This window comes from Dermochelys coriacea, chromosome 27 (assembly GCF_009764565.3).
Source record: "Dermochelys coriacea isolate rDerCor1 chromosome 27, rDerCor1.pri.v4, whole genome shotgun sequence".
NCBI classification, from domain to species: domain Eukaryota; kingdom Metazoa; phylum Chordata; order Testudines; family Dermochelyidae; genus Dermochelys; species Dermochelys coriacea.
This window is the reverse complement of record NC_050094.1, coordinates 13659485-13731573: the sequence shown is the minus strand read 5'-3', so window position 1 is coordinate 13731573 and position 72089 is coordinate 13659485. Positions and strand designations below refer to the sequence as shown.

At 39.8% G+C, this 72089-nt stretch overlaps 3 protein-coding genes across 7 annotated transcripts in view; all 3 read left to right on the top strand.

Annotated features, from left to right (window-relative positions):
* The window catches only part of KRT24 (keratin 24), a 5973-nt gene extending 2079 nt beyond the window's left edge, over nucleotides 1-3894 (top strand). Inside the window, exons 4-8 of the mRNA XM_038385793.2 lie at nucleotides 1-92; nucleotides 190-315; nucleotides 1570-1787; nucleotides 2843-2895; nucleotides 3604-3894. The exon at nucleotides 1-92 is cut by the window's left edge and continues 70 nt beyond it. Of these exons, the coding sequence (XP_038241721.1) occupies nucleotides 1-92; nucleotides 190-315; nucleotides 1570-1787; nucleotides 2843-2895; nucleotides 3604-3716 (602 nt within the window). The 3' untranslated portion in view covers nucleotides 3717-3894. The remainder of the gene's footprint in view (nucleotides 93-189; nucleotides 316-1569; nucleotides 1788-2842; nucleotides 2896-3603) is intronic.
* Nucleotides 3895-5761: 1867 nt separating this feature from the next.
* On the top strand, nucleotides 5762-24885 carry KRT222 (keratin 222). Of its 4 annotated transcripts, XM_038385796.2 has the most exons (7): nucleotides 5796-5922; nucleotides 10573-10754; nucleotides 11832-11960; nucleotides 13417-13637; nucleotides 15070-15146; nucleotides 15975-16083; nucleotides 22859-24885. In XM_038385796.2, the coding sequence occupies exons 2-7, from the start codon at nucleotides 10680-10682 to the stop codon at nucleotides 23070-23072; spliced, it is 825 nt and encodes a 274-aa protein (XP_038241724.1). In that variant the 5' UTR covers nucleotides 5796-5922; nucleotides 10573-10679; the 3' UTR covers nucleotides 23073-24885. The 4 variants fall into 4 exon arrangements, with proteins under 4 accessions (XP_038241722.1, XP_038241723.1, XP_038241724.1 ...); XM_038385794.2 differs by lacking the exon at nucleotides 10573-10754 and having other exon boundaries at nucleotides 5762-5979; XM_038385795.2 differs by lacking the exon at nucleotides 10573-10754 and having other exon boundaries at nucleotides 5762-5922; nucleotides 22859-24884.
* Nucleotides 24886-37459: 12574 nt separating this feature from the next.
* Nucleotides 37460-65068, top strand: SMARCE1 (SWI/SNF related, matrix associated, actin dependent regulator of chromatin, subfamily e, member 1). 2 transcript variants are annotated; one of them, XM_038385353.2, is made up of 11 exons: nucleotides 37460-37949; nucleotides 41085-41135; nucleotides 42462-42505; nucleotides 45867-45971; nucleotides 48346-48426; nucleotides 49631-49762; nucleotides 53077-53248; nucleotides 58960-59132; nucleotides 60327-60428; nucleotides 61116-61326; nucleotides 63148-65068. In XM_038385353.2, exons 2-11 carry the CDS (start codon nucleotides 41129-41131, stop codon nucleotides 63357-63359), a joined length of 1239 nt encoding a protein of 412 aa, XP_038241281.1. In that variant the 5' UTR covers nucleotides 37460-37949; nucleotides 41085-41128; the 3' UTR covers nucleotides 63360-65068. The 2 variants fall into 2 exon arrangements, with proteins under 2 accessions (XP_038241281.1, XP_038241280.1); XM_038385352.2 differs by having other exon boundaries at nucleotides 45867-46034.
* Nucleotides 65069-72089: the final 7021 nt, after the last annotated feature.

Genomic DNA, 72089 nt, shown 5'->3' with positions numbered 1-72089 from the left:
ATCTAACAAAGATTCTGAATGACATGAGAGCTCAATATGAATCCCTTGCTGAGCAAAATCATAGGGAGGCCGAAGAACACTTTAATAAAATGGTAACAATATGATTGATATGTTTTCTGAAAGCATATTCAAATCCAAAGATTTGTTTCATCACACCGTATTCATTATATTGTATTATGACTTTTCCAGAGTCAACAGCTGCAGCAACAAATCTATGATGATGCTGGTGCAGCAGACTCAGCCAGGCATGAAATAACTGAGATCAAACGTACTCTCCAAACCCTGGACATTGAGCTACAAGCCCTTCTGGCCAAGGTTTGTAATAGCTGCCACTTAAGGTAACTTTTATAATTCAAAATTCTTATTAAAAACATTTACAGTGTGCATAATAGCTTTATCCACTACTTTGGCATTATGTAAGGGCATATTTGCATTTAATATATAATTGTTTCTAATATAGACACATGTTGACAGCTCACCTACATTTATTCTAAGCACAGAGAAACAACTGTAATTCTAAACTAAATACTAAAGTCTATAGAGAAGGAAGAGTGGTGAGTTTGACTAGTTAGAAAGAATAATCAAAATAAACAGATTTGTTTTAAACAGTCTCAAAAACACTTTATAAAGTTTTGTAATAGACATGGCCTCAAAAGAGGCATTACTGGTCAATATTCCACCTTCATTACACACATGCAAGTTTATCCACTTTCAATGAAACTTTTTTTGGCAAGAATCCAGTATGGAATATGGTCCCCCACCTTTTAAGTAAGTGTAAAATGACTGAATATGTGTATGGGGAATGCTGAATATTGAATAATCCCTTGGTGGCCTAATCGGTATTTTAATATTTACATATGATAAACCATTAATGTAAATAAAAAACAACAGGATATTAAAATTAATGCCATCCAGCTTTTTGGCATAAAGTTGTTTTATCATATTCTCTCACTGACTATATTTTTCATTCATTCTGATCTGTGAAAAGACGACTTCAAAAGGCTCTTATGGATTTCTTCAGAAGAACAGTCAATAGCCAAACTACTTATCTTCAACATTTCGCCAATAAGAATAAATTTGAATTTCTTTCAAAACACCCGTATAGCAGATAATCATGCACCAAACAGATTAAATTCTTATATTCCCACTTTGACCTTTCACTTATTTTCGTAAACTTAACATACAAGTAAAATTGTTTTACATGCATATCCAATTAATTTAATACATTTTACTTTGCATTGTTTGAGAAAAGTGTTACAGAAGAAGCAGTGTATATTGCAATAAAACATAAAACTAGTAATATAACACTAGAAAACTACAGTGAGAAAGAGAAAGAGAAGAGAAAGGAAAAATTATTCCAGAGAAATAATTTTCATCACAAAAACTAGTGGTATTGAAAACTGATAGAGAAAAAAATGTAATTTTAGTTCTAATTAAGTGGTATGATTAGGGAAATGATTTTTTCTACTTCTCTGGTATAAATTATTTTCACTGTTAAAGAAAATTTTCCTTGTGTGTAATCAAGTATTTCAGCTTCATCAGTAACATGCCATTGTTATGTGCTGATAGAAATGCTCCCTTGAAGGCACCTTGGCGGAAACTGAAGGAAACTACAGTGCTCAGCTTTCACAAATTCAGCTTCAGATTAGCAATCTGGAGGAACAATTAAAGCAGATCAGATCTGAAATGGAGTACCAGACTGCAGAATATGAACAGCTCCTGGGCATCAAGACACATCTAGAGATGGAGATTGAGACCTATAGGCGACTGCTAGATGGAGAAGGAGGGTAAGCAAACAGCCTGAAGAAAAAACTATTTCAGTGAGATTAATTTATTTTGAAAAACAGAACTCTAGAAATAAGAAATAAACATCAATATATCTTATTCCATGTTCTGTGCATATAGGGATAAATCCTGTAAGGTGCAGATCATTTCAGTTAAGTGCTTAACTACATTAAATTCCACTGACTTCAGTGGAAACTGAGGGCCTTCATAACCTTGCATGGGTGCTGAACACCTTGCAGGATTGAGCCTGCATTTCAAATATGACCTATAGAAAGCTTCCTCTTTTTCAAGAGGAGGATTTTTTCTTCTCTGTCACACTATAAATCTGATTCTGCAATGTGATGAGTAAGGGTGCTCTCAAATCCACTGACTTCAATGTGATTTGAAGTCATTGAGAGATTAAAAGTTTTGGACTCTGTATGTATTTTGTCTACAGAATATTTACTAAGAAGGATATTTCTTAGTAGCACATTTCATTAAATGTTCTTCAGAAATAAAAATATTTGTAAGGCTCTGTTGTGGGATCCAAGGACCTAATTCAACACACTTTGAAGTCAGTCAGAGCCTTGCAATGCCCACTGAAATAGACTTAAGTGAACTGAAAACAAATTGCTGTATCAGTTCTCTGTTCTGTCTCAGCATCTGCAAATATTATAGAACTGTACATTATGTGCAGCTGCAAATACCTGAAAATGACTCCAGTAAATAGAATATCCACCACAGAAAATTTTCATTTTATCAATCAAGATAAAAGAGTAGTTTGATCTTACATCCATACTTGGTAAACTATTTTATTTAATCTTTATCCTGTAAAGCATTTTGGTGGAATCAATTATTCACCTTTTTGTTTGGCAACAAAAAAATGAAATCAGATATATATGGTACATAGCAGTTTCAATCACTTACAAAACTGATTGCCTGCCATGCTGTTTCTAGAAAGATAGCAATAAACTTACTTTTAAAACCAGTATTCTCATCAACTCTCAAAATAATTATATTTTCTTAGAATTCCAACAGTACTGTAAGATAACTAATGACTATTAATTATTTTTAACAGCAGCTTTAGATCTGGAGGTTATGAATATCAAGAATCTAGAGTTCAAATCAAAGGTAATTAAAATAAGTTACTGTTTTTATTTTCTAGTGTGTCTTTGAACTACAAGGATGTAGGAGTGTACTTTTTAAAATCAAACAGCATTACCTCTGCCAGAAAAGAACTCTTCAGATCTTGGTAACTTATATTTGTATAAGTAATTACTTACTGAAGACTTGATCCAATCCCCATTGAAGTCAATGGAAAGTTTCCCATTGTCCTCACTGGGCACTGAATCAGGCCACAATTCTTTATACTATTTAAGGTTTTAATTCTACAAAGTGCTGAGTGCTTCCTATGAAGTGCTAGGAACCTTCAGCTCCCATTGAGGTCATCAGGAGACAAGTAACAACCCAGAGGATTGAGCCTGAAATGGTGAAATAAAATTAGTAATTCGTTATAAAGAAAAAAGCCTCAAAGATTTTAATGTACACCACTATCTGTCAAAGTTAAGATTTCAACCTCTTTTTCATGTTTGAAGGTAACTTTCTGCTGCACTATGTATTTCAGCAAAGTGACAAATAAAGACCTTATATAGATATATATATAAATATATATAGATATAGATATATAATTTTTATATAATAATTTTTGCCATGAAAGTTTACACTGTCATAAGACATACACTGTCCTATGTTTATTTAACTGGACCACAACTTTTTATGTTATTTGAGTCTTTATTTTAATATCTTGAATGGATAATACTATTAATATTTTATTTTTAGAACCATCTAAAACTAGAGTGGTTAAGACAATTGTTGAAGAGCTGGTGGATGGCAAAATAGTCTCATCAAAAGTCCAGTCAATAGAAGAAAGGCCAGCTAAAAAAGCAACATGAAAATGGAAGAGAGGATCCTCTTATATGTGCCTACAGACAGAACCAAAAACAAGGAAGTGTTCTGGACAAATGTAGAATTTTAAGTGGCTTAAGAGTTTCCCATCTTAAAAATAAGGGTTCTATCATCTACTTTCTCTTCTCACTTCACTGAGATGTAGTCTTTTATGGGTGCTAAAAAGTCCATTCTATTTACTGCTGTTTTTCAATAAATTTTTTAACTGTTGCAAGTAATTTTTGCATTAGCCCTGATTATTTTTAACTTTGAAAATCCTCCCTTGTTCAACACAGAAGACTTCCTAAATAAACTGTGGTTTTTCAGCCCTATGATTTATGTGTGATTACAAAAGCTGTTAGCAATTAATTACTAATTATTATTATACAGAATATAACACAGACATTCATATAGGTAGACTGAATCATGACTTTTTACAATGAGAAACAATACCAGAGTAAAACTTTCAGAGTCTAGAAACATTTCTTTAAATCAATAGCAGTTATGCACATGGGTGCTTTTGAAAATTCTAGTAGGTACCTATCTGCATCTGTAGGCACCTAGATACCTTTAAAAATCTGGCCCTGAGAAGTGCCAGATTTCAATGAGACTTAGGATCCTAAATCCCTTTTGAAAATAGGACTTAGTTGCCTAAGTCACTTTGGAAATTTTTACCTTTAATCTCACAGTCTATACTTAGGCTCATCAGCCTGTAATCACCAGGATCTCCTTTGGAGCCCTTTTAAAATATTAGCAATATGAACTATCTTCCAGTCATCTGATATAGAGACAGATTTCAGTAATAGGTTACATACTACAGTGAATAGTTCTGCAATTTCATATTTGAGTTCCTTCAGAACTTTTGAGTAAATATCATCTGGTCGTAGTGACTTATTACTGTTTAATTTATCAATTCATTGTAAAACTTCAATTTGGGACAATACTTCAGATTTGTCACTCAAAAAGGATTACTTTCGATAATGGGTAATGCCAGATGTTTCCAAGGAAATGAACAGAACAGGGCAATTATCCAGCGATTCTTCCCGTTGTCTAGTCCCAGCATCTGCCAGTCTGAGGCTCAGTGACTTCTTTATTCACTTTCTACACACCAGTCATGACTTTATAGACCTCTATAATATCCTCCCTTAGTTATCTCTTTTCCTGACTGAATAGTCCCAGTCTTTTTAATCTCTCCTCATATGGAGGCTATTACATACCTCTACACATTTTTGTGGTCCTTCTCCATACCTTTTACATTTCTAATATATTTTTTCTAAGATGGGGCGAACAGAACTGCATGGTGTGAGTGTACCATGGATTTATATAACAGCATTCTGATATTTACTATCTTATTATCTATCCCTTTTCTAACGGTATCTAACATTCTGTTAGCTTTTTTGACTGCCGCTGCACATTGAGCAGATGGTTTCAGATAACTATCCACAATGACTCCAAGGTCTCTCTCTTGAGTAGTAACAGCTAATTTAGGCCGCATAATTTTGTATGTCTATTTGGGATTCTGTTTTCCAATGTGCATTACTTTGCATTTGTCAGCATTGAATTTCATCTTCCATTTAGTTGTCCAGTCACCTAGTAGAACACTAGACTTTCTGACTGTTGTTAATGCTGACTTATTTCCCTTCTTTGCATTCCAGGAGTACAGCCAACCAAATTATGATTGCCACATGCAAAAGTGTACTGCCAGGAAAGTGTACTGTGCCCCCTCTCTGGTCTTTCAAATTCACACTGGACAGCTATAATTTTGCCCTTATTATCAATATATCTTTCAGACTCTAGTTTCTTGGGTAAATGTCTGGCTTTACAATGTAATAAACACATGAAGACACTACTTTTGTTCATTTCATCACATTATCTGGATCTTACCTTTTTAATCACTGCAGAATTGAGAGGTATTTGTATTTTTAAACATGATCTTCAAAACCGATTAAAAGCAGATGATTTTTCAATGCTCTTACAAAAAAGAGCTCTGCATCTTTAAAATTCTGCTGTATTTTCTCTCCCTCTCTCTGCTTTCACTGCAGGCAGCGTAGGCTCTGCAGCAGCGGGCTCATCCTATCAATAAGATTTCCGTTAGTCAAGGTGGAGGATGGGAGCAGAATGGAATTGTCCCAGCTCCTCAATGAGATCAGGGCAACTTATGAAATGCTCATCACCAGAAATCAGATAGAGACCATCCTCTCAACAAGAACCCAGGTAATGAGAATAAGGAGACAATCTATGTCTACCAAATTCAGCCTCAACCTCTTTGAGGTACAGTATTTCCTTTTCAATGCAACATATTACTTGATTTAGAATTTACTGCAGTATGACTAGACCTAGAAGCTAAGAAAATATGTTATGCTTAGGTTATGAAACTCACTCGAAAGGAATGCTCTGTAATGAATCTGGATGTTTGTCTGTACATAAAAGACAGTTATATTGTTGTGACTTAAAAAACATGACATATACAATAACATGGTACCCTCTAGCCTTATTTAGAATTATCCCTCAGGAGGAAAACATCTTGAATATCATGTAGAGATGACGTAAAGAAGCCATTTATAAAGAGGATTTACAATTATGAGCACATATGTTATAGAAAACTTTACCTTCTTGGGACAGATTTTCTATTGTTTTCATAAAACTATGCCATATTTGTCTACAATGTTTATATTACTTGTTCTCTGTGTCATATTTTTAAAGGTTATAAATACCCTATTATAAATTCACACACAACACGTCTCTTGAGAACAATAATGTTACAATAATGTGACAAATCTGACTACAACCATCTTATATCACCCTTTTGTACTTTAATATTGCAAAGTATCAGGGAGAAGCTGTGTTAGTCTGTATCCACAAAAACAAGAAGGAATCTGGTGGCACCTTAAATACTAACAGATTTATTTGGGCATAAACTTTCATGGGTAAAACACCAGTTCTTCAGATGTATGGAGTGAAAATTACAGATGTAGGCATTATATAATGACACATGAAGGGAAGAGAGTTACCTCACAAATGGAGAACCAGTGTTGAAAGGGCCAATTTAATCAGGGTGAATGTAGTCCACTCCCAATAATAGATGAGGAGGTGTCAATTCCAGGAGAGGCAAAGCTGCTTTTGTAATGAGCCAGCCACTCCCAGTCCCTATTCAAGCCCAAATTAATGGTGTTAAATTTGCAAATGAATTTTAGTTCTGCTTTTCTCTTTGAAGTCTGTTTCTGAAGTTTTTTTGTTCAAGTATAGCTACTTTTAAATCTGTTATAGAATGTCCAGGAAGACTGAAGTGTTCCCCTACTGGCTTTTGTATGTTACCATTCCTGATGTCTGACTTGTGTCCATTTATTCTTCTATGTAGGGACTGTCCAGTTTGGCCAATGTACATGGCAGAGGAGCATTGCTGGCACATGATGGAACAGACTTCAGAAACAGACTTCAAAGAGAAACAGCAGAACTAAAATTTATTATATAATGCCTGCATCTGTAATTTTCACTCCATGCATCTAAAGAAGTAGTGTTTTACCCACGAAAGCTTATGCCCAAATAAATGTTAGTCACCAGACTCCTTGTTGTTTTTGTGGATACAGACTAACACGGCTACCCCCTGATACTTGACACTATGCAAGGCACTAAATTTAGCTGTATGGAGTGGAAATCCATCAACCTCAACAAAAAACTCGCACAGATACCTACAGACATCATCTTCCTCTCCAAGTGCAAATAGATGGACATCATACCAAATGGACTGAAGGTAGAAAATCTATTGCAATCGACATACTACACTGACTATGGTGAGAGACTGTGCCACAAACTCTCAAAGAAACTGAGGAACCACCTGATCAGCATCCTGTACAGCAGACAGGAGAAGATCAAGAATGAGCTCTCAAAACTGGAGACTCTCATACAAAACCAACCTTCCATACAAACTTCCATGTGGCTGGACTTTACAAAAAAGAGACAAGCCATTTACAACGTACACTTCACTTCTCTACAGAGGAAAAAGGCAATAAACTATCTAAACTCCTACATGCCACAGGGAGCTACAACAGTGGTACCCTCAACTCACCTAACAATATTGTTAATCTATCCAACCACATACTTAGCCCAGCAGAAGAGTCTGTCCAATCTCTGGGACTCTCTTTTTGGCCCACCACACCCACGAACATGATACAGTTCTATGGTGATCTGGAAGCCTACTTTTGTCGTCTCTGACTCAAGGAATATTTTCAACACACCACAGAACAGTGCACTGACCCACAGGAACCCTCCTACCAACACTACAAAAAGAAGAATTCTGCGTGCACTCCTCCTGACGGTCAAAATGACAGACTGGACTTCTGCAGAGAGTGCTTCCGCAGATGTGCACAAGTTGAAATTGTGAACCAACAGCATCACTTGTCCCATAACCTCAGCCATACAGAACGCAACACCATCCACAGCCTCAGAAACAACTCTGACATTATAATCAAAGGGGCTGACAAAGGAGGTGCTGTAGTCAAAATGAACAGGTGGGATTATGAACAGGAGGCTGCCAGGCAACTCTCCAACACCACATTCTACAGGCCACTATCTCCGATCCCACTGAGGAATACGAAAAGAAACTACACCATTTGCTCAAGAAACTCCCTGCTACAGCACAGGAACAAATCTACACAGTCACACCCCCAGAGCCCAGACCAGGGGTATCCTATCTGCTACCAAAGATTCATAAACCTGGAAACCCTGGACGCCCCATCATCTTAGGCATCAGCACTCTTACAACAGGATTATCTGGCTATTTGGACTCTCTCCTCAGACCCTACGCTACCAGCACTCCTAGCTATCTTCGAGACACCACCGATTTCCTGAGAAAACTACAATGCATTGGTAGATCTTCATGAAAACACCATCCTGGCCACCATGGATGTAGAAGCTCTTTACACCAGTATTCCACATGAGGATGGACTACAAGCTGTCAAGAACAGTATCCCTGATGAGGCCATGGCATACCTGGTGGCTGAGCTTTGTGACTTTGTCCTCACCCACAACCATTTCAGATTTGGGGATGATTTATACCTTCAAGTCAGTGGCACTGCTATGGGTACCCGCATGGCCCCACAGTATGCCAACATTTTTATGGCTGACGTAGAACAATGCTTCCTCAGCTCTGGTTCCCCTAGCTTCCCTCCTCTACTTGCGCTACATTGATGACATCTGCATCATATGGACCCACGGGAAGGAGGCCTTTGTTGAAATCCAGGTGGAATTCTTCAATTTCACCTCACCCCACCATCAAGCTCAGCCTGGACTAGTCCACACAAGAGATCCACTTCGTGACACTACAGTGCAAATAAGTGATGGTCACATAAACACCACCCTATACCGGAAACCTACTGACAGCTATACTTACCTATATGCCTCCAGCTCCCATCCAGGACACATCACGTAATCCATTGTCTACAGCCAACCCCTAAGATACAACCGAATTTGCTCCAATCCCTCAGACAGACAAACGCCTACAAGATCTTTATCAAGCATTCTTAAAACTACAATACCCACCCGGGGAAGTGAGGAAACAGATTGACAGAGTAAGATAGGTACCCAGAAATCACCTACTACAGGACAGGCCCAGCAAGGAAAATAACAGAACACCACTGGCCATCATGTAAAGCTCCCAGTTAAAACCTCACCAGCACATTATCAATGATCTACAACCTATCCTGGAAAATGATCCCTCAGTCTCACAGACCTTGGCAGGCCAGTCCTCACTTACAGAGAGCACCCCAACCTGAAGCAAATACTCACGAGCAACTACATACCACACCACAGAAATACTAACCCAGGAACCAATACCTGTAGCAAACCTCGTTGCCTACTCTGTCCCCATATCACTCTAGCGACACCATCAGAGGGCCCACCCACATCAGCCACAACATCAGAGGCTCATTCACTTGCATGTCTACTAATGTTATATATGCCATCATGTGCCAGCAATGCCCCTCTGCCATGTACATTGGCCAAACCAGACAGTCCCTACGTAAAAGAATAAATGGACACAAATCAGACATCAGGAATGGTAACATACAAAAGCCAGTAGGGGAACACTTCAGTCTTCCTGGACATTCTTTAACAGATTTAAAAGTAGCTATACTTGAACAAAAAAACTTCAGAAACAGACTTCAAAGAGAAAAGCAGAACTAAAATTCATCTGCAAATTTAACACCATTAATTTGGGCTTGAATAGGAACTGGGAGTGGCTGGCTCATTACAAAAGCAGCTTTGCCTCTCCTGGAATTGACACCTCCTCATCTATTATTGGGAGTGGACTACATTCACCCTGATCAAATTGGCCCTTTCAACACTGGTTCTCCACTTGTGAGGTAACTCCCTTCCCTTCATGTGTCATTATATAATGCCTGCATCTGTAATTTTCACTCCATGCATCTGAAGAACTGGTGTTTTACCCATGAAAGCTTATGCCCAGATAAATCTGATAGTCTTTAAATTGCCACCAGATTCCTTTAATATTGCAGAAATTCTGAATACTGAGAGATTTACTCATCATAGGCCAGATTCCCCAACACACTCTGACTGCTTTGCGCCACTCTGAAGACGCAAAGCAGCCATAAACACCGTTTAACTGTCTTATTAAGCCAACTTTACATTTTCTTTGCACCAGGGCATCGCAAAGCAGCCAAAGCGTACTGAGAAATCTGGCCTCACATGTGTTGCAGTACTGAGACACAAAATGGCAGGTAGAGAATAGAGTTCAGCGTGAAGTGTGAATTACATGGCTTTTCTTATCATAATGGTGGATTGATAACATTAAAAACACATTAACATTTTAAAGACAAAATATTAATTCTTCTTTACTCTCTTGCCAAGACCCGAATTCAAGAATTTTTCCCTCAGTAAGAGCTGATGTCATAACAAGAACCTATGGTAAAGCAGTAAAGTGCGCGAAGGAAAATGTTCTGCTTCAGGTGCTTGTGATGTCACCAATGCTTGCAGGCAAAACTCAGAAATGTGAAAGGAACCCTAATTATCATTATCATAATAAACACTACGTAAGTACTGAGCATTATTCCTACTAGAGTGCATGGAAGAAACTGACCTTACGTGACCATTTTAAAGTCATGTAACACACCCCATAATCACAGCTACTGTCAAGCTGCTTCACAATCTAATTTATGTAACATATCTAATAGTGGAATAAGATCTGAAATAAGCATTGCAACTTCACTGACTTCAGTGAAGCTAGGCCTATTTAATACAGGGCTGGATTTGGTCATAATATAGTTGGTAAGCCAATACTGGATCAGCATTACAACGAAGAGTGTTACAAAGTGCAGGGGAAAAGTGTTCTAAACATCTGATTTAGGTTCTCTAATAGGTTAGCCTGACCATCCCTATCCTATACTTTTCTGCACCTAAGATAATACAAGTCTCAAAATTATTAATAAAATATTTCAATGAGTTCTTCATTCTTTCTCTACTATATGATTGTTCAATCCATGCCAATGTATCTGGCCCCGATATTGTTAATCAACTGAGATTTTGTACAGAATATGTCCAAGTTGTGTCTGTTTCTGTGAGTATTTATGTTAAGATAGCAGAGACAAAAGTAATCTGTCTTCTTAAGCCTCTTTCGTAGAGGTGCAACAGTTACTAAAGATGCAGCAAAGTATTTCCCAGTAGAGGTTGCAATAGAAGAGGTTCCTCAGAGTTTACAATATTCTGATAATGACAGGTTTCAGAGTAGCAGCCGTGTTAGTCTGTATTCGCAAAAAGAAAAGGAGTACCCGTGGCACCTTAGAGACTAACAAATTTATTAGAGCATAAGCTTTCGTGAGCTACAGCTCACATCCGATGAGGTGAGCTGTAGCTCACGAAAGCTTATGCTCTAATAAATTTGTTAGTCTCTAAGGTGCCACGGGTACGCCTTTTCTTTTTTCTGATAATGACAGTTTAGCTTTTCATTACAACCTTGAACAAATATATTCAGTTGTTACACAAAAAAATTAAACCTAAAAAACCTGTTTTAAGAGAAGTAGATAAGATTTTTTTTCAAAAATACATTTATGTTCATTCTTTAAAAATATTTTTTATTTGTAATACTGTTACCTTGTTTATATTTTCCGTAGCTAGAAGAAGCTACAAGTGAAAAAATGGACAAAGATGAAGAAGATTTAAAGGCAGCCAGAGCAGAGCTCAGTGAAGCCAGGCGACAGTGGCATCGTATGCAAATTGAAATTGAATCTCTCCAGGCTGTGGTAAGCATGGTCAACAATTTATTATCAACTTCCTGAAAAAAAGAAACCATTTCTTCTTCTGACATGCAGTATTCCATAGTTCAATATGCACATCAATGACATCCAACAGATGATGGAAACACAGCAAGAACAGAAATGCATAGTGGCTTTGCCTGTGGCCTTTATCTCTTTCTCTTGGTCATTAATTGCCAGAAACTCCCCCAGTCAGTTATCAATGCTTAAGAATATGACATCTTTTGATTCAGAATCTATAATTCTGCATATACTGCTATTATGTTTACTTTTTTACTCCTGACAATCAATACCCACGGATTTCAAGAATCCTTCCACAATATCCCCATATCAATTTCCTAATAAATATCCTGCCTGACTGATCTATTCAAATCATGTTTATTTTAATTCTTTGGAACTATGGCTCTGAGTCAACAAAACAATTAATCATATACTTTAAGTTAAGCATGTACTTAAATGTTTTGCTGAATCACAGCTTAAGTCTATAATAGTGCTGAAAACAATTCTGTCCATCTATCTAACTGCTTTGACTGACTACATTAGGGAACTTTAGAAAACAATCCTTCTCCCACTGATATCACCAGTTCATCTGCTCTGGTGGGAGATCTAGTGTAGATTAGTTTCTGGCAACTTCCAGTGTCACACCAAAAGAGACTTGTGTACACCAGCATTCCCAGTGGTGTAGATAAAGTGGTGGTAGCACTGATGGGAATTTTTCTTAAAATGCGCTAGTGATGACAAAGCCTAGGAATTACACTGTTTTTAAAGGTTTCAGAGTAGCAGCCGTGTTAGTCTGTATTCGCAAAAAGAAAAGGAGTACGGTGGCACCTTAGAGACTAACAAATTTATTAGAGCATAAGCTTTCGTGAGCTACAGCTCACCATCCGATGAAGTGAGCTGTAGCTCACGAAAGCTTATGCTCTAATAAATTTGTTAGTCTCTAAGGTGCCACCGGTACTCCTTTTCTTTTTACTGTTTTTAAACACAATTTCAGGGAGATCCACTACTGACAACAGATGTCGGATATTTGTCAATTTCCCTATTGCAGACAGGGTTTGTAACTTGATGATGATGACTTTGCAACTTTGTGAATTCCTGTGACTATTAGAAAACACATCATTCTGGATAGCTGGGTGAAATTACTCATCAAAACTGATTGATTTCATCATATAATAGAAGGCTACAATTTTTGTGTGTGGGCTTCTAATTGAGTTTATATGTTTACAGATCTTACTGGAAAATTAGATGCAAAAAGCCACTAGTTTAAGTTTCTTATCAAAGATGTTATAAAAGATGGATTATTATTACAGTTCCTAAAGATTATTTAGCAAATAGATTGAAAAATAAATTTTAAAATATGTTGTCTGAATTGTTAGTAAACACTATGTAGAACTGAACTTTTAGAACTACTTTTTGGACCTTTAATATTGGATTTATTTGCCAGGAAAGAGGATTGGAAAGTTGTCTGCATGCCACTGAGCAGCAGTACCAGCTGCAACTGCAGAATTTAAAAACTGAGATTGAAGGTTTAGAGAAGGAGCTACAGCAAGTGAGGAGAGGTATTGAGGAACAGCTTCAGGAGCATGAAATACTACTGAACACTAAGATGAGGCTGGAACAGGAGATAGCAACATATCGCAGTTTGCTGGAGAAAGAGGAAAACAGGTATTTTACAGATTGGAGAAAGTGTATTTGCTTTTATATTATCTTTCAGAACTTCTGTTTGCTGTACTTTTCAGAGTTACAGTCACATGAACTCCACCATCAAATATAGTAGCAAATCCTTCATGAAAGGAATTTTCATTTTGACCTGTGCAAGTTCTATTCAGGCATATTTAAAATCTAAAATTAATATGTTAAAATGATTGCATGAACAATTTTCATGCCATTAAAATATCTTATCTTACGAAGTCTGCAGTGCTTATTTTTTCTGATTTTCCATGGTTTTCTTTAGAAAAGTTATGGGTTTTGTTTTTTTAAAGTAAAGTTTATTATTTAACCAATATTTAAAAGCAATTTGGCCCCCACAGTAGGAAATATTTAGGACTCACCAACCCTCCATTGAAAAGGAAAAAGGATAGTACTGTGTGTGTGTGTGCACCCACCTGTATTATCAGATGTTTGCTTCAGTACAGTTTTAATCTAATTATACATAGTGGACCTGATTCACCACAGTGTTACACCATTTTGATTTCAATTGAGTTACACAAGCATCAAACTGGAGTAAAATATATTGATAAAAACCTGTAAAAAAATGTTGCTGTAATAATTCAACACAGATTTAGCTTTAATGTTTTAAAGAAAGAGAGAAAAGTTAAATAATTATAATTCCAAAGCTACTAGTTTAAACAGTTATTTATTTTCCCACATACATTGTACTGCTCATACATTAGCATTGTCATCTTTAAGCCTTCCCATGCTTTGAATATGTGAAGATAAATTAGATAAATTTCATCTGGAAAATCTCGGGTATAGTGCAAATCAAAGGCAGGATTTGGGTTTTGCACATCTGAGCATCTATTAACATAGATCACAACTCAGTGTTCACATGTTAAAGAATGAGGGTCCCATTCTCCCTTAAATAGGGATAACCTCCATAGGCAACATGAAACTCCACTATTTTTGCAAGTGAAAGTGTTTCTTAGGAATACTTTTGGGTGGGCGGGAATTTTGCCTCCTCTGCCCCATGCAGAAGAAGCTAGAAGGTTTCACTCCAAGAACCTCACAGGCAAAAACATTTGCACATTAGCGCCCCAAGTGAGGGAACTTATTTTGCATTTTTTCAATATATTGCTATTTTATAACTATGTAAAAATATACAGAGCTCATTATGAATAAAACAAAAGAAAAATATTAAGAAAAGGTCTTTATGATATACTTCAAAATTACTGAAAACCTTTCAAGAAAGAATGGAAAACAAATACAAATTTTCAATATTCTTTAGTCCTACAATCAAAATAAGGTTTGACTACAATAAATTTATATACAAATCTCATTGTCATTATTTCTACATATTTTCCCCTCCATTGCTCATCATTCAAGTTTTGGATTAAAACAACAATATTATTACATTTTTGTAATATTTTCATTTTTTCAGGTTTCATTGTTCTACACATGATAGAAAAGATGACAGAAAACCTACCACCAGCAAGATAGCTTTTATCCCACCTTCAAGTGAGTTTTTTAAGACAAGGGAACATTCCTAAAATAAAATCAAAATAGTTTCTCAGTTCTTAATGTTGCCCAGATGAATTTCCTAAACAGGAGCTACAAAAAGGTATTAATGTTGTGATGGACCACATGCTTCCTTCCCATAGATAAACCCAAAGGAGAGTAAAACTTGTACCGCAAGCTCCAGGAATTAAAACTTTACTGAATTAAAGTATATTGATGTATGCTGTGCATCAGATATCTTACAGTAAATTATTGAAAAACATAGCTGGTTCTGTATTTGATTAATGCATAGCTAGGAAAGAACTATTTCTGATTTCTCTTATCTCAGATCTATGGTCACATATTCCAGTCTACAGTATCTTTAAAAAACAATTAAATGCCTAATTTAGTCACAGATAATGCCAAAATAAACAATTTAGAGCTAAATTCTTCTCAAGCCAGAATGGAGAAGATGGCCAGAGACACAGCCTGGTGTATCATCCTCCACTGGAATTTGTTTGCCAGGGTTGAATTCAGGTGGGTGAGTTAGGAGGGCATGCAGAGAAACACAGATTTTCTTCTGAAAGGGGGTAGTGTGCGCCCAAAGCTAGCACATACTGCTGACCACAACATATATGCCAGATAGCTCAGTTACCAGATACGTCCCCTAAGTGACAGACTACAGTCCCTTAAGGAGATGGTATACAAGCTGGCATACTAGACAGGATTACCGCCTACTAGTCTCTTGAACATTATAAAGAGATCTTTTCCTGTTTATTGTACAAGGAGTGAAGGCTCCTGAGGAAGGCTCAGAAGAAATATCTGGTATATTTGCATTTTCCTTTACAGCTGGTGCCATAAAGAAGCATGAAGATGAAAAGGTGGAAAAATTGACAAAGCAAGCAATCTTAAATGGAAGCTTTGTGAAGGAAAGTGCTGAAGCTCATGGCACTATACAGTAAGACAAACATAAATTTAGCAAAATAATAATTATATATATGTGTTCTATATATTTAAATTAAACCTCTCTGGGCTGCACTCTGTATCCCTGGTAGCATCCTTCTTGTATACCATTTCAAGTTAGCAAGGAGGCAATTATAAGATCAGTGTGAACAACACCTCCATCAATAAGTGGTGCTGTATCATTATTTTAGTGCTAAGTTGTTGCCTTGTTTTGATAGTATGCTCTCGGATCTGAACGAGGGAGGAGAAAGGGGAGGAGAAGTTTTTAGTTCTGCCTGTGTGTACTGGAGTTGTTGCCTGCAGTGCCCCAATAAATCCTTTGATTTCTATAAGCGAGTATTACAACTGGTGGCAGTAGCTTCAAGATGGCAAAAGCACTTTGGCCTGAGAATAAATGTATTGGTCATGCAGGTGAGATTGGAATCTGTGAGTACTTAACAGACTTTGAGCTATTGCTTTCTGTAAATGAATGGACTGATGAGAAAGCAGTACAGTACTTCACAGTGTTTTTGGATGGTGATGCCAAAGCCTTTTACTAGCACCTTCCTAGTGCAAATTATGGATCTTACAAAAAGTTACACAAACATTTATACACTGCTGGGAGGTGGAGGGGAGGGGAAATTGGCTCTTTTGAAGTACTGGAAGGAATGACAAGCCAGGAGGCGTCAGGAAGATAGAACTCATGCATAGTTATTTGTGGGCATTGAGGAGATTGTTCAATAGGGCTTTCCCTATACTACCCTGTCCAGAACATGACTTGAGTGAAGCAGAATGTGCTGTGCAAAATCTGGAACAGGCAATGCAGAGAGGGACCTATGCCCAGTGGCAAGCCATGAGAGAATCCTGTGTGAAAAGACAGTTTATAAACAGTTTAATAGGGGAACTTCATAAACTGCTGGGGAAGGAAGATAACATACTAGATAACGCTATGGGCCAGATTATATACAGAGTTACAAATGTGGAAGCAGAAATTGGGCTTCCTTAAAGTATCAGCTGTTAATGCCCAGACTTGTGGTGACTCCTTTATGCCAGATGCAGCACTTCACGAAATAATTGTTGTGAGGTGGCTAAAATGCTGGATGAGGCACGGATGCAAGCTATTCTCAGGTGTCTCATGGGTTATTTCCAGAGAATAGTAAATGATTTAACCCAAGTTTTGAGAATTGAAGACGTCCTCATGTACACAGATGACTTAATTTGTTTCCACAAAACATGGGAGGAATATCTGGTAAAAGTGGGTTACATGAGACAGTCCGTTTCCTGACATTTGCAGGCAAAGTGGAGGAAAAGGCTACTGGAGTCAGAATTGCCTGAGCACACCGGAGAAGCTAAAAGTTGTTGAGGCAGCAGGGTCACCCTCAGCAACTATTAGCATGGGCCATTTGAAGAGCCGGCCATGTACCTGTTACTATGTGTCTAGAGACATAAACAGCTGGAAAACCACAATACTGTTGGACTTATGACCTGAATTATGTCTGATCTATGGAGAACGCGCAGTGCTGAAAGGAAAAAAAAGTTTATGCAGGAGGTAAACTGATAAGTATTGATCATCAATCACTGCACATAATGGGAGACATCCAGCTCCTATTGAACTCAGGGTTTTTGCACACTAAATGGGCTTTTGTTGAAGTGACCAATATTTCTAGTGCTGTAGTATTGAGCATCCAAGAGCATCACAAGAACCCTTGGAGTGTTAATAAAACAAATTTGCCCCCATACAATATTCAGATACCTCTATTGGATGTGGGTAGGAGAAAGTGTGGATCCTGAGGGAAAACTCTTGGGGCCTTAGAGGTGACTCTACCATGGCTACAGAGGGTGACAGAGATGAATTGCTTCCTGTGGTGGTTCAGAATAAAGTTGTGGTGAAGCCAGGTCATCATTCAATAATACCTTTAAGAGTAAAGGACTGTTGCAGTGAACCTGTAGGAGTGTTGGAAGCTACAAACATCCATTTAGAATGGTTGTTTGGCAGAAATGTGTTTCAAGCTGGACCAAATGAGGACTGGCCAGCTAGTGAAAAATCAGACCACGGGAACAGTGTCCAATGTAACTAGTGTCTCAAAGCGTCTCACAGAGGTCAAGAGCTGTGGAGCAATCCAGTCAGTAGTATAGCCAGAGGCTGACTTGACAGAAGCACCTGTAGAAGGCAATAAAAGGAAACAATCCGAACTTTTCTTACAATATGCTAGGGTGTTCTCCAAGAATACTGAAGAGCTTGAGAGATATGATTTGGTGCAACATCGAACTGTGCTTAAACCAGAGAGCATTCCCGTGATGCAGCCTCCACATCAGATCCCCCTGACATATCAGGTAACAGTGAAATAGAAGCTAAACCACTTTTGGGAGGATGCCCTGACTGAGCAATCTACATCACCTTGGGCAACCACAATTGTAATTGTGGAAAAGCCCAACAGAGACTTGAAGATATGAGTGCTGGAGACTGGACTAGATGACCTTTCAAGGTCCCTTCCAGTCCTATGATTCTATGATATGCATTGACTACAAGAGATTTAATTCAGAAACAGTTCAAGATAGTTACCCACATAGCAGACTCTTAGATAGTATGTTAGGAGCAAAATATTTTAGTAGTTTTGATTGGGTATTTGGATACCATCAGATTAAAGTGGCACCTAAAGATCAAGAAAAAACTGCCTTTGTGAAACCTTATGGATTGTTTCAATTCTTTTCAGACTCATGAATGCATCAGGGATATTTCCAGAGAATAGTAAATGATTTAACCCAAGTTTTGAGAATTGAAGACGTCCTCATGTACAGAGATGACTTAATTTGTTTCCATAAAACATGGGAGGAATATCTGGTAAAAGTGGAAAGGATTCTAAAGCTTTTTAAACAGTCATGGTTTAAACATGCAGGAAACAAAAGTCAGTTTGTGAGGAGTTGCATCAGGATATATAGTCAGCAAGAAGGGTTGAAACCCCAACCCCAGAAACTGACCATTATAAAGGATGTGAAGGTTCTTACAAACCCGGAGAAGGTAAAGTAGATTGTAGACCTTTCCAGATTCTATAGGAGATTTGTACTAAATTTCACAAAGTGAATACCAGATAACTAAGAATGACTTTCTCTGGACAGAGGGACACCAAAAAGTATTCGAGTCACTGAAGGAAGGATTTCTCAGCCATGTTGTACTTAAATTCCCAGACCCATCCTGTCCATTCATGGTAACCTATAAGGGCTCAAAGGTTTCACTTAAACAAATTGATAAGCACTTGAACAAACTGATAAGCTTGGTAGTCACAGATCGCTGGCTTTTGGCTACAGAACTGAAGTGTTTGGCTATTTGTGAAAACTCTCCAGGCTTATTGTCCATATTTATTAGGTATGGAATTCACAGTGTACGCATATAATGCCCTGCAATGGCTCCTTATGAAGCATAACCCAGAGGGAAACCTGTGGAGATAGGTTTACTAACTGTCCAAATATACATTCACCATAAATCTAGAAAGCAAAATATGGTTGAGGATACTCTCTGCCAGGTGAGGGCAGTAAAAATAGACTCACACTGGTGAGGACATCCAGTAAGAACAGACTATGGAGACTGAGTTAATTTTAGTGCACTAACAGATTAAATGAAGGATACGTAGATGGAGGGAGGTTCAGTTCAAGAACAATTACCCGTTTATCCAGCTACTGACTTGCTGGTGAAGGAGCATAACATGATTGTCTTGCCAGCAAGCTTACAGACAACAACTGTATTGCAGTGTCCTTATGATAATGAAGCTGCAGGACACCAGGGTATGAATAGACAATGAGCCAGGTACAGAACAGATTTTTTTTTGGCTGGGCATGGCTGCTGATGTTAAGGTACTTTTCCTGTCTCACCCATCAAGAAAGGAAAGTGCCAGCAAGGAGCGGCAGAAGTCCTTTATGGAAAATGCCTCAATCTGTTGAGCCCTGCGAGTTCGTACAGATTGACTTAAAAGGCCCACTACCAGAAACACCAGCTGGAAATCATAATTGTTGATACCTTCTCAAAGTACATGGTAGCACAACTACTGAAGGCTAAAAGGAGTGAGAAAGTTATGGATGCATTGATAAAACATGTAGTTGCATCTGTAATGATCAGGGGAAAGAATCTGAATCATGGTTATTACACGAGGTTTGCTGACAACTCCAGGTAAACAAGGTGAGGACCAGTGTTGTCCACCTTCTGAGTAACGAGAGAGTGGAAAGAGTAAACCAGACCATTGGTTCCATGCATAGAGTTTTAGTGAAGACCAACAAGACTGGGACACAAAGATATCTTTTGTCATCTCTGCATATAACACCAGCCAGCATGCAACTCTCCCTATGAAATTATTTTTCGACTCTGCAAATTCATGCTTCCCTGTGGATGTTCAGGCAGCAAGAACAAGCAAGGCCCCCTGAACCTCCACTGGTGGGTGACATGACCAAGTCTTATATCTGACCTGAGGACAGCATTCCAGAAGATGGAGGAAAGATGAGCTGGAAGCAAGCATGCCAGGAATAAGATGCCAGGAAATAGGAGAATTATATTCCCATCCAGGAAGGAGAGAAGGCATGGCAACACAACTGGAAAAAGCAGTCTGGAAAAAATTCCAAATTTATACCTTTTAGGAGGGAACTTTACACAATAATTAAGAAAATAAATAACTTATTCTTGCTGTTACAAAAAGCAAGAGCTCACCCCTTCGTAGTGCCTCGAGAACTGGTGCACAGATGAATTGAAAGAAAGGAGAGACAAACACTTAGGATAGTCAATAATCATCCCAAAGGGATACACAAGAAGATTTGGAAGAATCCGAGCAGGTTCCTATAGCTATGGGAGACAAGTCATGGAGGAGGAATTGTCAGGGTGTCTTCAGAACCTCAAAATACTGTAGTCTTCAACAGGCATTGTCCACAACAGATAAGCCTAACATGAAGGACATGAACCCTGCACTCACTGATAATCCAGATCCAACTATGAATGAAGACTCGAGAGAGCAGACAAACATGGAAATCTGTGTGGATGGCAAACTACCTGGATTCCTAGGAGTTACTATAATCAAACTTTTGTTACTGTTTTTAAATTATTTAACCAGCAGGGGAAAGTAGTAATTATCAGTGTAGACAGCACTTCCACCAATAAGTGATGCTGTATCTTTCTCTTAATACTAAGTTGTCTTGTTTTGATATTGGATTTGAGCAGGGAAGGGTATGTATGAAGTTTTTACCCTGCCTTTGCGTGCTGGAATTGTTACTTGCAGCATCCCAATAAATGCTTTGATTTCTATAAGCAACTATTACACTACACAGAGTAGCAATAACTACGCTTCAAGCTGTATTGTGTTGCACAATTTTTTATTATCCAGTTTTGTGATTGTATTTGTTTTTATGAGACACTATATATTATAATAAATATACTGATTAATTCTAGTATCTGATTCCCTTTCAATAATGTGTCAGTTAGTAACCTTAATAATAAAAAAAGAAGGTAAACAATGCAATACTTCACTAAATGCTGCAGAGTGCTAAATAATTATTACTTAAATCAACAGCATTGCTGTCTACCTTCTGCTTGCATGAGGCTAAAAATTGTGATTTTTAAAGGTTTCCATGTACTTCCACAGTGTGGAATCCAAATACATTATTTTCAGAATCATACCCTTTGGGTGAAATCCTGGTGCCACTGAAATCAATGACAAAACTCCCATTTATATCAGTGGGGCCCTGATTTCACTCTTTATGTGTTATCAGTTGAGGAATACTTACATAAATGTACAATAGAGTATTTAAAGGTTGTATAAAAACATACCATCTTCAAGAGACTTTCTACATTTTTAATATGAAACAGAATAGAATAAAATTATATTTTATCTAGCCAATCTTAAAAGCATTTTAAGACCTAAGAACTGTGAACTATACTATCTTACTAATAAAAGAAAAACAGATATTTTACTAGCTTTGTACATTATTTGTCAAATTCTATTCTTGTGTTTTTCATATTGGCCCCTTCCCTACTTTCATTCTGAACTACAGATACATGATAAATTTGCCAGGTTTCCTTGTTGTTAATTAAAGCAATTATTAAATATTATTTATCTTAACTTGCTTTACTAATATAGGACAGCATCGTTGTTATTCTTTTTGTACCTTCTTTTTTTCATTAATATTTAATGAAAACTGGGCCAACTGTGTCACTAATATTTAAGTACAATTACTCATTGAAATCATTAGGACCTAATCCTGAAACTCTTATTTATGTAAGTAATCCTCACTCATGCCAACAGTCTGATAGACTTAAATTGGACTACTTGCTTAAGTAAAGTTTACTCATGTGAGTGAAGGCTCTAGAATCAGGCTTTTAGCTACTATGTACTTAATTCTATCTTTGCACTAAAAGTAGGCAACAGTTCTGAAGTCTGCATTTGGATTTCTAACCCTCCTTATTTTGAATGCATTCAGATCCAGGGACTTGGTTCTGCCCATTACAGATATAGAGGTAACTGCAAAACTCAGAACTGGGGTTGGATTTCAAATAACCTTCCCACTAAAACCTGGGGTGTTTAGACTCATGATCCATTTCTATTTTTCTACAATAAGTAGATATATAATGAGACTAACCCATTAGTCCATATTTATTGAGAATGTAGCTGTGAAAAAAGAACTCTGAAATCTTTGCATTTCCTAAAATTATCTCCATATCCCATTATGGAATTTTTCATCACATTTTAAAAGCATACTTTGAAGATATGTACTACTGTGCCTTCAGGATCACATTTACATTTCATTTATTGTTTCAGGACAGAAAAAGTGGATGAAGTTATTAAAGAATGGGAAGGATCTTTCTTTAAGGACAATCCTCATTTAAGGAAAAAATCTGTTTCTTTGCGCTTTGATCTCCACCTAGCAGCAACAGATGATGGATGTTTACAGACTAAACAGAATAACCCACCTGACATTGAAGTCAGGCTGGTAATGAGGAGATCTTGCAGTATTCCATCTATCAAACCTTAACCTGCAGCAAACTAACTCATGGGTCATTTATGATGGGCTTTGGAAATAAACAACATTAGGACAGATGTAGATGGACCACATGGCTTCCCCTCATCTTGTCACAACTATGAAATGTTACTAAGTATATGCTTTAATAAATATATGAATAATGTGAGATTGTCTTAAATGAAAGACAGCTGGGTATAGGTGTTATATTTCAAGAAACCTAACTCCGATTAGTTCTTTACTCTTTGTTCATTAATTTTCTCATTTGTTTTTTCCAAAACCTTGGTTTGCTTTGTAGAATTTCGTCAAATATTTAAGAATTGAACTATACCTTTATACCTTTATGTTACTTTTGTAACAAAGAATCTGTTTTCTCTTTTCAGTTAATGAAAACTGAACATTTTATTTCCTTATTCTTCAATATAACAGTCATTATGTATCCTTATATCACTTATAACACAAAAGTATCATACTGGATGGTACACATCTAAAACCATTTCTTTTAACTGACAAAAGGTAAATGCATAAAAACTCTTAAAGTATGTAAACTATTACAAATAATTACAAATAAATTTTCCTTTAAAAGGAAATGGCTAATTTTTTTTAATTTGAGAAAGTAACCCATCTAAAATAGTGTTTTCTCCAGTGCATCCATACACATATTCCTTAAAACCGGTTTTACAAGGAAATAATATTGAGAGATATCATGCCATTGATTTTTAAGGAGAATTCTCCATTAAAATCAATTCAGGGTTTTACTTTAAAACTGAAGTTATGATATAGGCCATTGAGGTTACTACATGTATAGGTTTCCCTCTCTGAGTTCTAGTGAAATATAAAGGGTGAAATCCGACTGCTCTGTAGTCAATAGAAGATTTGCAACTGACTTCACTGAGGCCAGGATTTCAGCTGATGTGAAATACAAAATACTAGACCTAGTCCCACAAGCCCTCCATGCATGATATTTCATGACTTCAGTGGAAGTTCCACACATAGAAGTCTTGTAGGATCAGCTCCATTGTGTTACTAGAAAGACAGGTAAGGAACCTGTTTCTATGCTTATTTCATTTAAATTAATATGATTAAAAGCAGCATTTTTCTTCTGCATAGTAAACTTTCAAAGCTGCATTAAATCAATGTTTAGTTGTAAGTTTTTGAAAGAACAGACATAATGTTTTGTTCCGAGTTACGAACATCCCCCATTCCTGAGGTGTTCGTAACTCTGAGGTTCTACTGTATTGGCATTATATAAATATAAACTGAAAAATCCTAGAACTGCTTCTCCCTCCTGGTTAATATATCTGTATTATCATCTGAGCAATAAGTATAATAGTTCCTTGAAGCTGTTAAAAATTTAGCCATCCCACAATTTTGAAAACAGTTATTTCCATACATTTCCAGATGTTACGGTAAGTGTTTAATTAAAGTAATTTGTATAAAATCCTCTTTAAAAAGTAATTTATGTTATTGTCTTACAGTATATGGCACATCATTATTATACCTGGGCTTATTTACTGTATATTTAATTAAATTAACCAAATAAGGACTACAAATTTAAATAAAAAAATGTTACTATACCTTTTATGGTATCTTCCACTGCTAATTCAAAGCCGTGTGGGCCAACCTCAGCTACATTAGATAGCTTTCTTTCCACAGGAAAATAGAAATACGAACTTATACAAACATTTTCTTACTATACTGTGAAACTAGGTTTAAACAACATATATGTTTAGGTAAGCATAACAGTTTACTTATAAAGAATATCTAAGGTATTGACCTTCCAAACTCTAATTGAAGTTCATAGGAGCTGCAAGCATTCAGTATCTCTGTTTTCTGCTAAAAGAAAAGGAGTACTTGTGGCACCTTAGAGACTAACAAATTTATTAGAGCATAAGCTTTCGTGAGCTACAGCTCACTTCATCGGATGCATTTGGTGGAAAAAACAGAGGGGAGATTTATATACACACACAGAGAACATGGAACAATGCGTTTATCATACACACTGTAAGGAGAGTGATCACTTAAGATAAGCCATCACCAGCAACAGGGGGGAGGAAAGGAGGAAAACCTTTCATGGTGACAAGCAAGGTAGGCTATTTCCCCATGTTATTTCTCTCCCCCACCCCACCCCCCACTGTTCCTCAGATATTCTTGTTAACTGCTGGAAATAGCCTACCTTGCTTGTCACCATGAAAGGTTCCCCCCCCCCCCGCTGCTGGTGATGGCTTATCTTAAGTGATCACTCTCCTTACAGTAAGAAGAAAAGCAGTACTTGTGGCACCTTAGAGACTAACAAATTTATTAGAGCATAAGCTTTCGTGAGCTACAGCTCACTTCATCGGATGCATCCAATGAAGTGAGCTGTAGCTCACGAAAGCTTATGCTCTAATAAATTTGTTAGTCTCTAAGGTGCCACAAGTACTGCTTTTCTTTTTGCGAATACAGACTAACACGGCTGCTACTCTGAAACCTCTCCTTACAGTATGTATGATAAACCCATTGTTCCATGTTCTGTGTGTGTGTATATAAAGCTCCCCTCTATTTTTTCCACCAAATGCATCCGATGAAGTGAGCTGTAGCTCACGAAAGCTTATGCTCTAATAAATTTGTTGGTCTCTAAGGTGCCACAAGTACTCCTTTTCTTTTTGCGAATACAGACTAACACGGCTGCTACTCTGAAATCTGTTTTCTGCTGTTTCCCATTAGCACGTCAATATTTTATTCAGGTGTCAGCAATTGCCCTATTACCTGTGGCATGCAAAACAGATAGTGACACTGCAAATTTCATCCAGTATTTAGTTAACTGCTTCTAAATTGTATTAATGTAAAAAAAAAAAAAGCATTTATACTGTAGGCCATTGTTCTATCGTTACTGTACTAAGCCAACTAATTAACATTAACCTTGACAGTCAAATATTGATCTGGTGTTGTTAATACTTGAGTACTTGGCATCCTGAATGTAATAGCCTGTTCTAGTAATTCCACTATGCAGTTTTTTTGTGTTTATAATATATATCTTTTACAATACTTGAATTTAAACTAAATTGCTTTAAGGCACTTTGAACAGGGAGATGAATTTACCAAAGTAAATGATACCACTGCAATAAAGAATAATTAAATTGAACCTGAAACTGCATATTATGTAATTTTGACATGCACTTACATTTAAAAGGTGAGGGGGGGGTGTGGCTGGGGGTGGGGAGGGGGAGGGGTATACACAGTATATATACACACATATACAGATATTTATTTATTTATTTATTTATTTTAGATGTAACTTTATATATATCAATATATATAACCAATATATATAAAGTTACCTAAATATAAAATGAATGCAGTGGACTACAGGTGCTCTAGCATTACAACCCATGCTTGCTTTAGAACTTCTCTACAATATTATAATCCAGGTTTCCTATGGATCTTCTCATATCACATGGGTGGGGGGTATATTGCCTGGTATATCATCATTTATTTATTATTGACTATTACTATTTGGGTATGCCAGTGACCCTGACCAGGAGCCCCACTGTGCCAAGCACTGTACAAATATAGAATAGAAAACAGACCCTACACCAAAGAGTTTACAATCTAAAAGACAACACAGACAAACAGAATAGACAAACAGCAAGTAAGTAATTATCAGAAGTCTAGGCTGACATAGATGACAGTAAAACTATTTAGGCACATGGATACTCACAGGAAAAGTTTGCACAGGAACATAGGAATTGCCATACCAGATAAGACCAATCATCCAGGATCTTATATCTGACAATGGTCTGTACCAGATGCATCATAGGAAGGTGCTACAATCCCTGCAATGGGCAACTATGGAATAACCTTGCCCATAAGGAAAATTTCATTTTAACCATCCATCATTTGGCATATGCCATGAAACATGATATTCTCTGTATTTTTTATCCTATCTAATGCAACTACGACTATTCTCACTACCCTTATAAACTGCATGCATTGTACTGCTGAACATGTCTGGCCTAATAAGCTTACATTAAAATGTGTATATTATCTAAAAAGAAAAAAAAATGAATAAAGGGTCTATAATGGTAGTCAGCAACCTATTTAATCACAAGCACAGATCCTTAACTCCCAAATAGAATCCTAGTTATTTCAGACGAGACCCCATATTGTAAACCCTTTCTAGAATTCGGACTATGGGCCTTACAGTGCAGTCAAACCACCCATTCAGACTCGGACAAAAATTTCATTGAAGTCAGTAAAAAGAAAAGGAGTACTAGTGGCACCTTAGAGACTAACAAATTTATCTGAGCATAAGCTTTCGTGAGCTACAGCTCACTTCATCGGATGCATTCTGTAGCTCACGAAAGCTTATGCTCAAATAAATCTGTTAGTCTCTAAGGTGCCACAAGTACTCCTTTTCTTTTTGCGAATACAGACTAACACGGCTGCTACTCTCTAACCTGTCACTGAAGTCAGTGGGAGTTTTACCAGATTAAGGGTTGAAGGTTCAGACCAAAATGTTTAATCAAGGTTATGTTGTATTTCCACTTAAGTATCAAAGTGCTTAAGCAGTCAGTGGATAAAAGCACCACTGTTTCACTTCTGAAAACATGGGTACAAATCTTGATTTTTTAAATTAACGTATCTGAGGAGAGACAAGGTGGGTGAAGTAATGTCTTTTATTGGATCAACTTCTGTTGGTGAGAAAGAAAACGCTACACAGTCTCTCACCAACAGAAGTTGGTACAATAAAAGACATTACCTCATGCACATTGTCTCTCTAATATCCTGGGACCCACATGGCTACAACAACATACAAATGCATACAAATCTGAAGAGGAGCAGTTATAATTCATTACAATGAGCAGAAGTATTTAGTAAGACAGTTATAAATTGCTTCCAGAAAGTCACATCACTGTACATATACTATAACATGTATTACAAAACTGAGGATAAAGGAATTCCCTTTGAGGGCTAATCCTACTTTACTGTCTCAAAACCACACCAACTGGAAGGGTTACTTTGAAAAGTTCTAATAATTTGCATGGAACCACAGAAGATATAGATGGAAAAGATCTATTACATTGAATCCACCATGCTGCAAGTGGAAGATACAATCCTCTAAACAAGCAAAATACCAGACATTAAACTGAATTTGGGTCAGTGTGGACGCAATTTGACAGTATTGGCCTCCGGGAGCTATCCCAGAGTGCTCCATTGTGACCGTTCTGGAGAGCACTTTCAACTCAGATGCACTAGCCGGGTACACAGGAAAAGCACCAGGAACTTTTGAATTTCATTTCCTGTTTGGCCAGTGTGGCGAGGTCATCAGCAGAAGTGACCATGCAGTCCCAGAATTGCAAAAGAGCTCCAGCATGGACCAAACGGGAGGTACTGGATCTGATCGCTGTATGGGGAGATGACTCCATGCTATCAGAAACTCCGTTTGACAAAATGCCAAAATATTTGAAAAAATCTCCAAGAGCATGAAGGACAGAGGCTATAACAGGGATCCGCAGCAGTGCCACGTGAAACTTAAGGAGCTCAGGCAAGCCTACCAAAAATCCAAAGAGGCAAACGGACACTCTGGGTCAGACCCCCAGACATGCCGCTTCTATGATGAGCTGCATGCAATTCTAGGTTGTGCCCCTACCACTACCCCACCCCTGTACATGGACTCCTGCAAGGGGGGAGTCTCACGCAACAGGGACGAGGATTTTGGGGATGAGGAAGATGAGGAGGAGGATGAAACCATTCTCCCCGATAGCCAGGAACTGTTTAACACCCTGGAGCCAATACCCTCCCAACCCGGGCTCCCGGACCTTGAAGGCAGAGAAGGCACCTCTGGTGCGTGTACCTTTGTAAATATAATACATGGTTTAAAAAGTCTGTTAACATGTCTGGGGATGGAGCGGAAATCCTCCAGGGACATCTCAATGAAGCTCTCCTGGAAGTACTCCCAAAGCCTTTGCAAAAGGTTTCTGGGGAGGGCAGCCTTATTTCGTCCTCCATTATACACTTTACCACGCCAGGCCAGTAGCACATAGCCTGGAATCATTGCATAACAAAGCATGGCAGCGTATGGTCCCAGTGTTTGCTGGCATTCAAGCAACATCCGTTCTTTATCTCTCTGTGTTATCCTCAGGAGAGTGATATAATTCATGGTCACCTGGTTGAAATAGGGGAATTTTATTAAGGGGACATTTAGAGGTGGCCGTTCCTGCTGGGCTGTTTGCCTGTGGCTGAAAAGAAATCATCCCCACTGTTAGCCATGCGGTTGGGGGAGGGGTGAAGCAATATCCCAGAGAATTGGGGGGGACCTTGTACCGAAAGCACATGTGCTATGTAATGTTAACAGCTTGGTTCACCATGAAAGAGTCTACCCATTGTTCTCTAAAATGTGTCTTTTTAAATACTACTCTCCCTTTTTTCCTTCCGCAGCTGCAAATGTTTCAACGCTCCCCCTATCATCTCCATCCCAGAGGCTAGCGCAGATAAGAAGGTGAAAAAACGCACTCGCAATGAAATGTTCTCTGAGCTCATGCAGTCCTCCCACACTGAAAGAGCTCAGCAGAATGCGTGGAGGCAAGCAATGTCAGAGTCCAGGAAAGCACAAAATGAATGCGAGGACAGGAAGGACGCACGAGACGAGAGGTGGCAGGAGCAAGAGGAGAGGTGGCAGGATCAAGATGATAAGTGGTGGCAGCGTGATGAGAGGAGGCAGGATGCAATGCTGAGGATACTGGAGGATCAAACTGATACGCTCCGGCGTATGGTTGAGCTGAAGGAAAGGCAGCAGGAGCACAAATCACCGCTGCAGCCCCTGTGTAACCAACTGCCCTCCTTCCCAAGTTCCTCACCCAGACACCCAAGATCGCAGGGTTGGGGGGGGGGGCCGCTCCGGGTACCCAACCACTCCATCCCAGAGGGCTGCCCAAGCAACAGAAGGCATTCAATAAGTTTTGAAATGCAGTGTGGCCTTGTCCTTCCCTCCTCCACCACCCCACCCAGTGCTTCCCTCCTCCCCCACCCGTCCCGGGCTACCTTTGCAGTTATCCCCCTATTTGTGTGACAAATTAATAAAGAATGCATGAATTTGAAACAACAATGACTTTATTGCCTCTGCAAGCAGTGATTGAAGGGTGGAGGTCAGTTGACTTACAGGGAAGTAGCGTGAACCAAGGGGATGGGCTTTCATCAAGGAGAAACATACCGAACTGTCACACCATAGCCTGGCGAGTCATGAAACTGGTTTCCAAAGCTTCTCTGATGTGCAGCGCGCCCTGCTGTGCTCTTCTAACTGCCCTGGTGTCTGGCTGCGCGCAATCAGCATCCAGGTGATTTGCCTCAACCTCCCACCCCGCCATAAACGTCTCCCCCTTACTCTCACAGAGATTGTGGAGCACACAGCAAGCAGTAATAACAATGGGAATATTGGTTTCGCTGAGGTCTAACCGAGTCAGTATACTACGCCAGCGTGCTTTTAAACGTCCAAATGCACATTCTACCACCATTCTGCACTTGCTCAGCCTATAGTTGAACAGCTCCTGACTACTGTCCAGGGTGCCTGCGAATGGCTTCATGAGCCATGGCATTAAGGGGTAGGCTGGGTCCCCAAGGATAACTATAGGCATTTCAACATCCCTCACGGTTATTTTGTGATCTGGAAAGTAAGTCCCTTCCTGCAGCTGTTCAAACAAACCACAGTTCCTGAAGATGCGAGCGTCATGTACCTTTCCCAGCCATCCCACATTGATGTTGGTGAAACGTCCCTTGTGATCCACCAGTGCTTGCAGCACCATTGAAAAGTACCCCTTGCGGTTTATGTACTGGCTGCCAAGGTAGTCCGGTCCCAAGATAGGGATATGTGTTCCGTCTATTGCCCCACCTCAGTTAGGGAATCCCATTGCAGCAAAGCCATCCACTATGACCTGTACATTTCCCAGAGTCACTACCCTTGATAGCAGCAGCTCAGTGATTGCGTTGGCTACTTGGATCACAGCAGCCCCCACAGTAGATTTGCCCACTCCAAATTGATTCCCGACTGACCGGTAGCTGTCTGATGTTGCAAGCTTCCAGAGAGCCATCGCCTCTCATTTGTGAACTGTGAGGGCTGCTCTCATCTTGGTATTCCTGCACTTCAGGGCAGGGAAAAGCAAGTCACAAAGTTCCATGAAAGTGCTCTTACGCATATGAAAGTTTTGCAGCCACTGGGAATCATCCCAGACCTGTAACACTATGTGGTCCCACCAGTCTGTGCTTGTTTCCTGGGCCCAGAATCAGCATTCCACGGCATGAGCCTGCCCCATTGCCATCAGGATGTCCAAATTGCCAGGGCCCGTACTTTGAGTGAAGTCTGTGTCCATGTCCTCATCACTCTCGTCACCATGCTGCCATCGCCTCCTCACCTGCTTTTTGTGACTCAAACAAACCACAGTTCCTGAAGATGCGAGCGTCATGTACCTTTCCCAGCCATCCCACATTGATGTTGGTGAAACGTCCCTTGTGATCCACCAGTGTTGCAGCACCATTGAAAAGTACCCCTTGCGGTTTATGTACTGGCTGCCAAGGTAGTCCGGTCCCAAGATAGGGATATGTGTTCCGTCTATTGCCCCACCTCAGTTAGGGAATCCTATTGCAGCAAAGCCATCCACTATGACCTGTACATTTCCCAGAGTCACTACCCTTGATAGCAGCAGCTCAGTGATTGCGTTGGCTACTTGGATCACAGCAGCCCCCACAGTAGATTTGCCCACTCCAAATTGATTCCCGACTGACCGGTAGCTGTCTGATGTTGCAAGCTTCCAGAGAGCCATCGCCTCTCATTTGTGAACTGTGAGAGCTGCTCTCATCTTGGTATTCCTGCACTTCAGGGCAGGGAAAAGCAAGTCACAAAGTTCCATGAAAGTGCTCTTACGCATATGAAAGTTTTGCAGCCACTGGGAATCATCCCAGACCTGTAACACTATGTGGTCCCACCAGTCTGTGCTTGTTTCCTGGGCCCAGAATCGGCATTCCACGGCATGAGCCTGCCCCATTGCCATCAGGATGTCCAAATTGCCAGGGCCCGTACTTTGAGTGAAGTCTGTGTCCATGTCCTCATCACTCTCGTCACCATGCTGCCGTCGCCTCCTCACCTGCTTTTGCAGGTTCTGGTTCTGAACATATTGCAGGATAATGCGCGAGGTGTTTACAATGCTCATAACGGCCGCGGTGATCTGAGCGGGCTCCATGCTTGCCATAGTATGGCGTCTGCAGGAGAGCAGAGTTGCAACGGAAGCGGTGCCTGACAACAGATGCCATAAGAATAGATATTTATAGAGAACAACGAGAGGACCTGCGAGGTGCATCCATGAGAGCAGGAGAGCAGAGTTGCAGCGGAAGCGGGAGCCTATGATAGCCAAAATTCACTATCGAGACAAGAGCAGGAGAGCAGAGTCGCAGCGGAAGTGGTGGTTCGATGACGATGGTTAGCAGTCCTACTGCACCGTCTGCTGAAAGCAGTATGGCGTCTGCACGGAAAAAAGGCGCAAAACGATTGTCTGCCGTTGTTTTCACTGAGAGAGGGGCAACTGACGACATGTACCCAAAACCACCCGAGACAATATTTTTGCCCCATCAGGCATTGGGAGCTTAACTCAGAATTCCAGTGGGTGGCGGACTGTGAGATAGCTGTGGGAACTGTGGGATAGCTACCCACAGTGCAACGCTCCGAAAGTCGACACTAGCCATAGTACTGTGGATGCACACCGCCGACTTAATGTGCTTAGTGGGGGGACACACAATCGACTGTATAAAATTGCTTCCTAAAAAATCGACTTCTATAAATTCGACCTAATTTCGTAGTGTAGACATACCCTCAGAGTGTCACAGTTAAATACAAGGTGCAACACCTTGTTTAGCATAAGCAGTTAACACATATTTCAAGGAACCATTCAAGGTGAAGTGGCCTATATGGTTCTGGTCATTTTCATTGTTCCTTGTCTTCAAGTTTTGATGCCCAATTTAATCACAGTAAAGCATCTTCAGTGCCAATCAAACCTCTATTCAGTCTTTGAGTCAGCAGAATTGACAAGTGATCCAACAAGCTATTTCTTTCTTTAAGAGATGGAGTAAACATTTTAAATACCCGTAAAAGCCTTCATACCTCATTGACAGACTTAACAGCAGTTCCTGTTATCTTTCTTTTTTCTTTTCATTCTTGCCTGCATTCTCAATTAAGATCTCTCAGGTTCTTTAGTAACTGAGATCTTCTGAGGGAGACCAGTGGCAGCCTACTCCCATCTCCAGATGCAGGATCTTGGGGAAGAGGCTGTCCCTTCACCACTTTGGAAGTAGATATTTTCTGGTAAAAGAATATATGAAGTACATTCCCTCTTCCAGCAGCTGCAGAGTAAACCTATTTTCAGAAGGAAAAACACAGGACTTAAATTACCATAAAGGGCATGTGGGAAGAAAATGGTATTTACTCATCCACAACTAGTGACTGCTTTCTTCTCTGTCCTTTAAAAGCTCCACTCATTTTTTCTCCTCACTCTAAGTCCTCCAATACCTATTCTTGCTTATCTCCTTCAATCCTTGTACTCTGTCTTCATCCTTTGGAGTTTTCCACTCTACTGAATTTTCTGCTCTTTTGTCTTCTCTCAAATTTTTCTCTTATGCTGTCCTCACTCCTTGACCTTTTTCTTCTACCAACGTGATACAGGCCTAATCACTGAAAGTGGTTCCCTCACTCTCCACCTCCCTTTCCAAAAACTGGCCTTCTATATGCCATTCATTATTTTCTTTATCTCTACCATAGCTTTTCTAAACAAGTTTTGTCTTTTAGAAAAAACATTAATAATACAAAGAATGTCCAATCACCAGCCCAACCCCTTATTTCCTTGCCTGTCACCATATTTTTTTTTCAATTACTATCTCTAACTGGGGAGAGGATGTGACATTACCATGGGCAGTGTGTGAACCGCCGACTGGAAGAGGCTAACCCCTGGCCCCACCCCTTCTGCCAGAGGCCCCCCCTTCCATGTGTCCCTGTGTCTCCCCCCGCACCGAAGCCCAGAGCCCCCCAACTGCAGCCACTGGCCTCTGACCCATGCTGCCCCCCCCCCGGGAGCACCAGGATGGTAAGTGAACATAAGAACAACCATACTAGGCCAGACTAAAGGTCCATCTAGCCCAGTATCCTGTCTTCTGACAGTGGCCAATGCCAGGTGCCCCAGAGGGAATGAACAGAACAGGTAATCATCAAAAAGAAAAGGAGTACTTGTGGCACCTTAGAGACTAATAAATTTATTAAGTGATCCATCCCCTGTCGCCCATTCCCAGCTTCTGGCAAACAGAGGCTAAGGACACTATTCCTGCCCATCCTGGCTAATAGTCATTGATGGACCTATCCTCCATGAAGTTATCTAGTTCTTTTTTGAACCGTTATAGTTTTGAATCCTTCACAACATCCTCTGGCAAAGAGTTCCACAGGTTGACTGTGCATTGTGTGAAAAAATACTTCCTTTTGTTTGTTTTAAATCTGCTATTGATTTCATTTGGTGACCCCTAGTTCTTGTTTTATGAGGAATAAACAACACTTTCTTATTTACTTTCTCCACACCAGTCATGATTTTATAGATCTCTATCATATTCCCCCTTAGTCAGCTGAAAAGTCCTAGTCTTAATAATCTCTCCTCAAATGGTAGCCGTTCCATACCCCTAATAATTTTTGTTGCCCTTTTCTGAACATTTTCAAATTCCAATATATCTTTTTTGAGATGGAGCAACCACATCTGCATGCAGTATTCAAGATAAATCAGTGAGTATACCATGGATTTATATAGAGGCAATATGATATTTTCTGTCTTATTATCTACCCCTTTCTTAATGATTCCCAACATTCCGTTCGCTTTTTTGACTGCTGCTGCACATTTAGTGGATGTTTTCAGAGAACTATCCACCATGACTCCAAGATCTCTTTCTGGAGTGATAGCTAATTTAGACCCCATCGTTGTATATGTATAGTTGGGATTATGTTTTCCAATGTGCATTACTTTGCATTTATCAACATTGAATTTCATCTGCATTTTGTTGCCCAGTCACCCAGTTTTGTGAGATCCTTTTGTAGCTCTTTGCAGTCTGCCTGGGACTTAACTATTTTCAGTAATTTTGTATCATCTGCAAATATTGCCACCTCACTGTTTACTCCTTTTTCCAGATCATTTATGAATGTGTTGAATAGGACTGGTCCCAGTACAGACCCCTGGGAGACACCACTATTTACCTCTCTCCAGTCTGAAAACTGACCATTTATTCCTATCCTTTGTTTCCCATCTTTTAACTAGTTACCAATCCATGAGAGGACCTTCCCTCTTATCCCATGACAGTTCCGGGGTGGCGCAGACACAGCCTTGGAATGTCGGGAGGGCGGCCAGCACAGCCCCAACATCCCCAGCCCTGGAGCACCAGGAGGACGGGCGGCGCAGCCGCAGCCCTGGTGCACTGGGAGAACAGGTGGCTCGGCCACAGTTCTGGAATGCTGGGAGGATGGGCAGCACGGCCCCAGCCTGAGCCAGGGCCACGGCACAGAGGGAGCCGCAGAGTGGGAAGCAGGAGTGTGGGAGGGGCTACACCAGGCTGTTTGGGGAGGCACAGCCTCCTCCAGCCTATGATAGCTGTCACCCATGGCCATTACGACAAATTCTGCCAACTCTTCTCATTTTAATTTGTGTATTACTTAGTTTGTAGGCCTCACAAGACTAGGGGAAATGCTTGCAGTATCAAGTACTATTCAGTCTGAGTAAGTGTGGTAGAAATGAGCCCATTAACAAAAACAGCTTTACAGATTAATACCAGAAAGCCCAACTGTGCAATTTTTACTTGCATTGTTCTACATTTATTCACAACAGTTAGTCCCACTAACTCCAGTGGGACTACTCTCATGAGTTAAATGCTCAACCATGTAAAGATTACATACTTGGGACCAGAGTATACAAATGCCAATGAGAAACAGACTCATATGACCATGTCTAAGGCATCTTTCTCAACATTTTAGCTTTTTCATATTACCAAAATCATGTTATTGCTAGATTGAAGAGAAAAGTGTGGTGTAATGGTGTAAACCCAAAACTGAAAGCCAGGATTCATGGATGGTCATCCCACCTCTAACACTAACTGCAACCTGCACTTTTCTCCATGGACTCCTTTACCAACAGCACGCAAAACCTGAGTAAAAAGATATTTTTCACATATAAAAAGATATTTTCTCATCTTTTTCTCATAAATTTTCTGATGATGTAAAAATGGTGGTTTAAAAAGAAGCACATGCAGCTGATCATAAAATATGTATTTTCGTTCCTTTTGTCTTTTAGTAGCCAAATGCAAGTCATGGATTTATCCCTTGTACTTGAGCAAGTCTTCATTGTAGCCACAGATTGTGACCTTGTCCTTCCATTTGTTTGCAAAAGTGATATTTCTTCAGTGATGATCTGATTTAGACAAACTGTGAACACCCAAGAGAAAATGCAGGGCCTTATTCAGGGCCGGCTCTAGATTTTTTGCCGCCCCAAGTTCGGAGAGCGCAACTGCCCAAGCCAAAAAAGAAAAAGAAAAAAGGATGGCTGGAAAGCCACCCCTGGAATTGTGCCGCCCCAAGCACGTGATTGCTTTACCGGTGCCTAGAGTCAGTCCTGGCCTTATTTCTGCCAGCACCAAGCCCCATACTTTGCTTCAGACTCTGTATCAATTCATACAAGTAATTAATAGTAGCCATATTCACAGTGCCTCAACCGGGGCATCTCGTTTTAGAGGAATAGCTGACTGGGGCAAGCTTCGGGTTATAAAATAACACTATGATAGTAGCATCTGATGCAGCATCAGTGAGCTGTAGCTCACGAAAGCTTATGCTCTAATAAATTTGTTAGTCTCTAAGGTGCCACAAGTCCTCCTTTTCTTTTTGCATATTACAGCAATAACCCTATGTGTAGCACAGGGACATCTCGTATTATAATCATAACCACACATGGTAACACCACATGCCTGGGTGCTTCCTTCTGTAATGGTAACTGTGCCAGGGCACCTTGTGTTATAATATTAAGCGTGCATGGTAGCACCACATGCCGGGGCACCTCGTTTTCACTGGGTGCTCTGTGTTCGTAATGAGCATTGCGTGCCAGGAAGCAGTGGGGTACAGGAACAGAGGTCTGTAGAGCAGAGCTGTAGCGCCCACATCCGGCGTTTCCTGAGGAACGAAGGGGCGGGCTGACAGGACCCTACGGGAGGGGACACCCAGGAGCAGCGCTAGCAGGCAGGAAAAGGCGCCCAACCCAATTCGTCGCCTTCTCCTCGAGCGACGGCTGCCAGGCGGGAGGCGCGAGACTAACAGCCGCGAGAGGCGAAAAGGCGCCAAACCCAGCTCCTCCCCCCACCCGCGAGCTGGCCCTGAGGCGCGAGGCGAACTGTAAAGGCCGGGAGGGATCAACACTCCAAACCGCCACCCTCCCTCCCGGTCCAGCAGGCGCGCATCACGTGCTCTCTGATCCCTGACCTCCGCCTGACACTTCTCTAGGCTCTCCTTACGTCACTCCGTTCGCTTTGTGGGCGCCGCGCGCCACATCACGTGGCGTGCGCTCCGGCCCGGCGAAGCTGTTCCGCTCTAGGTTTTCTTTACCCGCTCGGCTCTTCAGATTCGCCACAGAATAACCACCCTCCCCTTGCCCTTATTGTAAACGATAAAAATCCCCGGGTGGTGTATGAAGGTGCCTGGCTCGGAATAAACCTGGGGCGGGAGCAAAAGAGCGGGGGAGCTGGGACGCCGTGTGGAATGTGCTGAGGCGGAAGGGCAGGCGGCTTCCTCCAGTCGCCGCTGCCCATGCAGCCAGGAGCTCGGTGTTGGTTGGGAACAAAGGGCCGAGGCCGGCGCTGCGGCGGGTGAGTCTCGGAGGGGCGGCGAGAGGCTGGGCGGGGCGGGGCGGTGAGTGGGGCCTGCAGCGTGGGCTTCCGCCCCAGCAATCGCAGAGCCCCCTCGGCGGCAGCCTGTGCCTGCGAAGGGGGATGGGGAGGGGCTGAGGGAGAGAGACGGAGACGATCCCCGCGTACGCGCCCATGGGCGGGGGAGCTACCCCCCCCACCTCTCCTAGGGGGAGCTACCCCCCCACACACTCTTCCTCGGAGAGGGGGAGCTACCCCCCCCCCACACACCTCCTAGGGGGAGCTACCCCCCCCACACACTCTTCCTCGGAGAGGGGGAGCTACCCCCCCACACACACCTCCTAGGGGGAGCTACCCCCCCCCACACTCTTCCTCGGAGAGGGGGAGCTACCCCCCCACACACACCTCCTAGGGGGAGCTACCCCCCCCCACACTCTTCCTCGGAGAGGGGGAGCTACCCCCCCACACACACCTCCTAGGGGGAGCTACCCCCCCCACACACTCTTCCTCGGAGAGGGGGAGCTACCCCCCCACACACACCTCCTAGGGGGAGCTACCCCCCCCACACTCTTCCTCGGAGAGGGGGAGCTACCCCCCCACATGCCCCTCCTAGGGGGAGCTACCCCCCCATACACCCCTCCTAGGGGGAGCTACTCCCCCACACACACTCTTCCTCGGAGAGGGGGAGCTACCCCCCCACACACACTCTTCCTCGGAGAGGGGGAGCTACCCCCCCCCCACACACCTCCTAGGGGGAGCTACCCCCACATACACCCCTCCTAGGGGGAGCTACTCCCCCACTCTTCCTCGGAGAGGGGGAGCTATCCCGCCAACACGCACCTCCTAGGGGGAGCTACCCCCCACACGCCCCTCCTAGGGGGAGCTACTCCCCCCCCCCACACACACACTCTTCCTCGGAGAGGGGGAGTTACTCCCCCCCACACGCACCTCCTAGGGGCAGCTACCCCCCCCCACACCTCTCCATGGGGGAGGGAGGAAAGGCAGTCAAAAACATTTCTTTCCCCATCCCCAACATGCATCCCAAAAGTGGTAGAGGAGGAGGCAGGTACTATCCTCCCCTAAGCAAGTTCCCCTGCTGTAGTTAGGCTTTTTTTTTGGGTCTGGTTTTCTAAGGTACCATGTTACTGATTGGAATAAAACTATCAAGGTTTGAAACCCTGTGTTTAGAAGTGACATGAGGCACCAGAGTGCTTAGCATCTGCTGCCTCTTTTTAAAAAAAAAAAAAAAAAAAAAAAGGAGGGGGGGACGGTTGAATTGCATAGTAAATATTATATTTGTGTATTTAGCACATTCCCTCCCACTTTCCCCAAAATTGCATGAGTAATTAGATCTTTCTGTTGCTCTGGAGCAGGGTCTGTATTTTAAATTGATCTGTGTAAGCATACTTTTCATTGGACTTTGTGTGGGAATGGCAACTTCTTTAGTAAGAGTTGTCTAGTGTTGTCAACAATGCAGTCCATCTGTAGGCCTTGGGCATACAAATACTCAAGCATTCGTGGAACTTTACATGCATAAGTTGTCCATTATATGTGGAAATAATCATGAGTTCAAAATTGAAGCATGTGTATAGCAGTCTTAGTATTTGGTGCCATAAACGTTATTAATGTCAGATGCCGAGCATTTACAGGGTTTGGCCCAAATCTTGCTCTATTAAGTCTTCAATAGATTTAATTCATGAGAGAGGCCAGCATGATATTGCTGTTGTTTTACAGAGCATTTTACATGTATGGGTTCACTCCTGCAACAGGTTGCACATGCCCAGCTCCCATTGACTATGACATTACTAGCTGTAACAGGTACACTTGCTTTTCCTGTTAATCTGGTGTGCAATTTAGCCATGTGACAATGTATTACTATGAACTTGTTTATATCTTATAATGTTATTTAGGATACCGTATGTGCACACTCCTGCATTCATATCCAGTCCTTGAAGCCAGCCATATAAGACAAGTAATTGAAATCCAATATATAGTCCTGTAATTTTTATTAAAAGTGATGCACAAATAAAATCTTTAGAAGGAAGATCAGATGAACCTTGGATTTCAGTTTCAGAGTTGTTTATTTAATCCTAGTAGTTCAGCCTTAAGGGCCAAGCTAGTTTACAAAAAGTTCATCAGTCACTACAAGAAAATGTAGGCCTAGTTTCTGGGAAGTTGTTTATTTTCTTTCACTTCAAAGCTGACAAATTTATGACTTTACCTGCAATACATTGTTATAATTTGGCTCCTTAAGTTAGGTTTTAACCAATAAACAACAACTTTAATACAAACAGGAGGAAATACTCTTTTACACAGTGCACAATTGACTTGTGGAAATCATTCCCAGGGGATTTTGTGATGCCAAAAGTATAAGTGGTTTTAAAAAAAAAAACTAGGTAAGTTCATGGAGAATAATTCCATCAATGGCTATTATCCAAGTTTGTCAGAGATGCAATTTCATGCTCAGGGCAGCTCTAAAGCTCTGATTTCCAGAAGCCGGGAGAGGAAGACAGGGTGGATCAGTCCAAATGCCATGTTCTGTATGCTCCCCCTGAAGCTCTGGTACTGGCTACTGTTGAAGACAGGAAACCTGGCTAGATGGACCATTGGTCTGATCCACTATGGCCATTCTTATATTCTTAAACATTAATAAAACACTCCAGATACAAAAAAAAAATGAAATACGTGTTTATCCAATAAACTGTGGAAAAACATTGGAAATGCTTACTTGTATCTAAGAGCTTGTCTACACGTAGCAGCAGTACAGATTATAGGGCTGTGATTTCTAAAGCATACTCACATTAGCTGGTCTGTGTAGACCCTGCTGGTGTGTGCTAAAGGTTCCCTTGTGCGCTTTAACATGCTATTGTTTGTACTACATTAAAGCACATTAGGAAACATTACACAGATTACTCATTACAATATATACAAAGAGCCCCCCCTCGCCAAAAAAAAACCTGATTGGACATATGTACATAAAACCCCAAAATTGCTAAAAATAACCCCCCAAAAATGAAATTAATAAACCTTGAAAAGCATATGCTCTAGTTATAATGGTCTTAGTTTTAATGGTTCATGAAAACAAAAATTGTTCTGTTTAATAGTCTGACGTTGTGTTATCTTTTTGTCTTTCAGAATTTGAGATATAATGTCAGCTGGCTGAAAATTTATATACCAAAATGTCAAGTACGTTTTTGTTGTTTTGTTTTTGTTTTTTTAATTTAACAAGTAAAGATCTGTTTCAGCAGCCTTTACTTATATGAATAATCCCATTGCTGTCACATGAGAGAGGGCTACTGGCTCATTTTAAGAGGAATGTTATCATATACATTAATTATAAGTGAACTACCAATCAGTTGGTACTAGATATTGCCACAGCTCACAGCCAGGGCTATGTACTGAGGATTTCTTTAAGTGTCCAAAAGATGAAAGAAACACACAAGCATCCTACCTGACAAGCTGCAGAATTGCTCTGTAGCCATTTCTCCAGTCTTAAGACTGGAATAGTTTCTGCTGTCTGGGTAGTCCTCCATAGTGGCAGAAGACGCACCCCATCATGCCTACCTCAAAAAGAAAAGGAGTACTTGTGGCACCTTAGAGACTAACAAATTTATTAGAGCATAAGCTTTCGTGAGCTACAGCTCACTTCATCGGATGCATCCGATGAAGTGAGCTGTAGCTCACAAAAGCTTATACTCTAATAAATTTGTTAGTCTCTAAGGTGCCACAAGTACTCCTTTTCTTTTTGCGAATACAGACTAACACGGCTGCTACTCTGAAACATGCCTACCTCAGTGGCATGTGTTGATCACCAATGGAGTTAGACTTTGGGATTCATACTCCCTTACTTATTGTCCCCACAATTTTCCCCTCCAATGGGTAGGACCTTCCACACCAAGGGACAAGATTTGCTCCTTCTTTAATAAAGATAAATTGTGTAAATTCTGCACTCATTTACTCTTGTGCAACTTCTAAATGAAGTAGGAAAAGATGATGCTCCCTCTCCATGCTTTTATTTAATGCCAACTATATGCTACCGAAAACCATGAATGAAACCACTTGGGGAGGGGGTGAGCTGCACAAGTGAATGTAAAATTTAGCCTACAGTTGCTTCATCCTAAAGCATACTGTTGCATGTCAAACTCTACATTTCAAATCCATGTCCTTGCCTCTGAAGAAAATCTAGTATGTTTTAATTTCCATGGTGGCTAGCATAGTTTTTCTGAATTCTCTTCCTACATTTCTCCCTATCCCAGTACATCTAAATAAAAGGATAGTAACCTGACACTGGTGTCGCTTTTTTTAAAATGCATCTCTTCTTTTTCCATCCCTCTTTTTTTTATTTTTTATTTTGTCAATGTAGATTGTAAACTCTTTGTGACAGGGATCTGTCTTGTTATCATAAGTTCCTTACCAAATTATTGTTGTGTGCCTAGTACACTTTTGGATACCGTATGCATAATATATCTGAGTTGCCAGGAAGTTATGTATTTGCTTTTGTCTTTTAAACAGAAAGGCCATCCTATGCCCCACCTCCCACCCCTGCTCCCACAACCGTAAGTATAATGAATTTTCTCATTAACACAAATCTGGTAGTCTGGCTTTTAAGACAATAATTTGGTAGTCACAGCTACCAATATTAAAATATTATGAACATAAGACTATATGCACTGAACTGTTGAAATGACATTAAATATTTAAATTAAATTTTAAAAAGAGGTGGAGAAACTGGGATAAGACTCATTCAATGCTTAAGGCCAGATCCTTCAAACACTTAAATTTGTATTTAACTTTACATTGAAGACAGTGGGACTACCTACATGCGTAAAGTTAAATACAGGGGTGAATGTTTCTAGGCTTTGGACCTGATAACAATGTATCCATTATAAATATTCCAATTTGATATAACAGTAAACTAAGGACTAAGTAGCATACTTAATTCTAAATTTTATTGCCGCTAAAAGCTTAATGTCGGTCCAAGTTTTTAACATATTTTTTGTACTTTTTACAGTAGGTTTAAATTTGTAAATTTATAGTTTTTCAGTGGCATTCACACAGTTATGTAGAATTATGCAAACTTTTATTTATATTGGGTCAGAATAATGAAACCCTCATGATGAAAATCTTACTACTCAAATTTCTTGAAATCCATGGCATTTTGTAATGTGAGCATTGTGTGAATAAAGTTTCTCGCATAGTATAAAGTAAGTACTTCTGTTTGCAAAGGAACCAATCTGTTGAGGATTTAACTGGAAAATTTTATTATATAATATCCAATCTTTCTTGACATAATGTGGCCAGGAAAGCATCTGAAAATATGTTTGTACTTCTATAACAACTTGCATCTGATGACTGGAACACTCTACAAATTTAAACATCACAACGCTTTGTGGGGACAGGAAAGCATTATCCGCATTTTATAGAAGAGTAAACTGATGCACAAGTGAAATGGCTTGCCAAAGAAAATGTCAACAGACTTTTTAATTATATTAGTGCTTTAGGATCTACTTTTTTCCCCAGTCCTGTAGACAGTGACTACAAAATAGGAAATATGTAACTTTTTTTATTATTAAACAAAAGTCCACATTTAAAGAGGTTGGAGAGCAGGAAATATATATTTGGTGTCAAAGAAATTTGTAAACTTTCCCATATAAATTTGCGGGGGTGGGACGGACTATTTTTGCATAAGTGTGCCAGTTTGGGTAACAGCCTGAGTCCAAAGTTTTGTTTTGTTTTTTTTTTTTTGCTCTGCAAATACCTTACTTGGTTTTATATTGCTATTCAGATTGATGTGACAGTCCCTGATCCTGCAATCAGATCTGTGCACGCAGGTCCCTGCATATGTTTGGAACACCATTGATTTCAGTGGGGCTCTCCATGAATGCAGTGTGTGTTTGTTCATGTTCGTTTTCAGATGTGCTACTTTCTTTAGTCAAATAAGCATGTCTTTTAAAGAGTGATCTCACATGTGCAGTTAGCAATGTGTGTTGCCTATCTTTTGTACATCATCTATCTGTACTACTCACTGTACTTCATGTACAGTACTTGAGAATCTAATCTACAATCTATGAATGTAGTTGATAAAACAGGAAAGCAGACACAGATCTGTTGCCTTTTTTCCTCCACTACCAAATCTTACTGTGCTTAGTACTGAAAATGGCAGTAATCCACTTTACTTGAGACAGTGTGCATGAAATAAACATTTCTGTGGTGCTTTTCTTTTTTGTAATATTGGATTTGTCTGTTTTGCAACCATAAAGACTTAGGGTCTGGGCATTATAGCGTCCAGTTATTTTGGAGGAGAGATCTAATACAATATAATTTGTTTAGGCATATTTCATATACAGCTGATCTTGTAATGAAGTGGCTGCTTATTGAAAAGTGAGTTTACATACAGTAGTTACATATGACAAGCTTGAATAAATGGTTACTGCTTTGTTTGTGTTTGAGAGGCTTAACAGTAAAACACATTAATGTTTAAAGATTGGCAAGTAAGGTGTAACTTTATTACTGTGTTTTCTGTGTCAAAGTAAATTGACCGCAGTGTGTCAATGTATTTTTGCACTGAAGTGTTTATAAAGTGAATGTGCACTTCAGATTATAAGACTCTTCCCTTTGATATGGAGCCTCTGTCTTGATTCTTATGAACACTGAACTCCATTTTAACTGTGTTTATAACAGTAGTCTCTAATACATCCCACTGACAAAGTGTACTTTGAGACCCGTTAAATCATTATTCCAGCATGTGTTGCTAATTAAGACCACAACTCTGCTGAAGAATGCGGCTAGACACTGCGGGAATGAGGCTTAAAACCATCAAGGAACAGAGTAGGGTAAAATACAAAGATTTGTAAAGGAAGAATTATAGTGGGGTGGCAGCACCAGTACAGTTGAGGGTGAGACTAGCTCACTGTTAAACAGCTGGGGTTTTTTCTAACAAAGAAACTAAGCAAAAACTAGGGAACATGGAGAAGGGGCAAGATGGAAATTGATTGGAAGAGAGAAGGACAGAGAATGAGACAGTAATGGTTGAAGGTTTAAGGAGTAGAATGAATCCCTAAGAAACCAAATTTAATGACCTACACTATTACAGACACGTACACAAATTGACCCACTGAATTTAATTGCTGGAATGGATATGGACATGTTAATTAACTTATGTAATTGTTTTAGAAGCAATTTAAATAGTGATTTGATAACTACAAAAAATGTATCTAACATGTATATTCCATTGCAGTGGTTCTCCAGTTCTTTAATTCTGCAGACTACTTCATGAGGGAAAGATACCTCTATGGATCGCCTTCTCTTCCAGCCTTCTAATCAAATCCCCTGGTGCATAATTTCTAAAACATTTAATTTTGCAGGAATGGCTTCATATACCACTGTTGGTCCACAGATTGCACTTTGAGAACCACTGTTCTACTACCATCAGTATCAATGGGTTTTTTACTTTTTTGTCCAATAGCCTGTGCTTCCATTGGTGCACATAATTAATAATGTTATTGGTGATTTCCGCATAATCATATGCGCTGTATTGCTTTGTATGTTAAATTATTTTGTTTCATTGGATACTAGATTCTTCCTGAATTGTTTGGCCACTTATGGAAAGTTTGCAAACTTTAATAGCCATAAGCAGGCTATATGGCACACTCACGTTAAAAGTTTGCACGCTTGATAATAAAACATCAAATGATAGTTTTGAATTTATAGTAACACGTTCAGCTAAAAATCCTGTTTCCTGAACAGGTTTCTGTTGGCGTACTTCACATGTTGAGAGGAAACCAACTACTACACCTCATTTGCTTGTTTAAATTCTAGTTGTTTTTGCATGCCATATTGCAGATCATTTTCATTTCTGTGTTTTCCTCGTTTGAGCTCATTTCTCATTCGTGTTTTTGTCTCATTTGTTTCCATCAGCAAATGCCCAGCACACCAGGGTTTGTGGGATACAATCCATACAGCCATCTGGCCTACAACAACTACAGGCTGGGAGGGAACCCGGGCACCAACAGCCGGGTCACGGTAGGAGAATCAACTATTACATCATCCGGCAAACAACAAGAATTGACCAGAAATGGCTTTAGAGTTAGGTTCTTCTGAATCTTGGCTGCTGCCACTTTTATAAAGAGCAAAAATTAACTTGGATTTTTTTTTTCCCCATCTTCTCTCCTCTCCTACCTCCCCCCTTTCATTATGAAGCCTTGTACTGTAAAATAAGCTTCTATTTAATAGATCGAGAGAGATCTATTATTCCCATCTGAGATGTGGAAAGTCTCTTTCTTTTTGGAATTCCATGGCTTGACGGCTCAGTGATCACTGCACATTTAAGGAAAGATTCTTAAATATGGGTGTGGATTATATTTTCCTCTTGGAGGGAGGGAATTATACATTTTATTGAGATTATAGGCATGGAACAAGAGGAAAGGCAAGTTCCAAACTAGAAATTGTAACTGGTGATTACATCGCACTATTGTGCCATGTAAGAAACCCATGTTTCTATTTTCCATTCCAGTCTTACTTTGTATGGTTAGTATCAGATCTCCAGATTCAACAGTGACTTCTCCAACCAAATGAGTGGTGTCAATAAAATATGAGGGAGCCTGCTTTCTGTCCCCCATGGCTGGATGAAATGTGGATGCTTTGTAGACTCTTTAAGGAATACTTGGCATAAAGTGGGAGGAAATGTACTGATACGGGGTACCTCTGAGCTTGAGTGAAGATGCAGAACATGATTCACATACAGGCAAGAAAGAAAATAAAACTTTTAAATGCACACTTTTTGCCTAATATTTACTGTAAAAACTGTAGACCTACAATATTCTTTTAAATTATTAATTTAAAAATGATCATTTTAATTTTATGTAATTTCTTTCCAAAGGTGTAAAAAAAAATTTATCTACACAAGTTTTAGTCTCTTCAGAGTGTAATACAAATAAGAATTTCAGTCAATCCATAGATGTTGCCATTTAATGCAGTATACTTTTTTAAACTCCATAAATTCAGCTTGTTTAATAAGATGCCTAAAGAAAAGACCCCCTTGCCCTGTAGTGAAGGTATGAGCTGGCGTTTGATTGAATGTAGTGTCTGAACTTACATTTATGTTACTGAATACGTGAATAGGTTAGATTTGTCAGAATTTTCATTGTTTCTGTATGTCATAAGCATACACAGCTTTCTCTGCCATGCATATATCAATATGTATGGTATCTTTAAATTCCTGTTAATTTAAAAGCATTAAACAGTTTCAGTTAATGTTTTTCAAATCCATCTCTGTGTATATATGTATACATCTGGTAATGCATACACCTCATGTACATTATAACTCTATGCAAGTATGTATACATTGTTTCATAGAATTTCATAACTGTAGTGAAACATAAAAATATTCGGATTAAAAATACTGAAAGCAAAAACACTGAACATTAACCTTCTTGGCCATTTTCAAGTATTTTTGGAACCTCAGTCCCCAATCCTGTTAATACTTATTTGAGCCTGATTAATTTTAGATGTGAAAATAGTCCCATGGAACTGCTCACGGGTGTTTGCAGGATTGGGGCCCTTTAGAATCTACAGCTATTATAAACTATATGATGTCAGTATACTATTCCAGGAGGAACAAACATTTTCTTATTATAAATGCACTATTTTTAACTGAGATGGTGTGTAGATGGAAGAGAACAGAAGAATAAGTGGATGCTACAGCTTTCAATCAATAACACTTACTGTTTAGTGTCTTCTTTTTTTTTTCTTTTTTTTTTAAGTGCAGGCAACGTGCTTGGCATTGTACAAACGTAAAGGAAGACAAGGTCTCTCAAGGAGGTCACAATCTAATTTGGACAAGAACAATCCAATTTGGACACAAATGATGCACAGGTTGAGGGATCAGTCTCATAGGGACGTTTTTTAATATTTGGATTGACTCCCAAGTTCCCATTGAAAGATTTCGTGGAAGAAGTGTATTTCTAAAACGGATTGAATGAAAGAATGTCTAGATGATTTCCTGCTTTTTCACACTTTCTCATTATCCTTTTTCCAGTAATAATTTCTTTAGTTGTCAGAGCAGGTACCATAACAGTCATTCTCATCAAAATTGAGGAAAACAAACTGTTGGAGCCGGTGAGCAGAAGCAAATTTTTAGGCTGTCTCTTTTGGCTTTTAGAAAATTGTCCCCTTTTGGACTTTTATTGAGTAACCTTTTTCAAACTAATACTTGGACAAATACATTTGGGGCCAGGGGAGGTGGAATTTCCTAAATTATTATTAGGACCAGTTATAGTACCTGTGCATGCATTTAATATACAAAAGTATTTATATTCCCAGACTGCTATGTATTGAAGTTGCCTAGTTTTTCATGTTAAGAAATGGATTTATCCGTTTTGTTTTCGTTTTTTTATAGGCTTCCTCTGGTATTACAATTCCCAAACCCCCAAAGCCACCAGATAAGCCTCTGATGCCCTACATGAGGTACAGCAGGAAGGTGGGTACCCAGTGTTTTGGATTTAGGTTGAATAAGTAGCATTAAAGGTTAAGTTTATGCCAACAATTGATTAGTTATTTTAGTTCCAACTTCTAAACTCTGTTGAATTTTAACAACCTGCAGAGATTACTTATTCATAAAGGGAATTTTAGAACACAATTGCTTTCCCCATCAGAATAATGGCAACAATGGTCTAACCATATGGTAGCCACCTTCTAGGAAAACAAAAATTATCCCCCAAACAAAAGGTCAGCACCCTCAATTTTCCTGTGTTACATATTTTTTTTTATCCACAGGATTAGGGGAGGGGAAATTAAGATTTTCTTTGAAATGGTTATTTACTGCCATTGCCCCTGCTGTCAAGGATCCACATATTGTCAGAACATCCTCTGTATAGTACAGTAGTGTAACTAGGGCTGAAGAGTAGCAGTTGGAGGAATGCGTGTGTTCACCTACCTAACCTGCAGCATTACTTCATTATTTTATAAACTGTTTGAGAGGCAATGGGAAATTGAGTATTGTGTAGAGTCTGGTATCTGATTCGGCTTGGGAAGGGTGTGAGATCCAGTTTCAAGGAGTGGGTGAGTCAGAAGGAAATATACATGCCTTCCTGCTTCTGGTAAAGTGTCTTTACCAGCAGTCTGAATTAAGTCAACAGCCCTCCCACCGCTGCATATCAAGTCAAATGGTATTCCTAATCAGACATGGCAAGTAATAACAGTGGCAGCTTTCTTTTTTATATAAAGTTAGAAACTGGTTTTTGATGGAATCAGAACTTTTTGGAATTGAAATTTATCAACATGACTGAAAACTTGTTGAATACAGGAAGGTCCAAGTTCTGATCTTAAAAATTCAATGCACATTGTCCTGTATCTGAACATAATTGCTGCTGGACATGTTTGCATGATAATATGTTTAATTTTTTCCCAGAGATACAGTGATGTGCATTTTAGAATAGAATTCACAGATTTAAGGGCAAGATTCACAACTGAAGCTGTTGTCAATAAATCAGGCTGTTGCCAGTTTCAGTAGATGACTGTACTGTTGTCTTCCTGCCCCAAGAAGTAATCCACTGGAGACTTTTTCTTAATATAGCTTTGTTTTATAGTGATCTTTTCTGAAAGTATACAAAGATGATACCATAAAACATTTAATTTGGAAGTGTTTACATATCAGTAGTAAAGCTCCAACTGTTTCTGTTAAGGTCTGGGATCAAGTAAAGGCATCCAATCCTGACTTGAAGTTATGGGAAATTGGCAAGATCATTGGAGGGATGTGGCGAGATCTCACTGATGAGGAGAAGCAAGAGTACTTGAATGAATATGAAGCAGAAAAGGTAAAGGGATAAAATCTTTTGTTGTTAATGCTGATTCTCCCCTCTTATGTCCCTGGCATAACTGTCATAGAAGAGTTAAGCTTGTTCCCTCGTGCAGCAAGGTAGTTAAGCATGTGCCCAACTTTAAGCATGAGTAGTCCCATTGAAGTTAATGGAGTATTCTCATGCTCTAAGTTAAGCATATGCTTAAGAGCCTTGCTGAATTGGGACCTTTTAACATTTCACAGTACATATAAATAGAAAATAACTTCTTAGATCATCTAGTCCTTTCCAGGATTGCTCACCACAATATGTCCTCCATCCTGTGGTGTTTGATGTTTTTCTTCTAGAAACTACTCTAGGAATCAAATTTCATCTTTCCTGTATGGTGGCATGTGTGTGTCATTTACTAAGCCCTATGTATACTGATAAGCATCTTGATAATAATCATATGTCAACAGGGACTTCAGTTTTTAGACCATACTCAAAATGAAATGTTTATATTGAATAGGAATTTTAACTGAGTGGACTTGATTTTTCCACACCTAAATCCTCTTACAAAACTGATTCTCTGTAGCTTCAGCTGGTCAGTTGTGAATATGTGTATAAGAATTGGTTTCCATTGGACAGCCTTGCAAAACTTTACTCTTCCAGAATGTCTTTGTTGTTGTTTGTTTTTTGATGGGCAAGTAAAATATCATTAGTTTTTCATTATTGATCATCATAGCAAAGGGCAATAATATATTTTGCGTGTCTGCTGATAATTTTAAAGAGTTTTGCAAGGCTGCTACAGTAATAGATATCCAAAGCTATGTAGGACAATTACAAGCTGTTTGACATCTCTTGTTCATTTATTGTGTTGTGTTTAAAATTGCAGGCATCTGAGGTCATAGGTAATCTGGTCAAATAGGTGCTTAGAACTGTTTTCATCCAAAATATCACTTTAGTATTTTTAACCAACAGAAAAATTATTTTAAATTGGGGTTCTGCCATTTGAAACGAAATCAAGGATTCCTACTTTTTAACTCACTAAAAAGGACTAATTTAGTAAAAGTTAGACGCCTTCGGTTACATACAGCAGTATCATACAGTATAACTGACCTTTAATACAGAGCATATCAAAACAAGTGAAAGACTGTACTCAAAAGAGTAATTATCAATGGTTTGCTGTCAGACTGGGCCAGTGTATTTATAACGGGTCAGTCCTGGGTCTGACTAGTCAATATTTTCATTAATGACTTGAATAATGTCGTGGAGTGGAAAGTATGTGCAAGTATTTGCAGATGACACCCAGCTTGGAAGGGTTGCAAGTACTTTGGAAGACAAGAAAAAAATTCAAAACAACTTTGACAAATTGGAGAACTGAATTCAACCAAGATAAGTGCAAAGTACTACACTTAGGAAAGAAAAATCAAATGCACAGCTACAGAATGGGAATAAATAGCTAGATGGTAGTACTGCAGAATATTATGTGGGGATTATAGTGGATCACAAATTGGATACGAGTCAATGATGTGATGCAATTGCAAAAAAGGATATCATTCTGGGGTGTCTTAAGAGGAGTATTCTATGTGGGAGGTGATTGTCCCACTGTACTCAGCACTAGAGGTCTCGGCTGGAGTACTGTGTCGAATTCTAGACACCACCCTTTAGGAAAGATGTGCATAAATTGGAGAGAGTCTAGAGGAGAGCAACAAATCAATAAAAGGTTTAGAAAACCTGACGTAAGAGAGATGTTAAATGGGCTGGACATGTTTAGTCTTGAAAATAGAAGACTGGGGAGGGGATTTTCAAATATATTAAGGGTAGTTAGAAAGAGGACTGTGATCAATTGTTCTCCCGCGTCCACTGAATGTAGGACAGGACGTAATGGACTTAATCTGCAGCAAGAGAGACTTAGAAAGTTTTTCTTGAGAACTAACTTAACTGTAAGGGTAGTTAAGCTCTGGAACAGGTTTCCAAGGAAGGTTGTGGAATCCCTATCATTGGAAACTTTTAAGAACAAACACCTGTCGGGGTAGCCTAGATTTACTTGATCCTGCCTAAGTGCAGGGGGCTCGACTTGATAACTTCCCTTTCAGCCCTACATTTCTGTGATTCTGTGAAAATGTTTATTTTGATTTTGTAAAGCAAGGTTTAAAAGTGAGATTTAAAGAAGTGGTTGAAATGGGCAGTAAATCAATGTAGGCAGGTGGAGTGATACAATTCTGCTACCAACAGGTTTCAGAGTAGCAGCTTTGTTAGTCTGTATTCGCAAAAAGAAAAGGAGTACTTGTGGCACAAATTTGTTAGTCTCTAAGGTGCCACAAGTACTCCTTTTCTTTTTGCGAATTCTGCTACTGGAAGTGAGAAAATAGACTGTCTGGATCACCCCTACCCACGTGTAGAGAGGGACTGAAGAACACAATAAAAGAATGAAAAGTGAGAATTTCAATACATGATGATAGAAGTGACAAAAATAAAAAATAATTTGGTCCTGTCCTGGAGGAGGTGATAAGCAGATTCTGAGATAAGAAGTATTGGAGTGAGGAAGGAGAGGAGAGGAGATCAGGGCCAAGGTAACTCTCAGAATTTCTAGATGTGTAAAGTAGTTGGAAGTGATAGAATCGGAAATATGGGATGACTCTACAGTAGTTACAGATAAAACAAATAATTGCTTGCAAGATTTAATCTTTAATTATAGCAGTGAGGATAGCATAAGACTTCCCAGAATTAAATTTTTCTTGGCTTTTGTGTCTAGATGCTCCACCACCACTCAAGTTAGTAGTGCACCATAAATCAAGAGCAATATGAAAGAGGTTTGTGTAAATTCTTTCCCCTAGAGAGAATTCTTTCTCAAGAATCTGGCTGGTGGGTCTTGCCCACATGCTTAGAGTCTAAGGAATCGCCATATTTGGGGTTAGGAATGAATTTTCCTCTAAGTCAGATTGTCAGAGACCCTGGGATTTTTTGCCTTTCTCTACAGCATAGGACATGGGTTGCTTGCTGATTTACATTAGATTAAATGATAGATTCTCTCTAACTTGAAGTCTTTGAATCAAGATCTGAGGACTTCAGTAACTCAGCCAGAGGTTATGAGTCTATTGCAGGAGTAATGGGGGAGGTTCTGTGGCCTGTGATGTGCAGGAGATGAACTAGATGATCACAGTGGTCCTTTCTGGCCTTAGACTCTGAGTCTATGTACCTAAAAGAGAAATGCGGTAGAAAGGGAGGCAAATCGTTTATACCAAATTGTCCTTTTGGACCATTGGGCTGATGTCAATAAGCAAAACAGGGTTGCCAGGGTATAATAGATAGGTTTTTATTTCAATGAAACAATATCCGTCAAATTTCAGATAGAGTACAATGAATCCATGAAGGCCTACCATAACTCGCCTGCTTACCTTGCCTATATCAACGCAAAGAGTCGGGCTGAGGCTGCGTTAGAGGAGGAAAGCCGACAAAGGCAATCACGCATGGAGAAAGGTGAACCCTATATGAGCATCCAACCAGCAGAAGACCCAGATGGTAAGCAGAAAGGAGATTTGTATACACTTTGGGTGAGGTATATTTTCACTTTAGGACATAAAATCTAGAGTAAGTTTCAGGCAGCTGTTTTAATTCCCTCGGTATTGAAAACTGTTAATAGTTCACTGACTTACTCCTGGACTATAACAGGAAACACTTGCACACCATATAACAAAGAAAACATGAAATGTATAACTTTCAGAATCATCTTACCTCAAACTACATGTTAAGGTACACAGCTGTTCTTAAGCTTACGACTGAATTGACCACCAGCAGCCAGGCTACTGTTAAAAAAAGTTCTTGTAAACCTCTAATGGTGTGGGTGGCAACCCTTTTAAAAATTATTTTCAAAATGCCTGTTTCAGACTTGACAAGTTGGTTATTTGTGGTTTAGGCTACAATTTTGCTAAAAATTTCCATTCTAAATTTCACAGCGGGGGGGAATGTGGCTTTCACTACAGCAACGTACACAAGAGTGGGAGCAAGCTCATGCTGCACTCACCATGCATCAGCAGCTCCTCTCCCATTCTGCTCATTGTAACTTTGTGCACGGGGAAGGGTTGCAGTGCCACTCAGGTTTTGTCCCATTTGCCCCTCCGGAAATGGAAATGGAGGAGCTAATGGGTCAAATTTGATAGGCTTTGCAGCATAGCATATGGGGTCACAGAACCAGGTGGCAACAACACTTAATTTGGAAGACTAATCATATGTATTTTTACAACCATTTATGAGATTTCACTGACTTTATTCAAATTCACATTTTCTGTGACAAAATCCAGACCTATTTGTAGTCCACACAGTACCTTATACTGCATAGGGTTCCCTCAGTCCTACTTGAATGGAATGTTGTACTTTAATAATAGGTGCAGCAGGTAGTTCTGAGAGACTCTACTTGATTGTTGTCTTTTGATTTATTCCATATGGTGATTGAACACACCTAATCCTTTTTAAGTTCAGCTGCTTCTGTCAATCAAAATATAACTGGTCAACACAAAAAGTGCAACTTAATGAGGAAACTGTCAAAATGTTTTCTTTAACTGAAAGGAAATACCACTTTGGCATCCATATCAAACCCACTGAGATAAGTCACGCAAAGATATTGTCAATTTAAGTTTTTAAAATTATGCTAAAAGGCTGACTGAATTATCTGTTGAAACCTGAGAGTGAAAAATGCAGCCAGGCAATTACACCCTCTTCCCCCCACCTCCCAGCAAGCCCAGCCATGAGAGAATTCCCATGGTAAATAGCACTTTCTGCTCTATGCAGTATAAACTGTGTAAAACACATGAATGTGCCTGGGATTTTTTTTAGCAATTGGCATTTCACAGCCTGCTATTCAACCTGATTATACCTGGGTCAAATTCAACTCAGATATAACCAGGTGCATCTCCCACTGAAGTTGGTTATACTTGTTAATGGTGAACTTGGTTCACCATTTGACAGCATAGGAAGGGATTTGCAATCTCACGCTGAAATCACATATTGCTGGTTGTAGTTTTCTAATGGTAGAAGGCTCTTTTAGTCTAGAAGATGAAACTATAACAAGATCCATGTTTGGAAGCTGAAGCTAGACAAATTCAGAGTAGAAATTAAGCACTTTTTAAATTTTAACAGCAAGGGTAGTAAAACAATAGAGAATCCACCACCTACAAATTTCAATCGAAGTCTAAATCAGGAATGGATGACTTTCTAAAAGTTGTGTACTTGGTGCAGTTCTAGGGCTGATGATTATAAAGGTCTCCGTTGGCCTGAAAATCTATGAAATAACTCTTTGCCACATTTCCTACTATTTTCCACTTTTAATTTTATTTTCAAATTAATCTAATACTTTTTAAATCCCAAATGTGAAACTGTTTTTGTTTTGTTTTTGCTTTTTTTTTCCAGAAAAGCAATATTCAGTCTGAGTTTGAATCAAAATTGGCCTTCTCAGTACTAGAATTTCTGGCATAACAGAACTTATTTTCATTTTTTTTCCTGTTTTGTAAAGAGTGGAGCAACAATTTCAACATGTATCCCATAACTGGGAAAGTTGTGTAAAATAAAAAACAGGACTTAGAATAACGACATATTTTTGTAGAAATTTAAAGGAGATGGGGAAAGGTTTTTCAGTGATGACAATGAGGGTAGAAAATGAAAGCACAGGAGGACTGTCATCCTTTAAAGCTTAAGAACCTCTTTGATATTACAGGTTTCAGAGTAGCAGCCATGTTAGTCTGTATTCGCAAAAAAAAAAGGAGTACTTGTGGCACCTTAGAGACTAACAAATTTATTAGAGCATAAGCTTTCGTGAGCTACAGCTCACTTCATCGGATGCATTTGGTGGAAAAAACAGAGGGGAGATGGCTTATCTTAAGTGATCATAGAATCATAGAATCATAGAATATCAGGGTTGGAAGGGACCTCAGGAGATCATCTAGTCCAACCCCCTGCTCAAAGCAGGACCAATCCCCAATTTTTGCCCCAAATGGCCCCCTCAGGGATTGGTTTAGCAAGCTAATGCTCAAACCACTGAGCTATGATCACTCTCCTTACAGTGTGTATATCAATCTCCCCTCTGTTTTTTCCACCAAATGCATCCGATGAAGTGAGCTGTAGCTCACGAAAGCTTATGCTCTAATAAATTTGTTAGTCTCTAAGGTGCCACAAGTACTCCTTTTCTTTTTTCATGAAAATGTAGTTTGTGGCAAGCTGGAGTGGGAATGTAGCTCAACTAGCCTGCTGCAGTCTGTCCTTGTGGATGCTGCTGAGGCATGTTAACAGTTCATTAATGTGAAAAGAAAAGGAGTACCCGTGGCACCTTAGAGACTAACAAATTTATTAGAGCATAAGCTTTCGTGAGCTACAGCTCACTTCATCGGATGCATTTGGTGGAAAAAGCAGAGGAGAGATTTATATACACACACACAGAGAACATGAAACAATGGGTTTATCATACACACTGTAAGGAGAGTGATCACTTAAGATAAGCCATCACCAGCAGCAGGGGGGGGGAAAGGAGGAAAACCTTTCATGGTGACAAGCAAGGTAGGCTAATTCCAGCAGTTAACAAGAATATCAGAGGAACAGTGGGGGGAGGGAGAAATACCATGGGGAAATAGTTTTACTTTGTGTAATGACTCGTCCATTCCCAGTCTCTATTCAAGCCGAAGTTAATTGTATCCAGTTTGCAAATTAATTCCAATTCAGCAGTCTCTCGTTGGAGTCTGTTTTTGAAGCTTTTTTGTTGAAGTATAGCCACTCTTAGGTCTGTGATCGAGTGACCAGAGAGATTGAAGTGTTCTCCAACTGGTTTTTGAATGTTATAATTCTTGACGTCTGATTTGTGTCCATTCATTCTTTTACGTAGAGACTGTCCAGTTTGGCCAATGTACATGGCAGAGGAGCATTGCTGGCACATGATGGCATATATCACATTGGTAGATGCGCAGGTGAACGAGCCTCTGATAGTGTGGCTGATGTGATTAGGCCCTATGATGGTATCCCCTGAATAGATATGTGGACAGAGTTGGCAACGGGCTTTGTTGCAAGGATAGGTTCCTGGGTTAGTGGTTCTGTTGTGTGGTGTGTGGTTGCTGGTGAGTATTTGCTTCAGATTGGGGGGCTGTCTGTAAGCAAGGACTGGTCTGTCTCCCAAGATCTGTGAGAGTGATGGGTCGTCCTTCAGGATAGGTTGTAGATCCTTGATGATGCGTTGGAGAGGTTTTAGTTGGGGGCTGAAGGTGATGGCTAGTGGCGTTCTGTTGTTTTCTTTGTTGGGCCTGTCCTGTAGTAGGTGACTTCTGGGTACTCTTCTGGCTCTGTCAATCTGTTTCTTCACTTCAGCAGGTGGGTATTGTAGTTGTAGGAATTCATGATAGAGACCTTGTAGGTGTTTGTCTCTGTCTGAGGGGTTGGAGCAAATGCGGTTATATTGTAGCGCTTGGCTGTAGACAATGGATCGAGTGGTATGATCTGGATGAAAGCTAGAGGCATGTAGGTAAGAATAGCGGTCAGTAAGTTTCCGATATAGGGTGGTGTTTATGTGACCATCGCTTATTAGCACCGTAGTGTCCAGGAAGTGGATCTCTTGTGTGGACTGGTCCAGGCTGAGGTTGATGGTGGGATGGAAATTGTTGAAATCATGGTGGAATTCCTCAAGAGCTTCTTTTCCATGGGTCCAGATGATGAAGATGTCATCAATGTAGCGCAAATAGAGTAGGGGCATTAGGGGACGAGAAAATGAAACCATGAAAGGTTTTCCTCCTTTCCCCCCCCGCTGCTGGTGATGGCTTATCTTAAGTGATCACTCTCCTTACAGTGTGTATGATAAACCCATTGTTTCATGTTCTCTGTGTGTGTGTATATAAATCTCTCCTCTGCTTTTTCCACCAAATGCATCCGATGAAGTGAGCTGTAGCTCACGAAAGCTTATGCTCTAATAAATTTGTTAGTCTCTAAGGTGCCACGGGTACTCCTTTTCTTTTTGCGAATACAGACTAACACGGCTGCTACTCTGAAACAGTTCATTAATGTGTTTTGATCTAATTCATCTTGAAAAGGAAATAGATCAAAACACATTAATGAACTGTTAACGTGCCTCAGCTGTTTCCAAACAGACAGCAGACTGTGGCAGGCTAGTGCAAGGCAGATTGACCCATTTGTTTGGCCTGAACTAAACATTCCTGTAGACAAGTCCTAAAATAAGAGAGAATCAGCTTAATAATCGTGGAGAGATTTTTATTTTTTTTCCTGGTGTTGTCTCAAAATGTTGTTCTGCTTTTTAAAGTGAATATCTAGTACAGTCAATAATATTTGGTTAATATAAGTTTCACAAATAGTTACATATAATCCTCAGAATAACATCTGCCTAAACTCCCAATTTTGCCACAGAGCTAAAGCTCCATTTTAATTAAGGAAAAAATTTCTTTGGTCTGTCGCATACTTTTTGGGGTAGTTTGTCTTCTACAAATGTATCAAAAAAAAGACAGTTCGTCATAGGCTTCAGACCAAACCTTTCTCTGGTATTTTCTTCTCCTCCCTCAAGAAGCAGGAGACTAGCACTTGACATTTGTTGACCTATAACTTACTTCTAATGCATGTTTATCTCAATTTTTTTTCCAGCAAGTGATTTTACTAATTAAATTCTTGGCTTCTGTGAACAAACTTGGAGTAGGTTTTGTTAGTGTGGCTTTTTTACATGAGGACCTAAGTTGCTGAGCATCTGCCATTTCTGTTTACTTCAGTTGGTGCTGCAGGTGCTCAGCACCTCTACAAACTAGGCCCTTTAGTTTTGAAACACAAAGTTTACTTTTGTTGAACTCTCATCTGTGTTTTAATGAGGAATTTATTGTAGTGAGCACCATAAATTGTGAAGTTTCATTATCAGAATTTGTATAATCAATGTGGTGTTTATTTCTCTTGTTCTTGATGCATGAAAAGCAGTGTGTTGGCAGAGGCACTGATTACTGTTTAAAGTGAATAGATCAGTTTGTAGCTGTGTAGGATCTGGCTAAAATCATAGCTCCCATGCTCTGCTGTCTCACAGCACATAAAATACTGTCTCAAAACTGAGTTTGATTATTTTACTGCTCTGTAATTCTAGTATCTTTGTACATAAAACTTATTCATGTTGTCATGGCAGCAGTTTTGTTCCTGGTTGAATTGAAGACTGCAGTGTGTTTTAAGGATACAGTTTAATGAGACTTGTCTAACCTGTTAAACTTTTGTTTCAGATTATGATGATGGATTTTCTATGAAGCACACCGCTACAGCCCGTTTCCAGAGGAACCACCGTCTGATTAGTGAGATACTGAGTGAAAGTGTGGTACCAGACGTCCGCTCCGTAGTCACTACAGCTAGAATGCAAGTTCTCAAACGTCAAGTTCAGTCCTTAATGGTTCATCAGGTAAAGATAAATTACCTAAAATTTATTAAATATAATGGTTCTGGGCTGTACTCCCAAGTTTAAAATCATTTGGATCATCTACGTGAATGTACTTGTTGAAGTGTCAGTACTCTTCATGCCCCAGATAACTAACCTCTCCCTGGCTTTTTGGGAGGAGCAAGAGATAAGTCCAAGCTTCTGTGATTCCCATGCCTCATACAATGTCACAATTTTGTATCTACTAAAGGATAAAGTGCAGTGATTAAGAGGTGTAGATTAATCTCTTAATTAAACAATACATCACGTCACAGTCATCTGCAGTTCTATAACCCTTCAACATGTAAAGAAAAGGTTTTGATTTAAAGATATCGGTTCAGTTGTGACTTTCAATAGCTTGTTACCTATAGCTGTGTAGTTGTTAGTGGCCATCTTTTTAATGTGGTAAATCTCTCCCTTGTTAACACTTGTAACTGAAAATTAAAAGCAAAAGTGTGTGTCTAATAACTCACATTTAAGATGCATTCAATTAACTTCAACTGTTCAGATTCCTGTGTGTGTGTGTACCAATTGAAAAGACAAGGCTGATTGATATATATTGTGCGTGTATGTATATACATAACACTTGGGCAAATTAGGCAGAGACAAGAAAGAGTGAAGATTTCTTTTTACATTGCAAAAGAAAGGGGAAAATGTGTTGCATCCGATTGACTTTTCCCATTTTAATCTCCATTTGTATTGTACTAGTGCATATAATGCGCTAGACACTGTAAATGTATAGAAAGACATAGATTGCATGTCTGAAGACTGCAAGCTCTTCAGGTCAAGCACCTATATCATCTTCTGTGTTTGTAAAGGGCCTAGAACTCCTTAAGGCACAATTTTCAGAGTAGCAGCCATGTTAGTCTGTATTCGCAAAAAGAAAAGGAGTACTTGTGGCACCTTAGAGACTAACAAATTTATTAGAGCATAAGCTTTCGTGAGCTAATCCATCCAATTTCTTTGATTTCTTATTACTGCGACTTAGGGATGGGGGGCTTCCCTCATTTGTACATTTCAGCTATTGAGCATCAAATCAGGAAAGTCAGATTCCACCATAAGGGTGAGATGGATATAAAAAAAAATTGACCTACATAGTTTGTATGCATCAAAGCATTTTATCCAGTATTTGGTATATTTGAGTATTAAGTTTCATAACACAGTTACTTCCATTTTTAGCGAAAACTGGAAGCTGAGCTCCTGCAAATAGAAGAGCGCCACCAGGAAAAGAAGAGGAAATTCTTGGAAAGCACAGAATCCTTTAACAATGAACTGAAGAGGGTACAACTTTAAAATGTTCTCTCTCCTTCTAGGACACTACTTGTTGTACGTTATTCAAAGAGAGTCCTCTGCCCAGCTTCAGTCTAGCTCTTTTAAATATAGAGGGTTCATATTCTAGAATATTTTTTGTGGTGCCCCACAAAAGCTATAGATTGCAATGAGTCTTAGCCAGAGGGCTTCCATGTACCTTGGTGATTCCAGGCTTCTGCAATGGCCCAGTGGGGTTATTGGCAGCCAACATAATTAAAAGCAGCTTTCAGACTGGTCTAACTGAAGTCAAGGAGACCAGCACTGTGCTCCCAAGGTCAAAGAGATAGTAAAAATAGTTTAAAGCCACCTTTGTGTGCATGCTTCTCAAATGCACTGTGTATTCCTTGAATAGAGCTGAGGATCAAGGCCTATATTGTTTTTCTGTTTTTGCTGCATAGTCTTATCACAGATCTGTGATAGAACTGAACTTCTATAGCGCCTGGAGCTCTCTCCATTTTACATTCTTAAACTTAGCAAACCAAGGTGCAAACATTGTCCCATGCAGAACTACTGAACTCAGAATGAGGTTTTCCTCTGGGTTGTGTTTCAGAATGCATTCTTAATGCACAAGAAATCTGCTTTGCCTGACACTAAAATGCTAAACTGAGAGCGCAAAGTGCCGGATTAATAAAAGGACTTTTCTCTTCTGATTGCTAGTTATGCAGTTTGGAGGTGGAGGTGGACATGGAAAAAATAGCAGCTGAAATTGCTCAGGCTGAGGAACAGGCCCGCAAGAGGCAAGAGGAAAGGGAAAAAGAAGCAGCTGAGCAAGCTGAACGCAGTCAGACTAATGCAGCACCTGAGGAAGAGCAAGCAGTTAATAAGACAGAGGAGAAGAAGGAAGAAGAGAGCACTCCCATGGAGACAGGTAACAGCTCTTGAAGACTGGCTTAAGAATTCTCTTACGTCAGTACAACATGCAGGAAGGGCCATTACTAAGGTTTAGGGGTTTTTCACCTTTAACCTCAATTTTGAAAAGGGGGGGAAAAAAGTATAGCAACAAAAACAGCATATTGTGCAGGATGCGTCATGCACCCAGTAGAAAAGGTTTGATTTCCAAATCTTCCCTAAATCTCACCTTATCTTTTAGCCATTAATGTAGATTGAAACAAAACAGGGAGTTTTCACTACACCAGTGAAGGAGGAGAAGGAGCTCTTCCTCTGCTTTTAGCAGACATAGGAAAGTTGCACTTCCCTGGCTGTACCTATCTACTTTAACCCTTATTTACCTCCCCCACTGTCAAATTTGCTTGCCAAACAAAAGTGGTGACACTAGTGGAAGAATTAGATATTGTAAGCATGACTGCATCATTCTGAACCACAGCTTGTTGTCATAACAGCTAGGGGTAGGTGAGCATAGTAGGGAAGTTGAAGTTCTGTTGCTTTTTCTTTTTTTTATTTGTGGCTACCGTTCTTAGAGTTAGAGGCTGCAGAATACCTTTAAGAAGTAGTGTGGAAGGTACCTTATATATGCATGCATGTTTTATAAGGAGAAGGACCTTGGAGTATTGGTTGATCATAGGATGACTATGAGCTGCCAGTGTGATATGGCTGTGAAAAAAGCTAATGCGGTTTTGGGATGCATCAGGAGAGGCATTTCCAGTAGGGATAAGGAGGTTTTAGTACCGTTATACAAGGCACTGGTGAGACCTCACCTAGAATACTGTGTGCAGTTCTGGTCTCCCATGTTTAAAAAGGATGAATTCAAACTGGAGCAGGTACAGAGAAGGGCTACTAGGATGATCCGAGGAATGGAGACTTAAGGAGCTTGGCTTGTTTAGCCTAACTAAAAGAAGGTTGAGGGGAGATATGATTGCTCTCTATAAATATATCAGAGGGATAAATATAGGAGAGGGAGAGGAATTATTTAAGCTCAGCACCAATGTGGACACAAGAACAAATGGGTATAAACTGGCCACCAGGAAGTTTAGACTTGAAATCAGACGAAGGTTTTTAACCATCAGAGGAGTGAAGTTTTGGAATAACCTTCCAAGGGAAGCAGTGGGGGCAAAAGATCTATCTGGTTTTAAGATTCTACTCGATAAGTTTATGGAGGAGATGGTATGATGGGATAATGGGATTTTGGTAAGTAATTGATCTTTAAATATTCAGGGTAAATAGGCCAAATCCCCTGAGATGGGATATTAGATGGATGGGATCTGATTTACTATAGAAAACTTTCCTGGGTATCTGGTTGGTGAATCTTGCCCATGTGCTCAGGGTTTGGCTGATTGCCATGTTTGGGGTCGGGAGGGAGTTTTCCTCCAGGGCAGATTGGAGAGGCCCTGGAGGTTTTTTTGCCTTCCTTTGTAGCATGGGGCATGGTTGACTGGAGGGAGGCTTCTCTGCTCCCTCGAAGTTTTGAACCATGATTTGAGGACTTCAATAGCTCAAACATGGGTGAGGTTTTTCATAGGAGTGGGTGGGTGACATTCTGTGGCCTGCGCTGTGCAGGAGGTCGGACTAGATGATCAGAGTGGTCCCTTCTGACCTTAGTATCTATGAATCTATAAGATATTTCCAGAGCAGTAACTACTAAAAATTTCTAAACAATGTAAATTATTGGTCTCAAATAGTATCAAAGATATCCCTGACAATTCTTTCTCTCCCGTAACTCTCTAGCACCTAAAATGTATTTGCATAGTCAACTATAGTGGTGTAAATGACACTGAGAAATGTCTTCTTCCAGAGGAGGCTCACCCAGAAGAAACTACAGAGAACCAGCAGAATGGGGAAGAAGGAACGTCCACACCAGAAGATAAGGAGAGTGGCCAGGAAGGGGTTGACAGTACTGCAGAGGAAGGAACTAGTGATAGTAACACTGGTTCAGAGAGCAATAGTGCAACAGTTGAAGAGCCTCCAGCGGACCCTACCCCTGAGGATAGTGAGAAGAAAGAATAAATATTGGCTTATTCCATGTCTCTTCTTAACAAAGTATTGTTTTGAGTTTAAAATGTGCTGTGTGATTTTTTTGGTATCTTCCTTGTCCATATCATTTGTCACCAAAGGATACTGGGCATTAACTACTTGATTATCGTAATGTATTGATACCAGCATGGCCAACCTAAAGGGGCCTTTGGGGGTGAGGAATGTCTTGATAGTAACCTAGAAAGAAAAAGACAGTATTTGTGTCCTTTACCAGTGCTCTATGATATAAAGATAGTATCCTTCATGGGCCAGATTCCTTCCCCCCAGCCCAAGTTAATAATTTTTTACATAAGAAATATCAGGTACCTACTCTGTCTGTCCTAACTGGGAACTCCTTCAGTGACTGATGTGGCATCCCCTCTCATTCAGCTGAAGACTGGGTAAAGTACAGCTTGGGTTTGACCTTTTGTGTGGGTCACCAGTCCATTCCAGTTCTCTGCCTTAGCCTCAGGTGTTTTCCTCCAAATCCATCATCTTGGTTATCATAAGGGAGTACTAAATATGTACCCAGGGAGTTGATATCTCAAGCCTGGATGTTAATGAAGTTGCATTAAATTGGCTGTTGGGGGAAACCTTTGTTTGCAGCATTTGTATTCACTTCTATACAATAAACACTGGTTGGGATTAAAATTTTTAGATGCTATAGTGCAGTTTGCGTTGGTGCCAATGAAGAAACTCCACTTGTTCCAGGCCATAATAGCGACATCAGACCTCTTATTGCATAAGCTCCTTCACAGTTTGTTTTGCTTTGCTTTGTTTCTCTCTCTCTAAAACTAACTAACTTAAATTCCTCTGGCTAAAATAATGGATTTGTCTTTCAGGTAGTTGTCATGTTGTTATCCATATGCCAGGAAAAGAGCATGAAGTGTTAAAAGGGATAAAAGTACAGCAGCATGGCATGTGTTGCTGCTTTGCTTTGCTTTTATACCTGCCTCCCTTTTTGCCAAGTGCAATATCTCCAGTAAGTGCCAAGTCCTTCAGCCTTTGCTCACTGAAAACTTGCCTTTAAATCTATGAAGAGCTATCAATGAGGGCTGCAGGACTTGGTCCTAATTCTTCTGTGTGGTCTCTGCTCTCTTTCATGCAGTAACAGTAACTGTTTCACAAGAGAGAAAAGGCAGGTTGTTCTTGTATGCTCTGAAGAGTTGTGTGCACATTTCCAAATGATCAGAAGCTCGATCTGCTTCAAATGCTATTACTGTGGTTATGGTAAGCCTCAGGGCTGTTTATGTAATGTGGGATTCATATCCGCCTCAGTCCTTGTTCATCTATGCTTTTTGATCCCTTTGTTCAATACAAACGACTTTATCCAAAGGTGTGGCAGAAATATAAAGCAAGGGAATGTTTAAATGTCATATTTCTTGCCCTCCCATGCTGACTCTGATGTTTGTTCCGAGTTCACAACAAATAGACACCTCCCTTGACGTGAGCTCTCAAAATCTCTGGCAGTTTCAAAACATGAAAATTTTGTTATCCTCCACCTCAAACCACCACCCCTTCCAAATAAAATGCTCAGTAACTTTTGATAAAATTAAGGCAGACACAAGACATTTCATCTCTTTTTGCAGCTAAAAGAGACCACATGATGCATTTGCTTCATGTAAACTCCAGTATGTTTTCACTGAATAGTAGTATTTCTGATGATGTGTTCTCTTTTTTTTTTAAAAAAAAAAAAAAAACCACACACACACCCTTTTGGTCTTTTTTTTTTAATGTTCTAAACATAATAAAATAGAACATGTTGTTTGGTTGGTTGGTTGTTTTGTTTTTTTTTTTTAAATCTGCATCGGTTTGTGTTATCTGTCTATTCAGACATTGACTATGTTTGATACAAAGAGCTTCCCCCTCCTTTCCTCCCCCCCAGCACTTCTCCCTTTTAAATCAGAGATAAACTAAAATTTCAAATCCACTATACACAAGCCTCATTTCTGTAGTATATTAAATGCAAAAAGTTATTCTGTAATAATACTTGTCTTTGGGTTGGTTTGGGTTTTGTATTTTCTCTTTGAAGAGTTTACATGTCAAATATCTCTGAAAAGAATTCTAATTGTGTCTTTCAATTTAAACCACTGAATACAAAAGATTTGAAGTGGAAATGCCATAAGGAGCAGCTGGCTTGTGAACCTTTTGCATATAAACATTTAACTCCCCTGGACTGACTTGAAATAATAACTGAAATGTTGTTAGAACAAAATGAAATTTCCACAACATGTTTTGGGTTGAATTAAAAGCAATAATTGGTTTGCAAGAATGAAGAACCAACTGTGAAATCTGAGTATTTTAACATCCTAGCATAAGTTCTGCCATGGGTCACTGCTGTGCAGCCCCCTTGACATCAGAGGATTTCACAGACATTAAGGAGAGCTGGACTTGGCCTTTGGGTTCCCACAGGCAAATTGTCACTAAATCATATATTGCAATACTTCCTTTTAAATTGTGCATTTGTGGTGTATACATGCAAAATGCACTATGGGCATATCATTTCCTCTTGCTGTACATACTGGTTAGATTCATATACACACTGCCCAGGAAGGGAACTGAATATATAAGATGCTATTTCTTAAGCTCTTGACAGTTGATGCTGAGTAGAGGCTTTCGCTGAACTGCCTTCAGTAATCTTTAGAACATGTGGGTTCTTGTGTGAAACAGCAAGTGGGACTTGCCATCTAGAGTATTGCTTAAATCCTTATTATGGAAATTATACTAACATCACACACACACGATCACAAGTTTCACCTAGCTTCAGCCTGCATATGTTTTGTCTTGTTTTACCCTTTGGGCAAATCTTGTTGGAATAATAACACATTTTCAAAACATTTGCTTGTTGAGGCAGTGAAGAATACACTTGTTATATAACCATGCCAGCAACAAGTGAATATTGCTAGCATACCAGGAATGATTATAAACCAGTTACTACAGATAATTTAACTTTAGATGTTTGTTAGGTATGCAGATGTGTACATTTTATCTTTTTAATTAGTATTGCAGATTAAATAGCATAAAATACAAAGATCAAAATACAGTTAGAAGTAAGGGAGGATGGCAATTAATAGATCTTTCATAGCTTAGCAGAGATAAAACAGCAAACTACTCAAGTGGATTATTTAATTCTTAAAAGGAAAATTGATAGTTATATTTTGGCACGTGTCTTGAGGAGAAAAGTGCTTATTGATGATTGGGTGGGGGGAGAATTCCAAAATATGTGAGTGTGGAAGCTTTGATGGAAATCTTGGTTGCACCTGAATCTTGTGGAAAAGATTGCTTGATTTTTTTTTTTTAATGTCTTTTTGTATGCTCTTTAAAACACCATGTGAAACACAGACCAAAACCTAAAAGCTGTTCTAAATACTGTCTGTAAAAGTCAGGCTCTCCTCAGGTGAGATGAGTGTTGTTCGAACTTTATGCTTAAACAGCTGTATCTGTATTGGTTAAATTACATTTCAGGAGTTTCCCACCTTTAACTTTACAAATTTGCTCCTGGAAACATAGCTACTAAGATTCTTGAGGAGTGAATTTTTCTAGAAATTACGTATTTGGTTGTAACTACTCCAGAAAGGTAGGTGTGTGTGTGTGTGTGTGTGTATGTATATATGGTTTTAAAAGTCCCTCTAACAATTTGGTCTGCCCTTTCTAAAGAAATGTACCACCCTGGGGGGAAAAAAAATATCTGATTCAGGCACAACAAGCTTGATAATCTAGGTGCTCATGCTAAATTCAGCTACCCATTTTCTTTCTCTCTTGGGTGGAAGAGAGACCTTTAATAAGCAGTATCAGATTAATTATATACTTGTCACTACAAAAGACTTTTTTTTAATTGCCTTCCAGACTAAAGGCAAAATTTGTCACAAAGAAATCCAAACTTGTCTTAGCTACCCCCTTCAAAAGTGTTTTGTTCCTACATAATATAAAAATTCTCAAATTGTTACACAAATACTTTATTTGAATCACAGAAGCCTTGATCCACAAAAGGTCTTGGGTATTGCAATGCTGAGCATCATGGCACCTAGAAAATCACAGGAACACCATTGCAATCCAAAAAGCCTGAATTAGGCACTTATGCTCCCTATATAATGAATGGGGGGGAGAGAGGCGTCTTTCAATGCGATAGGTAAGGGGCTACTGATGAGAGGGGATTGTGCTAAATCCCACCCCTTGGTCAGAGGCAGGTGCCTATCTCTGCTTAGTGATCCCAGAATGGGAATTCATCTGGTTGCGGGAATGAGTTAGATGCCTGGCTCGGTCCACACAAAGGAGCTGGGGGAGAGGGGGTGCCACCCACCTTTTAACTTTTAGCCCAGTGGTAGCATTCACCTAGGACGTTTGAGCCCTAGGTTTAATTCCACCTCTGCCAGAGGGGAGAATACATTGGAACAGGGGTCGCTTACATCTCAGAAGAGTGCCCTAGCCACTGAGCTCTCAGATATTGTATGTAGACTACAGAATTGTTTTCTTTCTCTTGCTGTATGACTTTTGAGTCTTTATCCACAGTGCAACAGTCATTGGGTCAGAGAGAGAAGAGAGGTTATGAGAACGACTCTAGTCCAGCGGCTCAGGCACCCACATGTGGTGGGTGACCCAGGGACCAGCTCACCTGCTCCAATCACTCATTTATCCACAGTGGAAGAGCTTCAACAGAAGCTACAGTGGGAGCCTTGCATCAGAGTATCCCAGAGCTCAGTGATTAGAACATTCCTGAAAGTTGAGAGACCCCTATTCAAATCCTCCTCCCCACCACCAACCCTCCAGAAGAGCAGGTAAATTGTACCTGGGCCTCCCACATCCCAGATGAGTGCTCTAACTATTGGGTTAAAAATTATAAGGTGGATGGCAGCAGCACCTCCTCCTCAGAGTCTACCACATCAGATCCCATTTAAAATCTGGTCAGTCAGAGGCTGCCCATGGGATTGGGTCCTGCACACAACTTAGGTGGATGCACACTTGCTTTCTCCCAGGTCATGAATTGCTCAGGGGTTTAGGTGGAAAATATGGTTCTGGACAGCTAGAAAGAGGCACCAGTGTACATGCCCAGAAACATGTGCCTAAACTGATTTGGTGCCATAAAGTTTGGTGGGAGTTTTGTGGATCATAGTGGAGACTAAAAGTGGGACAGAGTCCTAAACCCAAGACTTTGGTACCTGTGTGGATATGGGCCTGAGTTACTAATGTAATTGATTCTTGCAAATGTTTAGTTCTCTTAGTTTTGTGCTATTAGTGCAGAGGCTTTTAAGTCTGAAAACTCTGACAGCTGTTAATATTAAATTGTAACTTGCTCTAACCTATTCTTATTCCGACAATTAAAGTTACCTCTCTGTAAATTTGCTTAATTCCGTTACTTTTGAGTCTGTTCAGTTGCTTGGGGTAAACATTCTGCATGTATTTGCCATTATGATGTTCTCATCACATTTGGAACATATAATTGGCAACGGAACACACACAGTGGGGAATTCCCTTTGTTAAAATCAAATTATTATTATTATTGGAAGAGGATAGAAAGGCAGGGCTGTTGCCCTTCTTAACTGATTAACATGTTGGCCCTAATTAGCACTTTTTTTATATTTCTTAGTAGGATGGTTAATTTAGATACAAAACATGGAATACCTGACACACTAACTTTTTTTTATTCTCCCTGGATAGCCCTATACAGTGCACACAGGGATTTTTTTCAAGTTATGCTGCTGATCTGTATCCAATCAATATTATGTGTTCTTCAGAAATGAGGAAGTATTGGTGCTATTGGCTGTAAATGGTAAGTCATTCCTTTGATTAGATGCAGAGATTCCTTTCTTCTTTAATAAGACTATTTGCTGACATTAAGAGACCAAGCTATTGTGAACTCCTATGTTGTAACAGCTTTTATCTGCAAGGTTGTGGGTTTTTTAAGTTGTTTTATGTATTCAGCAAGAACATATTCTCATGGCATATTTTAATTGATAGTAATTACTGGCAGAGACAGGACGTCTTGCAGTAAAGGGTGTGTGTGAAAAGGAGCAGGTAAATTTTTCAGAGATAAAATTAATTCTTCTGAGCACTATGGAACCTATTTGACCTAATTCCCAGTAGGTGATAAACCTGCAAAAACATTTTAAGTACCAGCTCAAGGTTAAACTCTTGAAATAGATTAAACATAGATTAAACTCTTGAAATGAATACACACCTCGTTTGTTGTCATAGCTTATCCCTGTCTAACTCCCCTCCCTGCCTCCCCTCCACCCCTGAAAAAATCATGGAACTGCGATGACATTGGCTGCTATCACATTGTTCATTTTGATTTTATGTAGTAGTCTGGCCTATTTAGATTGCAGACTCCTCTGGGCAGGAACTGTCTACCACTCTGTGTTTGTACAGTGCCTAACACATGGGGCTCCAATCTGGGTTGGTAGGTACACACTACCTTAATAAACATAATTATTAATAACATTTATAATTATAAAAGGATAACATTTTTAAAATCCTTATGCTTCAGGGCATAAACTGATCACCACTGAGCTTGGGTGAGGAGAAAAGTCCCCCTTTAATACAACACAGTTTAAGTATTGTATAGGCATTATATAATTAGGTACATTCTGAGGCACATTTGTGAGAATTCCCCTGAAGTATCAGAGACCAGGGTTGGAAGCCTTTAACACTGCTGTTTTGCAGTGTGCCCACTAGTGGGGCTAGAAGCAAGTAGGCCCCGTCTGTTTCTTCTTTCCCTGACAGCTCTCAAAGCTATGCCTCTAACACCTACTAGTGGATTTTTATTAAAAGTTTTCAAAGTGGTTCAAGAAGCCCAGGTAAGCAAAGAATTTCCTTATTTCTATCAGTAATGCCACTGGGGGGGAAGGCTCCCAAGAAACCCAGGCATGAAAGTATAAGCATAAGAAAAGGAAAAGTGCAGAAAGCTGAGTGATATGGGATTAATCTCAGCATTAGGCCCTGATCTGCAGAGGTATTTAGGCACCTAAAGTTCTAGATCACCACAAAAGTGCCTAAACAAGTTAGCTGCCTCAAGTGCACTGAAATCCATGGGATTTGGGGGCCTAACCTGCTTAGGTATGTTTGAAAATCCCACCAGGTGCCTGCCTACATCTTTAGGTGCCTAAAATACCTTTTAAAAATCTGACCCAAAGTGGCTGAAGTTGGTTTTCTACATAAAAGAGAATTGCATTTCTTTTAGACTAATGCTACTAATTTGGAAAATCACCTGAGTATCCTTTGGAATACTTTTGTAAAGCTCATCCATATCAAGTAGGGTATGCATTTATATGTAAATGGCTGTTGGTTTAAGAGTAAATCTCTGTTCTGTATGATACAACGGAATAAAACAGGGAGACCGAGATGGATTAAATATCAACTGTTACATGGCTGATAGCTAGGATGACTCACTGTGTGTGGTGGGTGATGAAGGGAGACTGAGCTTAAATGCCTTTGAAGTTAAATGAGGCTGCTGTTTAAAATATACACCAAGGGTCAGCAACCTTTCAGAAGTGGTGTGCCGAGTCTTCATTTATTCACTCTAATTTAAGGTTTCGCGTGCCAGTAATACATTTTAACGTTTTTAGAAGGTCTCTTTCTATAAGTCTATAATGTATAACTAAACTATTGTATGTAAAGTCAATAAGGTTTTTAAAATGTTTTAGTAGCTTCATTTAAAATTAAATATTAAATATAGAGTCCCCCGGATCGGTGGCCAGGACCCGGGCAGTGTGAGTGCCACTGACAAATCCGCTCACGTGCCATCGGTTGCCTACCCCGATATACATCAATGTTGTACAACAGTTCAGGGCAGGAACTGAAGAAGAAGAATGTATCTACATGAAAGTTAAGTGGGGACTTTAGATAGACAATCTGATTCTGCCTAAGCCAGAATTTTGGGAGACTGAGGTTAACACTTGTCCGCCCGCAAAGCAATGCTGTGGTGTTTTAAATGCCCATGAAGCTCAGAGGACCTTTGCTTTCTGTCTCACCCATAAGAAAGCAGAATGCCATCTCCTAATCCTCTGACGGGGCACTGGCTCAGAACCAGTGCTTAAAGTGGTCTGAAAGAAGTGGGGAGTTGTAATGGGTTGTCTGTCCCCTTTAGGGTAGTAGGGCCTAGGGGATCAGCCAGACCAAGTTCCATAGAATGCCCCTGTTAAGGTTTGGAGAGTTTTGAGATCCCCAAAAGCCTAGGAAAATGGGAGAGGCAGTTACAGGGAGAGAGGAAGCAGTCCTGGGGATATTGTTTGTGTTTGGGGGGAGAGGGGGAGACCTGGTCTACTTTCCCTTTCAAGGCCCTGGACCAGGAGCCTTGAACACAGAGCAGGGCAAGGCTCCTGTCTCTCCCAACTGACCAGGACCAGCTCTGGGGAAAAAGGTCTTTATATGTTTTCGGAACAGGGAGATACCAGCAGAGGAAGGTGACCCCAAGGGGAACAGTAAGCCAGGGGTGGAAGAACTGATTGGCCTGAATCAGTGAGAACAGCCCAACCAGGAGAACTGTGGCCAAATCAAAGTTTATTAGGATTATTTTGTTTTGATTTTTAACATCTAGTTTATAGGAAGCCCCAGCAAAGCAGTATTCCTTCAAGAAGAGATTTCCCAGAATGCTTTGAGGAACACCCCAGCAGACAGAACTGTGGCTAAACTGTTCATTCAAATTGACTCTTTCCCCAGGGTCCAGTCACCATGCTTCAATGACTCTTTAATTAGTTACACAGAGTGGAACAGCTTCAGCAAGAGAGA

Excerpts from the sequence above, each read along its gene's own strand:
- KRT222 (XM_038385794.2), top strand. The coding sequence starts at position 5,827 with ATGGAATTGTCCCAGCTCCTCAATGAGATCAGGGCAACTTATGAAATG. Across the intron at positions 13,638-15,069 it reads CTGGAGAAAGAGGAAAACAG|GTTTCATTGTTCTACACATG; the intron begins GTATTTTACAGA and ends TCATTTTTTCAG. Across the intron at positions 15,147-15,974 it reads AGCTTTTATCCCACCTTCAA|CTGGTGCCATAAAGAAGCAT; the intron begins GTGAGTTTTTTA and ends TTTCCTTTACAG.
- SMARCE1 (XM_038385352.2), top strand. Across the intron at positions 48,427-49,630 it reads ACATGAGGTACAGCAGGAAG|GTCTGGGATCAAGTAAAGGC; the intron begins GTGGGTACCCAG and ends GTTTCTGTTAAG. Across the intron at positions 61,327-63,147 it reads GAGCACTCCCATGGAGACAG|AGGAGGCTCACCCAGAAGAA; the intron begins GTAACAGCTCTT and ends GTCTTCTTCCAG.